General features: G+C 37.6%; 5 protein-coding genes across 8 annotated transcripts in view; 2 read left to right on the top strand and 3 right to left on the bottom strand.

Annotated features, from left to right (window-relative positions):
- LOC129237591 (zinc finger CCCH domain-containing protein 18) overlaps positions 1–8739 on the bottom strand; it is a 24466-nt gene extending 15727 nt beyond the window's left edge. The window contains exons 1-2 of one of the 2 annotated variants that reach the window (XM_054872420.1): positions 8494–8739; positions 8133–8425 (exon numbers count right to left, since the gene is read on the bottom strand). The gene's annotated coding sequence lies outside the window, so the exon portion shown is untranslated. The remainder of the gene's footprint in view (positions 1–8132; positions 8426–8493) is intronic. The other variant, XM_054872419.1, reaches the window with a different exon arrangement.
- Positions 8740–10336: 1597 nt separating this feature from the next.
- LOC129239225 (protein unc-119 homolog) lies at positions 10337–24638 on the top strand. The gene is made up of 3 exons (XM_054874575.1): positions 10337–10937; positions 19547–19719; positions 24371–24638. The coding sequence occupies exons 1-3, from the start codon at positions 10537–10539 to the stop codon at positions 24487–24489; spliced, it is 693 nt and encodes a 230-aa protein (XP_054730550.1). The 5' UTR covers positions 10337–10536; the 3' UTR covers positions 24490–24638.
- A 4460-nt stretch (positions 24639–29098) lies between these two features.
- Positions 29099–34073, bottom strand: LOC129237723 (protein ABHD11). Of its 3 annotated transcripts, XR_008581770.1 has the most exons (6): positions 33764–34072; positions 32773–32946; positions 32468–32697; positions 31067–31204; positions 30701–31004; positions 29099–30642 (listed from the first exon to the last, which is right to left on the bottom strand). XR_008581770.1 is itself a non-coding variant. In XM_054872630.1 (5 exons), the coding sequence occupies exons 1-5, from the start codon at positions 33983–33985 to the stop codon at positions 30872–30874; spliced, it is 897 nt and encodes a 298-aa protein (XP_054728605.1). In that variant the 5' UTR covers positions 33986–34072; the 3' UTR covers positions 29099–30871. The 3 variants fall into 3 exon arrangements, 2 of the variants coding, with proteins under 2 accessions (XP_054728605.1, XP_054728607.1); XM_054872630.1 differs by having other exon boundaries at positions 29099–31004; XM_054872632.1 differs by lacking the exon at positions 29099–30642 and having other exon boundaries at positions 30812–31004; positions 31072–31204; positions 33764–34073.
- Positions 34074–38220: 4147 nt separating this feature from the next.
- On the top strand, positions 38221–60132 carry LOC129237023 (autophagy protein 5). The gene is made up of 6 exons (XM_054871389.1): positions 38221–38538; positions 38596–38695; positions 49551–49656; positions 49725–49947; positions 59635–59740; positions 59805–60132. Exons 1-6 carry the CDS (start codon positions 38383–38385, stop codon positions 59942–59944), a joined length of 831 nt encoding a protein of 276 aa, XP_054727364.1. The 5' UTR covers positions 38221–38382; the 3' UTR covers positions 59945–60132.
- A 6158-nt stretch (positions 60133–66290) lies between these two features.
- On the bottom strand, positions 66291–69349 carry LOC129237022 (uncharacterized). The gene has a single exon (XM_054871388.1). The coding sequence runs from the start codon at positions 68978–68980 to the stop codon at positions 66956–66958; it is 2025 nt and encodes a 674-aa protein (XP_054727363.1). The 5' UTR covers positions 68981–69349; the 3' UTR covers positions 66291–66955.
- Between the last annotated feature and the right edge of the window lie 2740 nt (positions 69350–72089).

The following is a 72089-nucleotide window of genomic DNA, read 5'->3' as shown; positions in this document are numbered from 1 at the left end:
TGTTAATGATGACACGACAGTCGGTTCTACGTAACCGGAACGACCTGGATTTATATCCGGCCAAGGACTGTCACTTCAGCAGCATTCCTCGTATATGTATGGGGAATATTTATCCTGCTACAACAACAACAACAACAACATGACTATTAATTATCGGTTCGTCGCAGTTCGCAGTGATGGGGCCTGTTACTCAACAACGTGGAAAATTTTGCGAGAGGATTTAGGTGTGAAGCCTTTCAAAATACAGCTGGTGCAAGAATTGAAGCCGAACGACCTACCGCAACGCAGAATTTTTGGTGAATGGGCCCTTAGTAAGTTGGCCGAAGATCCACTTTTTTATCGAAAATTGTGTTCAGCGACGAAGCTCATTTTTGGATCAATGGGTACGTAAATAAGCAGAATTCGATTTTGGAGTGAAGATCAACCAGAAGAATTGCAAGAGCTACCAATGTATCCAGAAAAGGTCACAGTTTGGTGCGGTTTATGGGCTGGAGGTATCATTGGATTGTACTTCTTCAAAGATGCTGCGAATCATAACGTAGCTGTGAATGGTGAGCGCTACCGTGAAATGATATCCAACTTGTTTTTTCCCCCAAAATGCATGACATGTGGTTTCAGCAAGACAGTGCCACACGCCACACAGCACGCGTAACAATGGACTTGTTGAGAGGCGAGTTCGGTGAATATTTTATTTCGCGTTCGGGACCTGTCAATCGGCCATCCAGATCGTGCGATATAACGCCTATTCAGACAAGCCTGCTTCAATTAACGGATTGGAAGACAACATTAAAGCATTTATATGTGAGATACTGGCCGAAACATTGGAAAGAGTATGCCAAAATTGGACTAAGCGCAGTTGCGGTCAACATTTGCATGAAATAATCTTCAAACATTAAATTATATGGACTGTACTATCGATTTAAATAAACATTTCATGCATTTTTCTGAATTTTACGTGTATTTTTTTGAAAAACTTTCCTTTAGATCTTAAAAAAATCACCATTTAGCAGTATTTATTGACCTTAGAAGCGCTTTCGAGACGACTGATCGGGAAATAGTTAAAAAAAAATTCGGTGTGGAGAACCGTGAACTTGAATGGTAATTTCTTGTCAGATCGGAAGCAACAAACGCTTATAGACTCATCTGACGATACTCTCTTAACAGTCAGCGATAGAAATCGGCCTAGAGCAGTAACAAAAATGCAAGAAGATCTTGACTCTTTATACAATTGGCTGTGCGTAAATAAACTTAAAACTAAATCTGACAAAAACAAAGTTTATGATTCTTTGTAGAGCAATAAGGGACCACAGCTTAGAAATAAAAAATGAGAGAATTGAAGAAGTAAAAGTAACTAAATATCTTGGACTATACATAACTTAAAATTTGAAGAGGACGTTGAATATACAGTTAATAAGATTGCGAAAAAAATCGGGCTCGTGAAAAGATCATGCAAGTACATAGGAAAGAGGTATAAAAGTTTGGTTCATAGATCAATAGTTGAGCCGCATTTTATATACAGTGAACGATATGAACTGTTACCAACTTCACACTGCTTGTATATGTAAAACAGCTCATGACATCAACGTCAAAATTATTCTAATCACAGCTCAATATATTCTTTATAAGCCATCAGAAGCATTTGCGTCTCAGTTTTGTTGAGTTTTTTTTTTTTTCTGTGATGGAATTCAAACGTAAAAGTGTGATTGCGTTTTATTTGGTTGGAAAATCACAACCAGCCATTGTTCGTGAGCTCAGTCACCTCAAAGTGAATAAAATGTTTGTGTATCGCTCCTTAAAACGTTACAATGATACTGGTAGCATTGCAAAACGATATGGTGGTGGACCAAAAAAAACCACTGTTGCGCTTGCACGAACGTGTTTTCTGATAAAAAAAATTCGCATAAAACACTCAAAACGATCGTGTTTACTTGACTGAACATATATATATATATATAATTGGCGCGTACACCCTTTTTGGGTGTTTGGCCGAGCTCCTCCTCCTATTTGTGATGTGCGTCTTGATGTTGTTCCACAAATGGAGGGGCCTACAGTTATAAGCCGACTCCGAACGGCAGATATTTCTGAGGAACTTTTTCATGGCAGAAATACACTCGGAGGTTTGCCATTGCCTGTCAAGGGGCGACCGCTATTATATTAGAAAAAGGGTTTTCTTAATTTTGGTGTTTTCACCGAGATTCGAACCGACGTTCTCTCTGTGAATTCCGAATGGTAGTCACGCAGCAACCCATTCGGCTACGGCGGCCGCCTTGACCGAACGCCATACGAGAATTTGAGCCTACGTATGGCCACTCGAAGCAATTTCCCATCGCAAGTAAAGGTTTGGGCCGCAGTGACCGCTGATGGACGCCCTCCAACCCTTTTTATCGAGCCTGGTGTCAGAGTGAATGCGACTTATTCTCGAGAAAATGTTTTAGAAGCTGCTTTAGAGCCGTGGACAAAAAAAATTCGGTCGTAGACCATGGACGTTCCAACAGGACTCGGCACCGTCTTATAAAGCTCGTGTGAACCAAGAATGGTTAAAAAACATGTTCAAAACATGTCAAAACACTTCATTTCGTCCACACAATGGCTTTCGAATTTGCCAGACGCAAATCCGATGGACTATTCCATCTGGTCCATTATGGAGAGCAAGGTGAGGGCTAAAAAATATGCCAGTATGGATGCGCTGAAAAATGCGATTATAAGAGAATGGGCCAAAATATCTCAAGATCACATTGGTGCAGCATTCAACTCATTTTTTGACCGTTTGAAGGCTATAGTCAAGGCAAAAGGTGGTCATATCGAGCTAAAGTGAATATATGTTAAAATTGCAATCATTTTTGAACAATTTTGCCTTTGAAACCAATAAAAACTAATTTCACACAAAAAGTTATGGTGTTTTGTTTCGTTCACCCTGTACTGTCCAACGATTTTTTCATGGCTAGCGACACACAAGTTGAGAAACTACAAAAAAAGCAAAACAGAGCTATGCGATTCTCTTTGAATAAGGTTTATGATACACCCATAAAAAAAATTATCAAAGACTTGAATTTCTGAGCGTGAAACAGCAAATATTTTATCACACAATGAAGTTCGTTTTTAATATAAAGCAGGGCAAATTACCGTTTCCACGACAGTCGATTCTACGTTACCGAAACGACCCGGATTTATATCCGGCCAAGGACTGTCAGTCCAGCAGTATTCCTCGTATGTAAGTATGGGGAATGTTTATGCTGCTACAACAACAACAACAAATATGTATTACATTAACTATGTTAAACTATAAATTACGCTGTAAAAAATTTATAATTGTAAACTATAATTTCTCTTTGTACACATATACATATGTAGGAATATTGTTTATATATTTTAGGAATATTGTTTATTTATAAGCATATAAATGTATAAATTAGGTCTTAAGACCGTAAAAACTAAATAAATAAACTCCTACTAATCCAATATATGTCTGGCATGTGAAGGCACTCCGCACGATACTAACCACCCATTCACATGCCCTCTCAAAAGCACTCACCTAACACCCCTCTCCCTCTAAACCCAACCTGTGGAAACAGCACGTTTCCTGGGCCTACCGAGAGATGAGTTAGACGATGACGGCCGGTGACTGCACCTTACTGGCAGGGCTTAAAATTGCTCTAATATCAAACAAATTAAATAGATAATAAATTTTCGTTCACAAAGACAAGAGATTTACCTAAAAAATTTGTTTCGAGAGCTCTGATAGCATTCGGTGGTACACCCAACTACGTTAGGTTAGGTTGAAGCGGTTGTCCTGTGGGACACACTCAGGCTCATAGCCCATTCTGATGCCGCGTGGGGAGCTTGTCCCTATCTCTCCTAAAACCAGTGTGTGCTTTTCAAAAATTTTAAAATATCTCTGATTTCTATAGTACTAAGGTCTTCTAGCTCACTAAAGAATTGTCTACCCAGAATAGTAAACCTGCGTCTGGATAGAGCAGGGCAGTGACACAGTAGGTGCGAGATTGTCTCTTCCTCGTCCTCATCTAGACAACTTCTAAAGAAGTCATGTGTTTGCACACCCATCCTTTGGGCGTGTCTGCCTATTAGGCAGTGCCCCGTTATGACTGAGATCAATGTGCTAAGACTGTGTTTATTTTGGCTTAGCAGAGATTCTGTGCGTTTAGCATTTAGAGTTGGCCAAAGTTGACAGGCGATTTTGCAGGTTGCTTCATTTCGCCATCTTTCATTTGCTTTCTTACAATTTCTTCAAGGATGTGTAGCTTACATGTTTGTAAGGGTATCCCTATGTCATTATCTATTTGCTCGTCAGACAGTTTAGTGCCGAGTCTTGCTAGTTCATCGGCTCTACAGTTACCCTCAATGTCGCGATGGCCAGGAACCCATGTTACTTTTAGGTGAAATAACTCAGTCATCTCGTTAAGAGATGTGCGGCATTTCATGGCTACCTTGGAGGTTGTCGACTGTTTTGTGAGGTATTTTATCGCCGCTTGGCTTTCAGTGAAAATGTAGATATCATTTCCGGAAATCGCTTCACACTGTATCAATGTCGCGGCTTTTATTATTGCCATCAGTTCAGCCTGAAAGACACTACAGTAGTCGGGGAGCCGAAAACTGAAGGAGATCCCCAGATGTTCAGAATATACACCTCCGCCCACCCTGCCCTCGAGCTTTGAGCCATGTGTGTAAACATGGATGGACTCGCCCTGTCTCACGTCGTCCCGTTCCCACTCTTCCCTTGAGGGTAGGAGGGTCGTAAACGATGTAATGGCAAGTATAGGCGGGAGTGCATAGTCCACCAGTCCGGGAAGCCCCAGAGTGCCAGCCAGGATTTTACCGTGGCCATAATCCTCGTTTACCCACTTGTTTAGAGTGTTCAGCCTTATTGCCGCACTGCGTGCGTTATATATTGCCTGCAGATCTACCGGAAGGAGGTTTAGTGCCGCATATAATGCTTTCGATGGTGTGGTTGACATGGCACCGGTTATCAAAACAGATGCTAGTCTTTGCACCTTGTCAAGTCTCTTACACCCAACTAACATCAGTGAGTTTAAAATCAACGAGAATACAGAAATTAATATTTTCAGTATTTTCACAAAGCGTAGCAATGTTATCAACATGCAGGGTATGCCACATACCGAACTCGATTGTCTTTGTTCGTAAGTTGAAAAAAGACTCCTCTATCCTTCCGGAAGATATGAAAATGTGTTGGATCAAAATATTTCTTATGGAAGGAAATAACTATTAAACCCCGTTTCGACGAGGGCTTTAATATATCATATTTAACGCGATATTTGCATTAAAATACATCTTTGGACTACTGCGTATACCCGCATATATTGGAATGTATTTTTAGATCTTGGGTGGAAAGCTTATTATTGTATTTTAAGTGGCATACTATTTGCTTCTATCTTGGTTATCTAGGTTTTTTTAGCTTTTACGGAACATTTCACGTTTATATTTTTTTTACCAGTTGTTGGTGTGGAATCATAATATAGTAGCTGTCATTTTCGCTTCAAGTGCTTACAGCTTTTAATTGCAAAGCCGCAAGTATTTTTATTTGGGCTTGAGGAAATAGAAAACCAGAAAAATAAAATAATACATAAGTACAATAAATATATATTAAATAATAAATACACCATATTTTTACCGGTTTTTACAACATTTGTATTTTTAATTTTCGCACATTTTTTATATAGTTTATAAAATAATAATAGATAGACATACATCGTCTGAACTGTTGATGGGAATTTCTGTCCTGTCCTATTTTCTATCCAGGCGATAGCCCTGAAGAAATTATGCTGAACATTGAGGCGGATTTGATCATTCTCGATGAGTTCTTTAGACTAAATAAACTTTTATTAAATGTTAATAAGACGAATGTTGTATGTTTTCGAAGTAGAAGGAAGCCAGTGGCCACTCTTGGCGTTCTCCATAACGGGATTCTGTTTAACGAGTTCAATTGTGTTAAATTCCTGGGTGATAAACGAGATTCTATCTAGAGTTGGAATGACCACGTTAACTTTGTGGAACGGAAACTATCAATGGTTAACGGTTTTCTTTATAAGGTTAGAAATAAACTAAAAAATTGATTTACTTTGGTCTAGCTCATTGCCACATCACATATGCCACTAGTACATGGGCTTCTTACAACGTTCATAGCATTCAAGTGATGCAAAATAGAATGCTCAAAAATATTATCAATCTACCGCATCGATATCACTCAGTAGACGTATTTATATGTAAACTGTCGCATTTTGCCTGTAAAATTAGTGCACAGATTCCAATTATTATGTCACATCAAAATTATGAAAAATATTGCTCATAACTCTGTGCAATTAACAAGTCTCCAACATAGGTATGAAACTAGAAACAGAGACAACCTTGTTGTCTCCCGCTCGGTAGGTAAATAGGATCTCATTCCAAAATATTTCACACAACGGTGTTCGTTGGTACAACGATCTTGATAATGATGCTTTTCAGGAAGCAATTAAAAGAGCACTTTTAGGAAAGAGCAAGTTTACAATCAGCGTTATAAATTGAAATACATAAATTCGTAATGAAAATTCGCTATGTAAATACGTTTATAAATGTAATTATTCTTTATAATAATAAATTAAAAATAAAATGTAATTGGCTTCATAATAATAAAAAAAAAATAAGTTTTAAACTTTGGTAATTGTCTCGTTTACAGCGCAGGTCCCGCAATGTATCAAACCTTTTTTTATTGAATATAAATACTATTTTGATTAATTTTAATATTTGAATATAAATTGTACTCTAATACAAAAAATCACACGCTTTTATATTAAAAAGTTCGCCTACGGCACTTTTTTATATTTAACATTTAGATATAATATATAATATAATGGAAATGTTTACCCTCTGAAATTCCATGAACTAAAAAACTATCGAATGTCTAGAAACTATAAATATGGCAAAGAAAAGAGCAAAAGTGATAATACCAGACATTATTATCAAAATTTATTTCGTCGCCCATTTTGTTCATATGTTTGTTATTAGTTATTATTAGTCCAATTGTTAACAATATTTAGCGAAATACTTTACTGAAAATATAAAAAATACAGTGCATTTAGTGAGTATTTAGAGGCATAAAACACAAACTTTACGGAATTATTTTTAGTTAATAACTTTTTAACGGTTTGAATTAAACTCCGTTTTATTATTCTTAATATTGGGACCTAATCGCGTCGATTGATTGGTACCGGTACCTACATTTTGGCACCCGGGCTGTAAACTAGATAATTACCTCCGATTTATATATTTCTATACGAAATTTGAACAAATTAAAACAATAGGAAAGCAGTCTAAACTGTTCAAATTATGTTGTATTTATAATTTTGACTGCGTAGATATCATCAGAAAACTACGTGGAGAGAGGACAGGAGAACGAGAATACTTGTGAAACCTATAATCTGGAAAAGGCTACAAAGAAGAAACATATTTCCATACTTCTGATTTCTACGGTCGGAATCAGCATAAAAATGTTACAATACTGATTAAATCAGTATATGGACATAAAAAGAGGGTTAACTTGGCAAAAAGCAAAAAAAGCAGATGGAACATATTGCTAAAACTAAGCCGCTTAAATCTGAACTACTATCGCTTTGGTCTCCAACATCATTTACAATCATTTGCTAAAAAAAACATATCGCGAAGTCCCGTTGTGCTAAATATAATTCCCGCCGTTGCGATAGGTGAAATATTTACTTCTTGCTCTTATGATAAATATTGCCATTAAGACGCATACCATAAATTGAAAGGGAACTTCCATGTGGCGCATCACTCATACACCATACATTACAACTTTTTGACAAAGGTATAGTGCGGTTTGTACCCATAGTATAACCATACAGGGTAATACAAATTTTAGCTTTGGAATATAGAAATTACATATAATAAATTCATTATATCCTATTTTGTTATACTGGCAGTACAGTGAAAACTTTTCTTCCATAAAATTTGGTAATATTTTTGTATAAAAAATAAACCATTAATATGCAAGTTTGGCATTACTTCAAATCTTTATTAACAATATAATTGTTTGTTGAGGAATATGACAGTGAATTTGCATAGACCAAACAAGACCCATCGATTCTATATTCAATTCTTACCTTTAAATTCACACAAAATACTGTCTTCTTTTTGCCACATATTGAATATCTCTCTTTCATTTGTCATAACCTTCAGGCAAAAAACCCGCGCGATATACCGAAGAATATTTTAACACTGCACTTTTACAAATAATAAATTGACGCTTTTCACGACTTGACTGTTCTCGACTTTTCACTTATGTATGTATACATACACATCTATGCACCGCAAAATTTAACTTGGAGGCATTTCAGAAAATACTTTAGTTCATTTTTTATTCAAAGTTTTAACTGGACGTTTTTTTACGTAATTTCTGGAAATCGCACATATGTTTACTAATTTTTATTTTAAAATCTGTGAAGACCGTCGATGAAACCTTACCTGGAACGTATAAATAATTAGCGAACTTAATCGGCGATATATATTTGAATGAACACTTAGATGTAAATTCTCAACTTCAAGCACACTTCAGCTGAAAAAAACGGCTAGGCAACGCAAGGAAATCCACGTCAATGCTTTGAAACTCCCAATGAAAACAATTATTTTCTTTCACTTCGATTACAGTTGGAAAATAATTTTATATGTTTTCACACACAGGCAGCCACAAAAACATGGCTTCTTTCTCAACCCAGGTTTGCATTTTTTGATACAACTTTTTACCAGTACTACCAACCCCTGCTAAATCTTTTGCGACAATCATTAAGCCTGCACGCACCATACATCAATACACATTTTGTAAATCTCACATCATGAAACTGTCTTTTTGAGCCATTTCGGAGTTTCACGTTAAAAACCATGGTGTACAAAAATTTAAGGTGGCGTCTTCCGAAAACCTCTCCTTTATTTTGCACGGTTTTGACAAGCGTTTGTACTCGTTTGTAAATATTAACTTAATGGCTTGGTAATATTGTAAATTTTGCTTAAGTTTGTGATTTTTAAATTTAGCAAACTAATGAAAGCAAAGAGCCCCGTGTAAAATTGTGAAAGCACGAATTATAAAAATTACTTCGTATGCAGTTTATTTCACGATTTTATGCCGATGACGCCGTGGGAAGAAAGTGTGTGTATTATTTTTCGTATTTTGGGTGTGTTTATTTCTATTGCTTTTGCTTACTCTACCGCTTTAGGTTAAGTTGCTGTTCTAGCAGCATAAACTTTCGCCATACATGCACGGGGAATGCTGCCTGGAGTGACAGTACGTGGCCAGATATAAGCTTGGCTCGTTTCGGTAACGTAGAACCGACTGCCATGGGAACGTCAGGTTAAGTAATTTTCCTTGCCTTTGCTAGTATATTCTGGAGGCATAACGTCGCAAAGAATTCGGATATGCAATCTTGTATTCAATTATTCTTTTTTAGGCATACTATCGAAAATAATCTGCTTTGTATCACACGAAATAATCTACCTTTTTCTTAAAACTAGTTACAAATAGACGATATTGATATTTTTCGAGTTAAGGGGACCGTCTAGTTTAGTACTTTCAAAAAATCAATTTTTTTGTTTTGCATTTTTCGAAAGTATATGTATGTAGAAATACTGTGTTTAAATTTCAGACAGTTCGGAGCAGTGTAAATAGATTTTTTTCTTACCTGAACATCACTACCTAGAAGCGCTTTTTATATTTAAAAAAAAACTTTAAACGCGTTTTTCTCAAAACAACGTTTTAAATATATATATATATTATTAATAATTATGGATTCATTTTAAGCATTTTGTCCTCTTATTACTTATTATAAAATGTAATATAGAATATCCCATGCTCATTGCTGCCATAATTTTTTGCAACCTCAGTAAATGTCGCATACGAATTTCCTCCAACTGTTTATTATTAGCAGCCAATTAATTGCGCAATTTAATTAGTTATTCCTTCTCCTTGTATTTTCTTCATATCGTTTATCATAATTAAAGAAACCAAAAACACCGAAATATTCCACCAAAATAATTTCTATGGAGAAAAACCTCTCAAAGCATTATTGACAGCTGATTGTCAATTTTGCAGGTAATCTGCCATATGTGAACGGGTAGATTAATTTGGTGGATTTATAGGTGATTAATGCATATGTGAACATATAACGACACACCGAATTCGGAAGACGTAACCATGTACTCTATCATCCTTGACGTACCTCTACAAAAAATTCGGAATGCACTTAAGTTATCGATAACCACATAATACTTGAATGTACGTACATATGGCTATGAAATATATATATATGTATGTACATGCATATGCCTATAAAATAAATTGAAAGTAAAATCAATTGTACTGTTATCCAAAATTTGTGAAGTAAACAATATTCGATGATAATTATTGATCAGTTAAGTTAAATATCAAATTTGATAAATTAAATAGTTTGAAAAAAGCTTTGTGCTTTTTTCTCAACCTTATAAAGTGTGAACACATATCTCAATAATATTTGTAAAATGAGTATCGTTGGCAAACAACTTAATTCTTTACAATCCAATAATGACATTAACGGAAAAGATGTAAGGGAAACAAGTACCAAAACATCAATGTTGGGAAAGTTTATATCACCAAATGATGTTCTTAATTTAAACGAAATAACAGAGAATTATTTATGTTCTATCAACGACAACATATACGATATTGATTTTACCCGTTTTAAAATACGTGACTTGGATTCGGGTGCAATATTGTTTGAAATAGCTAAGCCAAGTGATCGATTTTCTCCTAGTTTAGAAGACAAATTGATTGAAGCAGCTGATGGAATGTCCATTGAAGATTCAGTAGATGTGAATGCTGGTCGATATGTTCGATATCAATTTACCCCAGCTTTTCTCGAATTAAAGAATGTTGGGGCAACGTAAGTATATACATATTTACTTTTACGATTAGATTGATATCTTTGGGTAAAGAAATTAAGAGCTTACTGTAATAACCTCTCTATCAAAAATATTGGGGAAACTTTCCTCTATTGCCGATAAAAGGTTAAAGGTGCGGTGGTGGGAAAAATTTAGTATAATGTAACCTGCTTTGAAAAAGAAGGTTTAAAGGGGGAGAGGGGATAGACATCTTAAAACTGAAAACCGCACCCTCCGGAGGCTTATAGTTTTTAAGTAATTTAATGTTAAAGTTGTGTAACTTCGCGAAAAGTTGGTGTTGCCATACACCTGAAATAAAAACGAAGTTCGTATGCAGATATGTATGTTCAGTGGAGGGTTGATTGTAAATCTGCTGTTTTTTTTTTTTGCTGTAAATTAAAATTGAAAAACATTTTTGAACATATAAACATAGTTGGAGGAAGGAAATTTAGAAGAAAAACAGTGCGGTTGTCTGAATTATGTTATGCACCTAACATATTTAACTCATCGAAGCGTAAAACAATGATATTAAAGGTATTGCAAAAAATAATAAAGTAGTTAAAAACCAAAAATTACGGTTTATAAGTATTTATATTGTATTGCTTCGATCAGTTTTACAAACGGGTCCTCATGCTTTTTATAAAAAGATTTTCTCCACAAAAATTCGATTACCATGTCTGCAAAACAAGTTTATTTTAAATTAGGTGGCCATAACAACCCGTTACCGAGTTACGGCCGACCTCACTAGCTCTCTCCAGGCGCCTCTGCTCCGCGCGCGCCTTCTCCAATTCTGTATACCAAGCGAGCATAGGGTTTCCTCCACTTGGTCTTTCCACCGGAGCAATGGTCTTCCTCTTCGTCGGCTCCCTTGGACTTCGCCCTCGAACACCTTCTTTGCTGGAGCTTCTTCATCCATACGCACGACATGCCCTAGTCAACGCCGGCGTTGGATGGCGATGCGTTGAACTACGTCAATGTCGGCGTAGAGCTCATACAGCTCGTGGTTCATTCTTGAACGGTAGTCTTCGCCAACGCGCACAGGACCGAAGATCTTACGAAGAACTTTTCTCTCGAACACCCCAAGAGCGGCTGCATCGCTTTGTGACACTACCCATGCCTCTGCGCCATAAAGCAACACGGATGAAATGAGCGTCTTGTAAAGTGTCAGTTTGGTCATGCGAGAGAGGGCTCGACTACTCAATTGCTTACTTAGCCCATAGTGACACCAATTAGCAAGAGTGATTCTCCGTTTGATCTCCAGGCTGATATCGTTGTTGCTGTTAACGGCGGTGCCAAGATAAACAAACTCTGGCACAACTTCGAAAGTATAGTTGTCCGCAATGACGTGCGTTCCTACACGCCGTGTGTTTCGCGTTGTAGACGACATATACTTCGTTTTACCCTCGTTCACTGCCAGACCCACTCGTGATGATTCCTTCTCGATAGCAGAAAACGCAGCCGTGACATCTCGCTTACAGCGGCCGATAATGTCAATGTCATCGGCGTACGCAAGGAGCTGGACACATTTGTAAAAAATAGTGCCATTACGATGCACACCTGCTTTTCGGAGCACCCCTTCCATCACGAAGTTGAAGAGGTTGCATGACAGTGGATCGCCTTGTCTGAAACCTCGAACGGTACTAAATGGCTCGGAGAGGTTATTTCCTACCTTGACGGAGCTGGTTGTGTTGCTCAACGTCATTCTGCAAAGCCGTATGAGCTTCGCTGGTATACCGAACTCAGACATGGTGGCGTACAGGCAATCCCTTATCCGGCTATCGAACGCAGCTTTATAGTCGACGAAGAGATGATGGGTGTCGACTTGCTTTTCATGGGTCTTTTCCAGGATTTGGCGTAATGTGAAAATCTGGTCGATGGTGGACTTACCACTTCTGAAGCCGCACTGATAAGCCCCGATCAGTGTGTTGGCAAACGGCTTAAGTCTTCCACATAGGACGCTAGACAGGACCTTGTAGGCGATGGTTAGAAGACTGATGCCCCGGTAATTGGTGCAGATCGTCGGGTCACCCTTCTTCAATACAGGACAAAGGACACTGAGATTCCAATCGTCGGGCATGCTTTCTGCTAGCCATATTTTGCAGATGAGCTGATGCATGCTCCCTATCAGCACATCGCCGCCAGTCTTGAACAATTCAGCGGGCAAGCCGTCAGCGCCAGCCGCTTTGTTATTCTTGAGCCGCTGAATGGCAACTCTGACCTCGGCTTGACTAGGTGGTGGAACGTCCAAATTGTCGTCGATTGGCGGTATCGGGGCATCTTCTACTGGGTCGGAATTGTGTGCGTCATCGCCAGCAAGTAAATTGCAGAAGTGTTCCCTCCATATGCCCAGTGTGGACTGTGTATCCATAACCAGATTTCCGTTTTTATCTTTGCAGGCTGATGCTCCGGTCTTGAAACCTTGTGTCAGACGCTTGACTTGTTGATAGAATTTTCGAGCATCATTCCTGCCCCTGTACTCCTCTAGCAGCTCACGCTCACGCTTCTCCTGTTCTCGTTTCTTGCGTCTGAAGAGGCGCCTCTCTTCCGATCTCTTTTCCCTGTAGTTATCTCGCACGGCCCGCGTTGCAGCTGACTGCAGAGTTCTTTTGTAAGCTGCATTCTTCGCTGCAGTAGCTTCGCGACACTCTTCGTCGTACCATTGGTTTCGTTTAGGTGGGCGTTGAAACCCAATGGTTTTTTCAGCGGCAGCTCGCATAGAGCGGGATATATGTGCCCAAAGTCCGCCTGCGTCTGCAAAACAAATAGGGCACAATAACCCCCATCCCCGCCATTAACACTAAACTGAAATACAGGCGTCCCTCGTATAACACGGTTAACTCGTACCGTGCTATACGAAACAAGGTGTAGTATCAAGACCTTGTCTTGTGTTATATCAAAACCGTGTTATACGAAACCTTGAAATAATATAAATAAAGGCAATGTGTACCGCGTTATATCGAAACCAAATCTTAAGGTGTAAAATTTTATGATAGCTGAAATTTCGTTCCAAATACTACATAAATGAAAAAGGAAGTTACCTTGCAGTTTTTATTAAGAAAACTTTATCAACTTCATTTAAAAAGGACAAAACTCATATGTACTTGCAGTTCTCAAAACGAAATGAGATATTTTTTTATAGCAATGAGTTTGGGGTATTCCCCTTATACAACGGAAAAAAAGTTCAAATTTAAAATGCATATTTTTCAAAATCGTGTTATATTAATATCAATTCTTGTACCGTGTAATATCGAAACCGTGTTATAAAGGGTGATTTTTTAAGAGCTATAGGAAAGTTTTTCAAAAAAAACACACGTAAAATTCAGAAAAATGCATGAAATTTAAAAAAAAAAGAGTTGGATATCATTTCACGGTAGCGCTCAACATTCACAGTTACGTTACGATTCCCAGCATCTTTGAAGAAGTACGGTCCAATGATACCTCCAGCCCATAAACCGCACCAAACTGTGACCTTTTCTGGATACTTCGGTAGCTCTTGCAATTCTTCTGGCTGATCTTCAGTCCAAAATCGACAAGTCTGCTTATTTACGTACCCATTGATCCAAAAATGAGCTTCGTCGCTGAACACAATTTTTCAATAAAAAAGTGGATCTTCGGCCAACTTTCCAAGAGGCCATTCACCAAAAATTCTGCGTTGCGTTAGGTCGTTCGGCTTCAATTCTTGCACCAGCTGTATTTTGAAAGGCTTCACTCCTAAATCCTTTCGCAAAATTTTCCACGTTGTTAAGTAAGAGAGGCCCAATTGCTGCGAACTGCGACGAATCGATAATTGATGGTCATCATTAACACCGGCCGATACAGCTGCTATATTTTCTTCAGTTCGCACTTTACGTAAGCGTGTTGGTGATGTTCAATAATGTAAATTTGGTTCTAAATTTAGTCACAATAGCTCGAATAGCCGCTTCAGTGGGTCGATTAAACTGAGCATTAAATGGAATAAGCGCGCGATAAACTTTCTTAACAGAACAAGCATTTTTATAATAAAATTCAATGATTATTTGCAAGCGTTGCTCGTTTATAAGACGATTCATGGTTAAATTATAGACCAAACTGAAGATGTTTGACAGTGAAACAAAACACGAAACGTGCGTCAGCTGTTTAAACCAACTGTTTAAAAAGATAATAGCTAAAAAATACCCCTTATTAATATCAATTCTTGTACCGTGTAATATCGAAACCGTGTTTTACAAGTACTGTGTTATAGGAGGGGCGCCTGTACTTAATTTTTGTTTATATTTTTTTTTCATTTGCAGGCATCCGCCAACACTATACTGTTGTCATTCCAATCTTCTTATTCGCGTTTAAAATTGGAAAGTGATTATATGGATAAATGCATTTGCATTTAATTTTAATGAAAATAATTCGAATACAAGTATAAAAATAAGATAAAGATTGTTCCTTAACACCTTCCTAACATCTCCACCAAGTTTCATTAATTAAGACATTATAGTTTGCCAAACATTGCCCTAGTTACATTATTGCGAATCGCAGCCAAAAGTTATAAATCTTTTAAATTTTAAAATTAAACCCACGCTCTTAGAAAAATTACAGTTTTCAAGTTATTTTATTTCAAATATATTTGTTATTTTAACAAGCAGAGTTGCTGCCAGACATCTTAAAAATAAAAACAATGTAAAACTCTAGAAAATACTAAAAGGGTTATGTATGTTGTATTATATACCTGTATATATAAATAATTGTTTTGTATTAAAATATGTTTGAGTATATGCATTTTGAGTTTATGGATATGGATTTGATAGCTATATCTAGATAATTATCAAAACATAATTTTTTGATTTTTTTTCCAAAGTTTTACTATGTATATATTAATATTTAATATAGGTATATATGTTACGAATTTCATTACATTAAAATAATAATAATTCCTCTGAGCTCGATCACTGATCGTTAAATAAAAGTCACAAACTAATGGCAACAAAACTTCATTTTTTTGTTTTGACATGTCTTAATGCTTGAACTTTTTAATCAATTTTGCACCCCGGGCGAGTCCAAAATTTTTAGAATAATTAGAAACACCTTCAAATTCAATCTGTTTATTTCCGCGTTATGCACATACATACATATGTGATTAGTTTGACTGCTCTCACCCGTCTTTTGTTTGTTTGTTAACAGTAATAGAAGCTCCGCCAGTGTAGGGCATATCACCGGTCATCTTCGTCTAGCTCATCTAAAGGTAGGCCCAGGAAACATGCTGTTTCGACGGGTTGGGTCCAGAGGGAGAGGGGTGTTAGATGAGACGGTTTTAGAGGGCATGTGAAAAGGTGGTTAGTGTCGTACGGGGTGCCTTCACATGCCGGACACATGTTTAGTATGTCGGGGTCGATTCTGGATAAGTAGGAGTTTAACCTGCTACAGTATCCAGAAAGTAGTTGTGCCAGTGTTACACGTGTCTCGCGAGGAAGCTGGAGCTCTGCATCTGCTATAGGTGGTGGTTGGACTCCGATTACGGCATTTACAGGACGGGAGCTTAAGAAGGTGGTGACGGTCTCCCGGTGAATGTCGTTTATTGACTGTCTAAACACTGTCAGGTCCAGTAGATTTCGGTCAGTTTTGTCCTCGATTTCGTCGGCCTAGTTTAAGAGGTGTCTCCTGACGTGCCTGGGAGGCGGCTCAGGCTCAAGCAGGTGTCTGTAGGGGTGAAACCTGCGGTAACATCCTAGCTGGAACTGCTTGCTGAGCAGTTTGTTATGCTCCATTACTGGAAGCATTTGTGCCTCGTTGTGAAAGGGGGACATCAGGAGGCAATCGGTCGCTGTCCGAATGGCAGTATTTTGGCATGTCTGTAGCTTTATCCACTGCGTGTTACTAGTTCCAGGCGACCAGAGAGGCGCAGCATAGTTCAGAACCGGCCGACCGATTGCCTTAAATGTCGATAGCAACAGTTCGGCAGTCCGGCAAGCGATTAGAGGACCTTGTTGCGATTTTGGACTTTAGTGGCAATTGCGGTTGTGTGCGCTGAGAAGTAGATCAAACTGTCGAAGGTTACACCCAAAATTGTGGGGTTGTTTACCGTTGGAATTGGTGGGTCGTCGACTTTTACCTTAAGGAACAGTTTGACCTCCTTTGTCCAGGTGGTAAACAGGGGCGCCGTGGACTTAGTGGGGAAAAGCGAGAAAGATCGGTGAGGTAGTAGTTCACTTTGGAACACAGGCCATCGATGTCATTGCCCGACGCCATTATCGTACAGTCGTCAGCGTATGAGACCAGAGAGACTTCCACTGGTGGTTGGAGGAGCTTCGAGATGTAGAAGTTGAACAGCAAGGGAGTAAGGACACCACCCTGCGGTACACCTTGCTTAATCTTCCTCTGCTTTGATGTTTGACCGCTCAGGTAGTTTGCGGACCACCTCTTCAGCACTGGCGGAAGTGTCGACGGATAATTATCATCTAGTAGCGTGGAATGGCTGACTGTGTCGAAAGTCTTCTTCGGGTCAAACGCTACTAGGACAATCCTCTCGCAGGGGCGGTTTTGGTTAAGCTCGCGGTTTATCTGGGTGTTTATGACTGTGAGTGCAGTGGTGGTGTTATGCACTCGTCGGAAGCCGAGCTGATGTGGGGCTGGGGCCAGGTGTTTCGTGAAGAGTGGGAGTAGGAGGGCTTCAAGTGTCTTCACTACTGGGGAAAGGAGAGTTATCGGACGATAAGATTCCCCTTGGTTGGCGGGTTTCCCAGGTTTGAGTAGTGGGACCACTCCACTTGTCAGGGATGATGAGAGTGGCCAAGGACAGGAGAAATCCTACTCCCAATGGTCCCAGGTGCTTCAGCATCAGCGTGTTTAGTCCGTCAGGGCCAATGGCTTTTGATGTTTTAGATATATTGATGGCCTCTGAACCTCATCACCGAAGAAAGCAAGTGGCGCTCTGTCGTTCGTCAGTTTGTGCAGCCTTCTGGTAGCACGACGCTTGGATCTGTCGGCCGGAGGATGCAGTATAAAAAGTCGGCTAAAGTAGCTCGCGCGTCTCTTCGGGTCCGACGAAGTACAACCATTGAAGGTGATAGCCACCTTGTCGTTGTGCTTCGTCGGGCTCGACAGCGACCTAACGGTGGACCAGAGCTTACTCACCCCAGAGGTGAGGTTACAGGTCTTCAAGTGCTCAACCCATTTAGTCCGCTTGTGTTGATCTACCAGTTGCCGGATCTCCAAATTGAGATCCCTTATGCGGGGATCCCCGGGATCGACCTAGCGTAGGTGGTCACGCTCGTTTTCCAAGCTGTCTGCTTCGGCTAGGAAATAAGGACGAATGTCCCTGATGAGCGCACCTATATCAGGGTGATATCCTGCCGCATCCCCGCTATTCCGACGTATTTAGCGAAACAAAATCGGTAATAATGAAAAGCTTACTCCAATATGCACCTCAGGTATACAAAAACTAGAAATTTTCCCAAACAAAACTTGTTGAAGTCTAACTGTTATGGATCTTTAGATGTGGTTCACATTCAACACCGGCCCTTGAAATTTAACCACCCTTTATAAAAAATGAATATTTGACCAAAATGAGTGTTTACCTTATGTAATTAATTATTGTAAATATTTTCATTTCACATTTAAAAACAGTAGTGTTTAAATTTTAATGCATCATCGATGTCTCTACGACCACGTTTGAAGTCAGCAAACCATCGTTTTATTGTTGTTATTGATAGAGCGGAGTCCTCATAACACTTTTGAAGCATTGCTTCGCTTGAACGGTATAATATCATGAAATTTTAACAGCTGTCTTTTTAAGGTTAGTATTAACTGAAAAAGAGGTGAAGCAATAAAACTAGTGCCATCTATGTGCTAAGCCCGGGACTTTTCAATCCATGTATTATGTATGTCCAATTAAATATTATATTTAAATACATAAAAGATGGAACAAAATTAATAACCCTATCGGAAAATGTATAATTTTTAGAACTTCCGTATAAAGAACTTTTGGAACTGTAGTAAAAACATAAAGATAAGGATAAAGGAAAATATAAGGATAAAAATATAGATATATATATAAAAATCAAAAAATATAAAGAGCAGGATAGAAATAAATATAAAGGTGGAGAGAAGAATAGAGATAAAGATAAAACTGGTTGAGTTGCAACTATAGGGCGAACCTTATTGCAATTATATAACATACTGTTGCGACCGAGAAACTTTCCGAACCGACTTGCAACAGTAGTGAGCGAATGAGATGCCAAAACAGAAACACGCTTTGATGGCGACAGCAGATGGCGGGACAGAACTCGACAAAATATACGAGTTACCAGAACTAGAAATTACGATGGTCATTAAGCACATGTATATAAACAGAAGTGAATGCGCATAGGGTATTCAGTCGTAAGGTAAACGTGTACATGTAAAGTAAAGCAGTTAAGTATTGGAAATAAAATAAAGCAAGTGATGTTGCCATTAATTTGGGGCTTTTATTTGACAATCCAGTGATCGAACTCAGAGGAATTATTGTGATAGATTTATTTGGATTTTAACGTAACGAAATTCGTAATAATACTGATATGAATAATATTTAATTTTATGATAGTTGCCTTAATAATTTTAAATGATAAACATGTTGGACTAATTTAAATTTTTCTTTCATTTGTAGGGTGGAATTCACGGTTGGCAGCAAACCCGTCAATAATTTTCGGATGATTGAACGACACTTCTTTCGAGATCGGTTGCTGAAAACATTTGATTTTGAATTTGGATATTGCATTCCTTATTCTAAAAACTCTTGTGAACACATATATGAGTTTCCTAACCTTCCTTCTGAACTAGGTAATACATTAAAGATGCTCATCTGTGAAAGCGAAATGATATTGAAGTATTGAGCAGAGCAAATTTCAAGGGTCTAGTCAATTTTATGGAAGTTAATATAAGCCTAATGAACTTCTTAAGGGGTTAGGTGGGTTACAGAGGTTCAAAAAAAGGGTATTTTTACTATTTTTTTTTAATATATACAATCATATATTTTATTTAAACAATTCAGCATATCAAAGATACATATTTAAACAGTATTTTGTGAAATTTTTATTTAAAAATTCCGAAAACTCAGCCGTTGGTACCTCATCTCCCTTAACGTCTCACAAAAAAATGCTCTTGCCGTGGACAGCATAACTCATTATTGGTTCATTTAAAATCAAAAAACCAAAAATATTTCGTTAGTACATGGATAAATCTCGTTACTGGACGAAGGAAAAAAAATAAAATTTAATTTGAATTTTTGACAGACTTTGAACAAAAAAACACATTTTTTGGTCAAATTTTCGTCATGTGTTGGCTCGAAAAAATTAGTTATAATAAAAATAAAAAAAATCCTTCGTTCAATAACTTGATAATGTTATTCCAAAGATGTGTGCAAAATTTGAACAAAATCGCTTCATAACTTTTCGAGAAATCGTGTCCACTGACTTAAAAAATCGAGTTTTGAGATAAACGCGTATACCTGCGAAACGCTGCACTGACATGGCCTGATGGGCAGAACTTCTGAAGGGTCTATCTCGTAGAATTTTACTCGGATCAATTTGAAATTTTAGGAGAATATTTTAAACATATTATACTATTTAATAAGACAAAAAAAAAGAAATCGATTTTTTGAAATTTTCAAACCCACCTAACCCCTTAATACGTTTCCATTCATATATTAGCAATACAAAATCTATTCTACAGTATTACAGCAGATGTAAACTCTTCATATATAGGATATTACCCAGTTATACATACAGTCTGCCTAATAGAAGCGTGACCGGCGAAATTTCGAACCGCCGGAGACTTGACCGAAGAGTTCCGTTATAAAAAAATATTAGATGTATCCTTTCCGCAATATCCATTGTGCAAAATTCAGAGAGCGTACGTTGTTTTTACAAAAAGATTTGAAGCAGTGTTCCTATGTACACACCCTAAAAGTCCGAAAAGTCACGTGCATCTACACCAAAATATTTGAAGAAGTTGAAGGCGTTCATAAATAAATGGGTGCAACGGTATACCGAAACTAAACGCGTTGATAACTTCCCCGGACAGGGCCCAAAAAAATACGTTTCAACATATCGCTGCGTGAGGCCGGAGCAGTTTTAACGAAAAGTGGGGTTAATGTATCCAAATCCACGATTCGATGTCGTTTACGTTCAGAATACCTCAAATTCTGAAACACATTGAAAACCCGGCTGCTCTCATTATCACACATTGGAAAAAGACTAGCATGTGCTAAGGAAAATTCAGAGCGGAATTTTGCGAACGCAATATGCACAGTTGAATCATGGTTATGGGGGAATAGTTGCATATACGTGAGTCCAGTTAAAGTTCATGCTTGGGGCTGCGTCTCCGTTTATTTGTGGTTACCGCCAATTTGAATGTAGTTTTGATGAATAAAATTTACCAGAAAGCATTATTACAGTCAGCTGCGAAGATGCTTGGATGAACTAGTCAACCTTGCATTTTACGAGACGACAACAATCCCAAGCATCGAAGCCGAAGGTGTGTAGGGTGGAAACAGCAAAAATGTTTTATTGGCCTTCACAGTCACCTTTGCCAACCCTACTGAAAATGTTTGGGCAATAGTTAAGCAAAAACTCAAAGGAAAACAAATATGGGCGGTTAAACAGTTATCAAGTCAAACTGACTGATTTGGAGCCAATTACCTCCACAACTTCTAGTCATACTTTGTGTTAATTTCTGTACAAGTTGTGGATAACAAATATTTTGTGTATGATACATAAATACATAAATATTCTAAGCCCATCGATTTAGTCAAACAGTTTCTAATTTATGGGGGACACACTTCTATTAGGCAAACTGTATGGTGTGCAGAATACAAAAGGGGGCGCCTTTCGATAAACGCTACTTCACTTTTCGCGTTTTTGACCGATGGCGTCATCACTTCAAATAAAGAAACAATAGGAAGAGAAGTTAATTGTGTATGTTCATATTCAGTGAAAGGCTTAGTAATATTGTGGTTTTTATTATTCAACATTCTAACAAAAATTAAGTACGGCGTGTTAAATTATGAAAACTTGAATTACAGCAATACATTCAGATGCAGTTTTTTACGTGTTTTTGCGATGACGAGAAAGTGTATGAATGTGTGTGTATACTCGTATATATAATATTTATATATCATAATATCTTGTGCTTGGCAGATTCCAATGCTTTCGCTTACTCTTCCTCTTTACAAACAAGTAATTTATCTTCCTTTTGTTTGTATACTCGCAGCACTGAGGCTACAGCGAATTACGAAGGCGCAATCTTGTATTCTATCATTCTTGATTGCGCACCGCTATCTATAGCATTCAATTTTGATTTTGATCAAATTTGACACATAAGCTAAATGTTACTAAATTCTTCACAATAAAAGGATGGTGAACCTATCCGGATTCGGGTACACTGCAGCACTGATATGATAATCCCTAGAGTAGATGTTATCAATATTATAGCATAGCCAACTAATTAGGACGGCTTCCGAAATTTACTGAGTAAAAACCCGGCTTGTTCTTGGGCTTGTTCGAGATACATATGTATATAATAAAAGAGGCAGTCTGGCTGCCACCGTAGCCGAATGGGTTAGGACCCGCTAGCCTATTCAGTTGAGCCCGGATTCAAAACTCGGGGTAAAACACCAAATGAGAGAAAAGAATTTCGAATAGCGATCACCCATCGGTAAGCAATGGCAAACATTCGACTTCCGTATTTCCGCCACGAAAAAGCTCCTCATAATAAATTATCGCCGTTCGAAGGCGGTGGAGGAATTCGTCCAAACAAGCAACAAAGGATGAAAGAACCAATTGATATACAATGTGGCGCAAAATTAATCTCCGTAACGGAAGATTTATAGTTTTTGCAAATGGCGTTGTACGTCCATCATACAGGGTGGGCCATATAGCGTTTGCTTTTTGAACCACCTATTTTTTTGAGAATGGTAACACAAATGACATGTCAAATGTATTCATAATTTACTTAAAGGTTTGACATTTACGAAATGGGACGCTATACGCTTGAACATATAGGGTGGGCCATATAGCGTTTGCTTTTTGAACACAAACGACATATCAAATGTATTCATAATTTACTTAAAGGTTTGACATTTACGAAATGGGACGCTATACGCTTGAACAAAATTTGGAAATATTGAAAACCTATTTCCAAAGTGGTGAGTCTTCTTCTTCTGTACTGATTTTCACATCGGTGGCTATGTCAATAAGCAAAATTGTCGGATTTGGGTCTCAGAAAATCCACACGTTACTGTAGAGAAGCAAATACATCCACAACGAGTCCCTGTTTGGTGCGGTTTTTGGTCTGGCGGCATCATCGTGCCATTTTTTTTCGAAAATGAGCGAGGACCGCGGTTACAGTAAATGGCGAGCGTTACCGTGACATGACCAACGAGTTGTTTCCAAAAATTGAAGAGGATGACTTGGACGACATTTGGTTTCAACAGGATGGTGCAACTTATCACACTTTAGGCTACCGTTTTTGAAAACGGAATAATCAACCGAAACTCCGATATCAATTGGCCGCCTCGGAGCTGTGATTTAAGCCCGTTGGACTATTTTTTGTGCGGAGCCGTTAAGGACAAATGCCGATTCAAAAAGCAAATTTTTCATGGCCCACCCTATATTTGGCACTTGTGAACTAAACAGCTGCAGTAATCAAACAGACAAGTAATGAAGCACGTAAAGGACAAAATAAAGATCTTCATCACTCAAAATCATTTTTGTTTTTATTTCGTAAAAAAATTATTAAAAAACGAATTGGTAAAAAACGAAAATGATCAATTTATTATATAAGTACTTATAAACGTTTCAATCCTGCTGCAAATGTTAAGCTAATACTTTTCCGATGTTCGGCACTTATTTTGCATAATAAGATAGAAGGTGAATATGTAAACCAAAATAATAGTTTAAAAAAAATTCCTTAATAATTTCGATAATGACGCTTATTTTTCTGCTAAAAATGGCAAACAATTGTATGACGTCCATTAAAAACTTTACCCGTAACATTGGATGAGTTTTGGACAATTAGAACGTTATAGTTTTGCCAAAATGTGTAATCAGCGGTTGTGATTGCACCTCTAACAAACCCGTTCTATATTGTTATAAGTTTAACAGATGATCACTTTAATTTTAAAGTAACCTATTAAATGTATCTCTCTGGAGAAGTGGTACATTAATCATTTAATATTAACCAAAATATACCAAAAGCTCTAAAATCACTACAAACCTAGTTTTAAGCCATCCAGCGTTAAAGATGTTGGCTGTCACATGCCATAAGTTGAAAAGTAAATATGAAAGTCATAACCGTATAACTATAAATAAATAACTTCAGTAGAACAAACAAATCCTTTACGAAATTTTATAAGTTTCAAACACTTTATATGCGGCTGATATCAGCTTTATAATATAAAAAGAATAGTTTAATATCATTATTTCTTATGTAGTTTCAGATATGATTGCAAGCCCATTTGAAACTCGTTCGGATAGTTTCTATTTTGTTGAGAACCGTCTTATTATGCACAACAAAGCAGACTACGCTTACGATGGAGGTATGTTTATTTAAATGGATGCATTCAAGAATTTTGGAATCAATTCTCACCAAAAGCCATACAAGCCTTATTATTAATATCGTTCTGTAATTAACTGTTAATTTATGTGTAAGGTACAAACACTAATAAAAAAAACTTGAGATTGTGGAGTACTTCCAATGTATGCTATCTCTCCTTCATATATATTGTACTTAAATGTTTAGGCTCCTCATTCCCTGGACGCAAGTCATACGGGCTCGGGCAAGCATACCTTAACCGCAGAAATTTACGGAACTTGCGCTCGTAGCAACAAGTCAGAAATAAACTGTTGTCGGTTGTTGCATTTATTTTTTAATTTTTGTTATCTTGATCACAGTGTTGGTATTGATCAATATTTACCAAAATTTAACTTATAATGGAAAATGGTAAATTTCATGTACAATGGTAAATTCCAAATACAAACTGTTTATTTTAATTTTCAAATACAAAGTCTATAATTAGTAATGATTTTACAACCTCAAGGGAAATTGAGTCTAATTATTTTTAATTATATTAAGAGGCATTAGAAAATCTTCTAAATTTATTTTCAATAAGTGTAAACGTCTAGAGAAAGCAGATAACGGAGAAAGTTGTATGGAAAAATCAACTTTTCAAATGATTTCTTATCATGTTAAAATGATTTTGGGCAATAAATGAAATGAAATGAAATAGCACAAAAAAATCTCTCTCCGAAGCAAGATCAGAATATCATTGTTTGTGACAAAGTTGAACTTATCGTTGCGTGAAGCTGAAGTAGTTTTAAGGAAAAGAGGAGTTAATGAATCCAAAGACAGGATACGAGGACTTTTACGTGAAGAAGACCGCACATTGAAAAAACCGCTGCTCTCATTACCATACATTGAAAAGACTTGTATGAGCTAAGGCAAATACAGAACTGAATTGGGCAAACGTAATATGTGTTCACGGCTGAATCTTCCTTTTGGGCGAATAGTTGCATACGTTGGGTTCATGTGCAGGAAGCTTCTCCGAGAAAAGATTCGGCCGTTTATTTATATCAGGTCAGTCCATAAGTTCGTGCGTATTTTCCCCATAATTTGAGTTTTGTACAATTTTTGCATACAAAAAATTATTCGCGGAATATAACGGAACTATTTATATTTTCTTTATTCTCTTTGATATTTTTTATATTTTCTTTGATATATTGTGCATTCAACAAGTGATTTTAATCGGGCATAGAAGAACGTGTTGTTAAAAAATAAAATGGAATCTTCGAACGTATAAGAAGCATATTTTGTATATTTTTTATAAAAGTGGTAAAAATGCAACAACTGCTGCTGCAGAAATAAACACTGTTATGGAGAGGATACCGTTAGTGTAAGGACTGCGCAAAAGAGTTTTCAAAATTCCGAATTCCACATAAAAATATCTGCCGTTCGGAGTCGGCTTGAAACTGTAGGTCCCTCCTTTTGTGGAACAACATCAAGACGCACACCACAAATAGGAGGAGGAGCTCGGCCGAACACCCAAAACGGGTGTACGCGCCAATTATATAATATAAGGTTGTCAAAAAAGTCTTGCGGCATTTTTATTGAATTTTCAATTGTTCATAAAATTGGTTATAATAATGTGATTTAAGTCAAATATGCGCCGTTTTGTTCGATGACGAGTTCCCAACAAGATGGCAACTTCATAATGCCCCTCTTATAGAAGCTCGCTTCCCTATTGTCAAAAAACTCGGAGAGCCAATTTTCACAGGACTCTCTTGTGGACAACTTCCGACTACCAAGCTCGTTCGCCATGGACAGAAACAGGTGGTAATCACTTGGAGCGAGATCCGGACTATACGGTGGATGCAAAAGAACCTCCCATCCGAGCTCCCGGAGCTTCTGGCGCGTCACCAAAGATGTGTGTGGTCTGGCGTTGTCCTGATGGAAGACAATTCGGCCTCTGTTGATCAAAGATGGCCTCTTCTGCATGAGTGCTGCATTCAAGTGGTTCAGTTGTTGGCAGTACAGGTCCGAATTGAGCGTTTGGCCATAGGGGAGCAGCTCATAGTAGATGATTCCCTACCAATCTCACCAAACACACAGAAGAACCTTCCTGGCCGTCAATCCAGGCTTGGCCACCGTCTGGGCAGCTTCACCGCTTTTCGACCACGACCGTTTGCACTTCACGTTGTCGTAAGTGACCCACTTTTCATCGCCAGTCACCATCCGCTTCAAAAACGGGTCGATTTTGTTGCGATTCCGAAGCGATTCGCATGCATCCATACGGGCAAAAATTGTTTTTTGCGTCAAGTCGTGTGGCACCCATACATGGAGCTTCTTTTTGAATCCAAGCTTCTTCAAATGGTTTATAACGGTTTGATGACTCTTGCCCAGCTCTTGGCCGATGCTACGGCTGCTACTATGCCGGTCTCTTTCGATCAATTCAGCGATTTTATCGCAATTTTCGACGACAGGCCTTCCGGACCGTGGCGCATCTTCGATCACCTCTGCACCAGAACGAAAACGTTGAAACCATCGTTGTGCGGTGGAAATGGAAACTGTGTCGGGTCCATAAACTGCACAAATTTTATTGGCAGCATGACTAAAAGCAAACAACAATTAATCAAACACGTATTAGCACGTGAAAAGAGCTTTCCAAAAAGCTCTAGCGTGAACCAGTGTGACGAATACAACTAGAACTACGCGCTTGCAAAGACAAGCTTGCGGAAATACCCCAAGACTTTTTTGACAACCTTATATATATATATATTAAACATATAACCTTCCCAGTCCCAAGAGCAAACCAAAAGTTAGAAGTTGTTGGAAATATTTTTGGATGCTTTTCACATTAGTATTAGAAGATAAATTTAGTTTTAAGACTCATAGAACGGCAGGATTCTAAGATATAAAAGGTACAGCAGGCTGGTCAGTTATAACTTCTTCTTCTTAACTGGCGCGATAACCGCCTACGCCATTTTGGCCGTGCTTAGCAAATCGCGTCAATCGTTTGTTTCTCGTGATAACCTACCCCTGATTTTTCCAACGCAGGGAGACCTTCCACTTCCTTTGCTACCACTAGCTGCTCATTTGTAACTACATATATATATAATTGGCGCGTACACTTCTGTTAGTTGTTTATGCGAGCTCCTCCTCCTATATGTGTTGTGCGTCTTGGTGTTTTTCCACAAATGAAAGCCGACTCCGAAAGGCAAATGTTTTGTATGAAGAGCTTTTTCATAGCAGAAATTCACTTGGAGGTTTGCCATTGCCTGCCGAAGGGCGACCTTTATTAGAAAAAACCTTTTCTTCATTTTATTATTATCGAAATAATAAAGGGTATTAAAGAAACAATTTTCTAAAACTTACTTGTTCGTGGCAAGAAAGAGAGTAACTTGCCAAACCAATGAGAAGAATTTGATACAGACCAAAAATTGTTTTAAAGTATTAGATTCCCGAAAAGCTGGCCGCTATGAATTGTACAAAACAACTGTGAACATTTTTGTGCAGCATTTTCAGAATCTAATCTCGCAATAGATGGGTCTTTTCCGTCTCTTTTGTGGGAAAGAGCAAAAAACAGTCATAACCGCGAAATATAATGGGTTAAATTAACTACAGGGTGCGTCATCTTTTATGTCGGTATGTAAACGCTGAATAACTTTGTCATTTACCAACTGATCGACTTCAACATACATGTTTTCGATACGTCAATTCAGTACAATTTCAACCATGGATCGCTTTACACCGAAAGAACGCGCTGAAATAGTGACGCTATACATCGAAAATAGTCGTTCTATTGTTTTAACTCAACGCGCATATCGCAAAAAGTATCGCGGCAAACAGTTCATCAACGACCAAGACGTTCCAATGAACTTGTTGAAGCAGAGAGGGAGAGCGTTGTTCAGGAGCCAACAGTGTCGTATCGTCGTCGGCGTCACTAAAACCACAATGCGGCGCATTTGAAAGGATGATTTGTTGTTTCCGTATAAAGTGCAATTAACACAAAGAATATTGCCGACAGACCATTCACGTCGCTTGGAATACGGCCAAACAGTCGCTCGAATGGGTCACACTGAACCCAATTTTTGGAAGCAAATTTTAATGACTGACGAGGCATATTTTAACCTCTGTGGCAGCGTGAATAAATAAAATTGCCGCATTTGGGGAACTGAGAATCCACACGAAATCCATGAAAAACAATTGCATGACCGGAAAGTAACTGTTTGGGCCGGCATTTGCGCTAAAACCATCATTGGGCCATATTTTTACCGAGAAAACGAAACGGTCGATGGAAACCGATATCGATGGATGTTGGCTCATTATGTCTGCCCGCAAATGCGAGAAATGTTTAGACTGTTACTAGTTTCAACAACGCCATGCGCCATGTCACACTGCAAGTGCAACAATTGAATTTCTGCAACGAAAATTCCCCGGACGTCTAGTGTCAAAAAGAGGCGACATCGACTGCCCCCCAGACCTGACTTGAACAAACCAAATAAAAAAAAAAAAATATTTGCCACAAAATTCTATAATAAGTATCTTAATACACCAAAACTTAAATTTTAACTTAAACGGCAGGAATAAGATAATGCAGAAAATTTAATTTCGTTAAGTCTGCGTACACCTTACAAATATTTTTAAATTGAACACACAGTATTAATTTATAGTTGAAAACATATAATATTTGATTTATTTATTCTTTCATTACATTCTTAAATTACAAAATCAAAAGAAAATAACAAGATTCCCTCATTGTTTACATAACGGTAAGTAATTTCAGCAACATTTAAATATGGCAACAGGAAGGCTGAGTACAGTATTAAAACATAAGAAAAGCTTTATAAATAATATACAAAAACTGGAAAATTCATATTTTGTTGGATAGTCACGATAGTTAAGGACTTCACTCAATCTATTTGGCATTGAATTTACTAACTACTCTGTTTCCTCAGTTGTAATCTTCGCCTATTCTGCCCGCATAACACTTCGCATTTAAAACAATTTTTTTTATACTATCCGTTACGACAACACTTAAACTTATTTTTATCAGAAACGGCGCAAATAGGTACGCAAATGTTTATTCTTTGTTAAAGGTACATCTTCAGGTGGCAGCGGTTTAGTTATTTTTGCGGTGGGTCCTCTAATTTTTCCCCTGATGAAGATTCTTCTCTCTTCTCTGGTATTATATCAGCAATTAAACAGTGGCAATATATAATTTAAAACGTATTATTTATACTTATATATTTATATTTTTAATAGAAAACCTATAGAAAGACACTATTCGCTATGTCTACTCTTCCCATACATTGGTTGTACCCGCATGTTGGCAATCAATGTTAATGTACTTTTTGCTCACTTTATCCCATCAAAGAGGCTATCCATCCACTTGACAACACACATTTCTCATCTTCCGTTACGAATTCTTTGTAGCTATCTCGTCCCTTTTTAATGGAGTTTTGTCTTTTGATAGTTTTGATCGAAATTCCGTATGCTCTTTTATTCAACAAATGCTCCAAAATATTTATAGATTCAATGAACAACAATACGTTTAAAATTGGACATTGAAATTTATGAAACGCCCGACCTCATATTACAAATATATAAATTATAAAATAAACACAAAAGTACAAGAAAAGATAAATCAACTAACGGAAAAGTTAACAATATTATTAAAAACTCAAAAGCTCAGCGTAGGTTGAAACTACATATTTGTAGGTATTTGCTACTTGCAAGAAATAGGATCATTATTATTTAAACATTATTGATAAATATTTTACATTTTTTAATATATAATAATTAAATATCCTAAGCTTGTAAGAAAATTCCTATTTTTCCTATTCAATACCCAGCCTCCTAACCATCCCACCACCACCTCAAGTTTTAGCGATTGGGAATTGCATCGCAACACTAAGGTCAACATTTTGCAAAGGGTTACCAAATCCAAGCACTCGCCCTAGCCGCCTTCAACCAATTACGGTGGTCGATGATGTCATAGTCATTGTTAACGATAATAAAAACGCCCCAGTTACACAAGTCGTCAAAGCGGCATTCCAAGAGCTCGAATGGGATGTCCATCAGCCCCCGCCGTATTCTCCGCACATTGCACGGAAATATAAAAATATAGTTGTTTTTAATTTGTAGTCTGTGAGACGAGTGATTAGTAACAGAGTAACACAGATTTGAGTTTGATAATCTAGGATTAAACTGTACACATTCTACATTGGACATCCATTTCAATATTTCATTTCACACACCGACATACCTGCATGGGTGGACTCGGTCTCGACCCAACCGACAAATATGCAATATATATACGCGTATACATATGTATGTATGTACATATATACATAAGAATCTCCATATAAGAATAAAATGTTTTACAATTTATACTTATTATTTTAGCATACAATTTATAATCTGCCGAAACAATTTTTTAGCGATTTAAGAATTGTACAACCAAATTTTTAAATTTTTCAGGCTGATCGAAATGTACTAAATGACCCGCATCAAGCCAATGTAGCTCCGCATTAGGAAAAATTTGTTTAATTTGCGGCCAACTCTTTGGGCTGTAGAGAAAAGTAAACATATTTACGTTTGTTAAAACCAATAATTATATATATTCCTTTACTCAACAAAATTCGACTGATTTCCGCAGATGAACATCACTTCTCCTTCGAAAGGAGGCACATTTTTCACATGACTCAGAAAATCATCAAATAATCTCAAATTCTTGTGAAGGGTGTTAACATTTGGAATCCAATGAAATCTGAAAAATAAATATATGAATAAACAATCTCGTTAGAATACAAATTAAAATAAATCATGAATAAATAAGGTTTTTCTCGAAAGGCCAATTCCGTATTTCTCTATGTCACCGATTACTTCAATATATCAAGCAAAAAAAGAGCAGTCTTAATTAATAACCGACTGGACTCGATTCGAGTTTCCAAATCTCTTTTTTTTGCAAGAGCAATTTAAGCAGCATTGAACAAAAAAGTTCACATCACAATGAGAAGCGCCACGTGAAAGTTTTTATGGTATATACAGGACATTCATATTTTCCCTGCACGGTGTGCATAATGGTGACCCAAAATTCGATACTGGCGGCCGCCGTAGCCGAATGGGTTGGTGCGTGACTACCATTCGGAATTCACAGAGAGAAAGTCGGTTCGAATCTCGATGAAACACAAAAATTAATTAAAACATTTTTCTAATAGCGGTCGCCCCGCGGCAGGCAATGGCAAACCTCCGAATGTATTTCTGCCATTAAAAAGCTCCTCATAAAAATATCTGCCGTTCAGAGTCGGCTTGAAACTGTAGGTCCCTCCATTTGTGGAACAACAGCAAGACGCAAACCAGAAATAGGAGGAGGAGCTCGGCCAAACACCCAAAAATGGTGTACGCGCCAATTATATATATATATATAATTCGATATTGGGTGTTTTTTAAAAAGCTTGAAAACTTAAAATGATAATAAAAAACAGAAATATTGTTGGAATGATTTTTTTTAATTATAATCTGGACGATAATTTCATGGCATTTATTTTTTGATAATGATATCCGACATATGTCTGCCCCGGCTACGAATTAAATGCCTTTTTCGATCAGTCCAATAAATCGGTTGTCAAGCACGTTGTATTGTAAGTTCCGTCGTCTTCCAAAAATTCGGTAAACATGGCTCGATAGCGCTCGCCATTCCCCGTACCGAAGCCCTTTCTCATTTCAAAATAAGGACCGATGGAGATGGCAGCGTGTCAGCCACACCTAAAATGGACGAAGTACTCTATGAACTTCACGAAGATAAAGTAAATTTCCACAATTTTAAGCGTTGTTCTGGCATTAAACGATACATGATGACTTGCCAAACCTTACTTAACAGAATTATCAACACAATTTGGCATCCTCAGCATAGTTATCGATAGTTCTCATGCAGCTAAAAAACACCCAATATATAAAAAATACAAGTTGTTAAAGGAAAATTAATAACTAAAATATAATTTAAATGGTTTTTGTGTTGCATTATACATACTCTCCATTGTCTCGTTTTTTCAAATTCATTAATATAAAATCAACAGTTGCTTGATTTCGAACCGCGTCTTTTATTTGATTTTCAGCTATTTTTCTCCCTTGACTCAAAGAATGCTTCACAGGTATATCAATACTTTCCATGGCTTGGAATATTCTTTCCATTTGATCAAAATCTCGTGGTACTGATATAGGAGATATATCTATAACAATTACTCTCTCCACTAAGTCAGGCTGTGAAGTAATATAAAAGAAACGCATATACTATATGTCCCTGGAATTCCTTCATTGGAAGTCTAGAATACTAACATGTTTTAAAGTTAAGTGCATCATCGCTCTGCCTCCCATACTATGCCCCATCAGACATGTCTTCGCAATTCCTTTATTTTTCATTAATTTGATAATATCTACAGCCATATGCGCTGAACTGTGTTCAGGCGTGTGAGGACTGTCACCATGATTTCTGGCATCTACGGTGAATATCTGTAAAAAAAGGAGATCTAAGCACTTAAGGTTTAAAAATAATGAGCTCCAAATTCACTGTCGAAACAATATCTACATTATGCCATATTTTCATTCAATCATGAGCTTTTAAAAAAGAAATAGGTATATTTAAAGACTCGAATAATTCGAAGTACGCGGGTAAGTAAATGTCAAACTTCTAATAGCAGAGTTGCAATAAAATGTTCATTTAAAAAAACATGTCAACCTAATCAAAATCAGACCTTCCCATAATTATCCCGATAGACAAACCTGCTGATTTTATTTCCACGAATCACCGTTCATATATTGACTTTAAGAAGAACTTTTTCTTGATATATACCATAAGTTAACAATTTAAATTGCATTTTTATTTGCTTTGATCGTTTTCATTCTGTGGGCATTTTTGTGCAAAGTCTTCGAACATGTACTCAGTTTTGCTCCCCACTGTATATGGATGTATAAACAAGCAAATCAAATATTAATAATAGTGAAAATTTGGAATTAAAAATCGCGCGATTTCACTTCTGCTTGTTGAAATAATCAAAATAGGAGAATTCTTGGTCAATTTTACAAATTTTGAAATCAAATAACTTAAAAACTATAACCCCGCGCCAGGTGAGGTTTTCACTTTTAGTAAGTAAAATACCCCCTTTACAATCCTTTATTCTAATTCATGGGGCACCATATGGAAATTTTCCCATTTTTTGTAATGACCTAACACTCGTAATTTCCTTGTTACCAATAACTCCGGAAAGCGATTGCGCAACATGGTCACACTTTGGTAAACGTTTCATCTGTCTGAACATATCAATCTTACCATTCTATCCACCTTATTCTCTAAGGCACGAGCAACACTTTTCCAATTTCTTTGTGAACCAAGAAGGCCGTGCATAATTATCAGCGGGGAAGCTTTTCGATTATTTTCACCGTATATTGTGTACGACATTTCTACCCCACTTATGTTTGAAAATAAACACACGTTTAACGGAGTATAAAAACATACTGCTTTTCCACGCTTTGCCAAGAATTTGAAGGCCATTTAACCAACTATAATAACTAAAAAGTTAATGTGTAATAATAATACATCGACATATGTATATAGTAATTCTACCGAAACATCGATATTCTCTTAATGGACGTCATAGATAATATGGACGTTCTCCAAACGTTCTTTCAAATAATCGAAGTAAGAATTAATCGAAATCTAACATTCCTGACTATTATGTCAAAAGAGTGGTAACAAACGAATTTACCCTTTGTGATACATACTAGGTTGTTCAATAAGTTTTGCGGTTCGATAAGAGAAGGCATTGCTATAAATAAATTTTGTTATAATAGTACTGTCTTCATATGAACGTATGTGAAGTTTCATTTCAATCTGTCAATCAGCAAATCATTTAGTACCGACGTGTCAATATTTTCTAGAATGGAAAAATCAGGTATCGTGAAGAGATTGAATTTTTATTTTTGAAAGGTTTAAAAATAAAAAAATTTATGAAGGAATGTTCAAAGTGTATAAGGACTTTTTGCGCTCAATTACTATAATAGAAATATGGGGTGCTAAATTTAAACGTGGTCGTACAAGCCTTGAAGACGATCCAAGTCGAGGACGCCCATGTAGCAACAACAGCAGAAATCGTAGAAAAAATATAGGAAATCGTATTGGAAAATGGTCAAGTGACTGAAAGAGATTTAGTAGAAGCCCTAGACATCTCATTGGGCAATGTAAAGAGAATATTGACTGAAGTATTGGGTTTCAGAAAGCTGTGTCCACAATGAGTGCCGCATTCGCTAAAAATGGAACAAAAACACGTTTGAATGCGACATTCTCAGCAACATTTTGAGCGTTACATCGTATTCCTATAAATATCTGGCGCTGTATCTTCTCCACGAAATTTGCTGTTTCTTTCGCATACGCCAAATGTGCCAACTGCTAAATCTCTGTTTCATATTCCTGCAAGCTCTCATTTGTCGTCTGGCAGCGTCTCGTCAGTTCCATCTGGAATATTTGTTGCCTGTGGTCACTCCCATGACAACTTTATATTTCTCCCATCAAACTTTCATAGTTCCCCGATCGGCTTCTGAAACTACCTGCAGTACTTCAACGGCGGAATCCTTAAGCGAGACAACCAATGCCGCAACTTTGTTTGAAGTACTCCAGTGATTTGTTGTTGCTGCTGTTTCGAACTGGTGCTTAAATATCGGGAGTGGTACAGTGACCTCGAATGATGGTGCTTTTACTTTCGGACTGCTGATTAACATATTCGAACGATTCAATTGCAATTCACAGAGGCGAGTCTTCACTGCATCTATCTCAGCTTCAAACGTTTCTAGTTGCGACTGTGTCTTCTCTGCTTCTAACTTGGATATACTCATGTCCTGTTTCTCCAGCTGCACATATATCTTTGACGACAACTCGGCTGACACTCGGTTCCGAAAATTTCACCGTTCGCAACAATATTATAAATTTCCTGATTTTTTTGGTGGAAATAATCGCTCGAATGTGTCCACAATCCGAGGTTGGTGAAAAAATTTCCGGAAACTAGCGCTGTCGATGGTAGAAAGAGCACTGCCACACCAAATCGAACGTTCTGTTCAGAATATTGCTGCTGTAGTGGAAAGTGTGTCTGAACACTTTTCAATATCGATATCTTGACGTTATTTTTTAAGAGCTAAGTGGCGGCCGCCGTAGACGAATGGGTTGGTGCATGACTACCATTCGGATTTCAGAGAGAGAACGTTGGTTCGAACTACGTATGAAAATAAAGAAAGACGTTTTTTCTAATAGCGGTCGCCCCTCGGCAGGCAATGGCAAACCTACGAGTGTATTTCTGCCATGAAAAAGTTCCTCACAAAAAAATATCTGCCGTTCGGAGTCGACTTAAAACTGTAGGTCCCTCCATTTGTGGAACAACATCAAGACGCACATCACAAACAGGAAGAGGAGCTCGGCCAAACACCCAAAAAGGGAGTACGCACGATTGAAACCAGAACCGATTACTTTCTCGAAGCCACCTTGGATCGTGTCACCACAAGGGGTGAGCGAGTAGTTGCGAAGGGGTGATACCATTTGAGGTACAATCTGCTTGTTTACGCTCGGATGCGACGTGCCTTTACTGTGCTGATGTTAATACTTCTTGTACGTCAGCGACGCGATTCGCCAAGAACACCGACCAGCGGCTTGGAATTTCTTGCAACCATGCTACAACAACCATAGTCTCGGTCCACACACATAGTCTTTCGAACTTCTAACCAAAGCTTGATTGAATCCTCCGAACCCACTTCGCACCCAGATGAGCTGCACAGTGTTCTAAGCGCCATAATGAGGTAGTTTTCATGACTGCGACCCTTGTTTTGGCTGGCTCCATGTGCCCCAGGTCGATAAGCTCTCGTATAACCTTGCTGTACTCGTTATGAAGGTGTTCGTGGGTGGTGAATTGTCTTTCCATTCGAATCAAAGCGCGAACTGCTGCATGTCTCGATACCCCAATCACCACTTTTTTTCTAAGAGACAAGCCTACGATGCAATGACCATCTTCAGCACGCTGGGTGGCATTGTCAAATAATTTCTCACAATAAAGCTCTTCAGGCGCGTAAAATATTCTCGGCGGCAAATCTTCAAGTTCCCAGAACTTGCTAGAAGTTCCGTTAGCTTGGTGTCACAGTGTAGCATTGAAATTGACACAGGATGCCTTTTTGAAGAAGTATCGTTTATAAACAGCACCCAAACCAAGCGCGTTGTTCTGCGTTCTTTGTTTTTTGGTGGATGAGGTAGGGTTCAAAATGCCTTCGCATTTACAGCGACCGTCGTCTACTGCGTTGTGTGGTTTGGCCACTTAAACGATCCCTCCTCTCTTTCTGGGGAGACACCCTTCCCGGAACTGCTTTCTATATTACTTCGAGAGGTTTAGAGTCCATAAAGGACCAATTCTATTCACCCACGTCTGGATCCACCATATTTGTAGCCAGCTTTCATGCTATAGGCTCGTCTTCTTGTGTCTCTATCTGTACGGCTTGACTTTGCTGCACTGTGTCTAGGTCGATCTTTTTTTCCCGTAGTACGTTCTCGATGTATTTCTTTACAGCGTTCCAGCTGTCCTCGCGTTCGAGCATTTTGCTGATTATGTTGCTCGGTGCGCTGTCGCCAATCTGCTCCCTCAGAGCATTTCTTTCCGCGAGCCATCTATTACAACTAAAAAATGTGTGTTCAGCGTCATCGCTCAGCGCTTCGCAGTATATGCACTTGGAATCGGTTACCTTGCTCATCCGGAAGTATGAGTTAAGAAGTAGTTCACTTCCCCGAAGTTCCTTTGGAACCAGCGAGACATTTTGTAAATTTTCCAGGTTTTCGAAGAAATTTGGCACGGCTTCTTTGAAGTGCAGGACATTCACAGAGGCACAGGGACATTCGTCTCCATAACTCCTGCAGAAGTCTTTGTGAGATGTACCCATTCTACTGGCTGAGGTGCAAAGGTGCAGACATTTTGTCCTCTTAAGATTGAATTTTGACCAGAGCGCTGTGGAGAACCTACAGTTAGTAGTCAGAGATCACCTTCTATTGGTTTCAGCGTATACGCTCAGGTCAATCGCAGCGTATAATTCGTTTAGAGGTATGCTTATGTTCTCTACCACTCACTGAAGGTCAAGCTTTTCCTTGCACATTCATTCACTCTTTCAGAGCGACCTCCTGCATTTTTCAACACATCTTGAATTTATGCGCATTGAGGCCAGTTGTGAGGTTTGCTGGAGGTAAGACCATCAGTCTAATCATTTTTTCTGCATGGTCTATAGCGTCGATCTCAGCTTGGAAGACGCTACAGCTGTCTGGGAGTTTAAATGAGCAATTTAAAGATAATTGTTCCGAGTAAACTCTTGATCCAGTGCCATTGTCCATCTTTGAGCCGCCAATATAAATATGGTGATCACTATCAACATGGCTTCTGCCAACCCTATAAAAACGATGGATTGTTAAACCTCGTTCGAAACCCACAGCTTTAAATGAAGAATACTGTAATGAAGACGACGAAACAGTCGGTTAAAGAGTTGCATCGAATATATGCTTGCACCGAGCCGGTTTTTATTACGTGAATATTTTTAGAGAACAATCCAAAATTTTTCATTTACCACGTACACGATTTACGATCCTGCGGAACGGAACGGTAATGATTTTTCATTTACATAGGGCTCTCATATGTTTATTCGTGTCAACTGCAACGGAATGTTAACGTTGGAGAGTGTGAGCACCCTTAACATAGATTTATCGAAATCGCAAGAGAAATCGGCTTAGATTCAATACACCAATATACATCGTCCTCTTCAATTGCAGTCCACTTTCAATTCGAAATAAAAAGTTGGATAAAAAATTTTTAAGCTCTTCGGTTGCTTTACTGAATCTGTGAATATATTAGAATCCACTATAAGACTTCATTTCCAACAATGTCGCATGACCGCGAAATACTAAGGATGATCTGGGAAGGCCAAATTCCGATATGTTTCCAAGCTGATTCGGAGGAAATAGTTGGTTTGCAACAACCTGAGAATTTCTACTTAATGGTTTCGCGATTAAGTTATCTGCCATTAGTAACAGATAAGGTACAGAGTTGAATGGATTAATATGTGCCTATAAAAATATATTTTTTCTATACTCAGGTAAAAAAATATTTCAGTCGGTACATTTCACATGAACAACAGGACGGAAATATATGGTTCGACTACAATGGGATTCCCTTAAAGTTACATTATCCAATTGGTAAGCAGAATGACATACTTATATATAAAGTTTCACTAGGGTTGTGTAAAATATTGAAACGTATTTTATATATGCATAGTTACTGCTAGAGTTTACTGTCTAATTTATTGGCAAAAGTTTTTATTTGGAATTTTCGCCCGCCATTGTTGCCATATATCTGGATTTTTGTATTCACATAAATATGAGGTTTTTATAATCGGTAAGATATACATATGTACATAACTTGGAATTTTTTTCAGTTAACTTTCCTTTATTTTTCCCTTATTACGTCGGAATAGAAAATATTTTCTTTTCATATGCACATGTTGCTCAAAGATGACCTTTTTGTTTAGAAGTACTATTACGGTGGGGAAAAAAATTTAGTATAATGTAACCTGCAAAAGGTGCAAAAAAAGGTTTAAAGGGGGGGATTAGAGAGGTGTATCCCTATCTTAAATTTGAAAACCGCACCGTCCGGAGGCTTATAGTTTTTAAGTAATTTAATGTTAAAGTTGTGTAATTTAGTGAAAAGTTGGTGTGGCCATACACCTGAAATAAAAACGAAGTTCGTATACAGATATGTATGTTCAGTGGAGGGTTGATTGTAAATCTGCAGTATTTTTGGCTGGAATTTAGAACAATGTATATTTTGGAATTTCTGGCAAACTAATATATAATGTTTTTGGTAATTATACAGAAGAGCGGCCCTTCAGAAAATCAATATTTTTGTAAAATTTTTTCAATGATATCAATAAAATGTATTGTAAAAGAGTGTTTAAGATCGGGGGAACTATACTTTTATGTAGGATTTACTGTTAATATGAATATCAAATCCGGCGGGCGACACAACAAGAATTACCGCTTGAACATTATATAAGTGTTTTGAAATGTTGTCCAACTCCGGCTACGCAATCCACAGTATTTTTGCGTAGAACTCCTTTTCGCGTGGGCGGCCTTCGGCCGCGCTTCAAAAAAATAACCCTCATCAGTCCAACTCCGGCTACGCAATCCACAGTATTTTTGCGTAGAACTGCTTTTCGCGTGGGCGGCCTTCGGCCGCGCTTCAAAAAAATAACCCTCATCAGTCCAACTCCGGCTACGCAATCCACAGTATTTTTGCGTAGAACTCCTTTTCGCGTGGGCGGCCTTCGGCCGCGCTTCAAAAAAATAACCCTCATCAGTCCAACTCCGGCTACGCAATCCACAGTATTTTTGCGTAGAACTCCTTTTCGCGTGGGCGGCCTTCGGCCGCGCTTCAAAAAAATAACCCTCATCAGTCCAACTCCGGCTACGCAATCCACAATATTTTTGCGTAGAACTCCTTAAACACTCTTTTACAATACATTTTATTGATATCATTGAAAAAATTTTACAAAAATATTGATTTTCTGAAGGGCCGCCGGATTTGATATTCATATTAACAGTAAATCCTACATAAAAGTATAGTTCCCCCGATCTTAAACACTCTTTTACAATACATTTTATTGATATCATTGAAAAAATTTTACAAAAATATTGATTTTCTGAAGGGCCGCTCTTCTGTATAATTACCATGTTTTTTTTTTAATGAAACTTGGTGGAGATGTTAGTGAGGTGTTAAGGAACACTCTTTATAACTTTAAATTATTCGGGAAATAATAATTTTTTAATTATTTACATTCAAAATGCCCTCGGGAACTTCACTATAATTTGCCACATTACACTCTATATTTTTTAACATTTCACTAAAATTCACCAAATATACACTCCCACGCGTGTTTTTACCGATTTTTATGCTAATATTCTAATTATATCTATTAAAATTAAATGCAAATTCATTTGCCTATGCAATCACATTCCAATTTTAAGCGCGAACAAGAAGAAGATTGGAATTACAACAGTATGGTGTTGCCGGATGCCTGCAAATGAAAACAAAAATTAAGTACTTGAGTTTAGTGTTAATGATGGGAATGGGGGTTATTGTGCCTGCTTACTACATACACGCATATGACGTTTTAATTTTGGGTTCAATGGTTTTAACACGGAAAGGAGTTTTACGCAAAAATACTGCGCATTGCGTAGCCGGAGTTGGACTGATGAGGGTTATTTTTTTGAAGCGCGGCCGAAGGCCGCCCACGCGAATAGGAGTTCTACGCAAAAATACTGTGGATTGCGTAGCCGGAGTTGGACTGATGAGGGTTATTTTTTTGAAGCGCGGCCGAAGGCCGCCCACGCGAAAAGGAATTCTACGCAAAAATACTGTGGATTGCGTAGCCGGAGTTGGACTGATGAGGGTTATTTTTTTGAAGCGCGGCCGAAGGCCGCCTACGCGATAAGGAGTTCCACGCAAAAATACTGTGTTAATTAATTTAATTTAATTTTAATTACCTTATTATTTTTTGTGATACGCTTAATATCATTGTTTTTAAGTTTAAATGAGTTGTATGTTTTTATTTTCAAAATTATTTCTCAACTTTAAATTACAGCAAAAAATACTGCAGTTTTACAATGAACCTTCCACTGAACATCCCTGCGTGCGAACTTCGTTTTCATTTCAGGTGTATGGCAACACCAACTTTTCGCTAAATTATAGAACTTTAACATTAAATTACCTAAAAACTATAAGCCTCCGGCAGGTTCTGTTTTCAGTTTTACGATGGGGATACACCCCTCTATCACCCCCTTTTTACCGTTTTTTCCAAAGCGATATACATTATACTAAATTTTAGTCGTATTTTTAGCTGTAATTTAAGATTGAGAAATATTTTTGAAAATATAAACATACGAAAAAAGCGTTGCAGAAGGAAATTTAAAATAAAAGCAGTGCGATTGTCGGAATTATGTTATGGACGTATTTTACTCATCGAAACGTAAAAACAATGATGTTAAAGGTATCGCAAAAAATAATAAAGTAATTAAAAACCAAAAATTACGGTTTATATGTATATTGTATTGTTTCGATCAGTTTTACAAACGGGTCCTAATGCTTTTCATAAAAAGATTTTCGGCAAAACTTTCCATTACTACCACGATATATTTGAATGGGGGGCGGAGGTGGATGGGGCGTGGCACCACCCACCACGCCCATTAGAAAGAGCAAGGTCACACCGTTATAACGTCCCAACTTCCTAGGGTCCCTATAGAACCCCCAGGAGAAGTTTAAAAATTAGGGGTTTTCCGACCGCATTTGCAGTTTGTACTGAAATACAGTTGAAAAGAAGTGTATACAGTAGTCCTCAATCCAGCAAGCATTTAACTTAGGTTTTATAATTCATAGCACTTATGAAAATGTTGTTTTATCGTAAAAGTTATGAGTGCCGCTGGCGAAAATTTAGGCTAAAAATTGTCCGATTTTGCACTATTTCACTATTTATAAAATTTTTTTTGTAAAATGTAGTATGTATGTATATTTGAAATCAAAAAAGCGCCACAGGCTAAAATTTGGACTAAAAATCGCGCGACTTTTATTCCAAATTTTCAGTATTTGTAAAAATATTTGTTTTTGTAACATGTATGTATATTTGAGAACAAAAAAAAACGCCGCAGGCGAAAATTTGGGCTAAAAATCCCGCGATTTTTATTCCAAATTTTCAGTATTTGTAAAAATATTTGTTTTTGTAACACTACTCATTGGAAGAGCTGAAAAAAAAACACAAATGTTCCAATTATGCACCGCTTACAGAAAAGAAGAAAAAACCGCTGCTTTAAAAAAAAAACATAATGAGCAGAAAAATGTTTGCTGAAGTACACACCGATTGGACTAATGCAGATTGGCAGCAGGTACTAAGCAGTAAAGCTTCCATAATTAATATCATTTAATGCATATTTTTATTTTTTACAGGTGATATGGTCAGATGAAACAAAAATCAACCGATTTGAATCGGATGGCTGTTCATGGTTTTGGTCAAAAGATCCCCAGCAGTTAACAAAATCAAGCGTGAAAGAAACAGTGAAGCATGGTGGTGACAACATAATGGTTTGGGGGTGCATCACTTGCAATGGTGTGGGTCCTTTGATCAAAATCGAAGGACGAATGAAAAAGGAGCAGTACTTGACGATCTTGCAAGAAAATTTGCCTGCTGCCATCCAAAAAAATCGGTCTTGCTGTTGAAAAAGTTATTTTTCAACAAGACAATGACCCTAAACATACGGCAAAAATGGTGTCCAGCTGGCTGAAGTCCCAAAAATTTTCGGTTATGCAGTGGCCAGCACAAACCCCTGGCATGAACCCCATTGAGAATTTGTGGCATCTCGTAAAACAAAAGCTCGCAAACTATGTAAACCCGCCAAAAGGGATGAATGAGGTCTGGGAGCGAGTCCAGGATGTGTGTTACTCCATTCCGCCACAAACTGTGGCTAAATATACAGAAAGTATGCCAAACCGTATAAAGGCATTAAAAAAATCGAAGGGGCTTTGGACGAAATATTAAAATAATTTCTTTTTTGTACTTTTTTTTTTATAAATAAACTAGCATTTCCCAGTGGGCTTCGCACCACCATACATAAAATGTTTTTTTTATATCGCTAGAAATTTTTCATATTCAGTTTTCTTTACAGAACTCGTAAAATGTTTAAACAGTTGAATTAGTTGATTTTTTTTCATTCAACATACTTTCTAAAGATGTCACAATAGCCTTTTCTGTACTTTTTTAAAATTTGATTGTGGTGGTCACCTATGTATATACAGGTAAGATGAAAGAGCCGATAAAAACTTGTAATTAAACTTTGATTCTTTAATTTCCATTTAAATTTTTAACGCTAAATAAATTATGCTAAAATAAATAAAGTTAAAAATGTTTTTCCAGTTCCTTGAATGCTCCAGTTTTTATTATATTTTTGTCCAAAATTAATATTAACATAATACACTTACAACCACAACAGTACAACAGAAACGCTCATAAGCGGCTGTGTATTTGTTGTTGTTTTTCCCATACAGGCATTTCGTATGAGAGGAAACCATTACTCAAATAAAGTGTCATAACTCAGGAACGGCTGCACCGATTTCAATCAAACTTCACACAAACCACCTCCTCAAAGATAGAAAAGAACTCTAAAATGTTTGTGTCAATCGGTTTGGCGGTAGTTGAGTTATAAGATTACCAAGGAAATGTAACTTCTTTTTATATATATAGATAAGCGGTGTATAATTGGAACATTTGGGTTTTTATTTTCAGTTGAGTAGTTGTTGTTGTTAGATTTCCAATGAGTAGTTGTTGTTGTTAGATTTTAACCGTTATGGGCTCATTTGAAGCTTACACACTAATTATATAATACTACATATAATACTAAACGTAACTTATGATATTTATGTTCCATTTTTGCACCTCGCTGTATATGTATATCGCGCGATTTTTATTCCAAATTTTCAATATTTGTAAAAATATTTGTTTTTGTAATATATATGTATATTTGAAATCAAAAAAGCGCCCCTATAGATAATAAAAATAATAATAAAAGAATTGTTCCCTTTTCTCTCTCATCGTTCGTTTGACAGTTCGCTCCTCACATTTATTCTGCACGGTATTACAAACGGTTAGAAGAACATTTGAAATAATAGAATTTTAATAGAATTTGGAGTATTATTTAGTAAAAATAGCTTTAAATCGAATTTTAATGTAATAAAGAATGTTTATAAATGATTTTGTTACTTTTCTGTGTTTGTATTTAAGTGAAATAAGCGTCTGTAATAGGGTATTTCTTCAAGCTTATGCAAAAAAGATGTATTTTTAACGTTAAATATTGCTATTAATTTTTGATTTTAATTTATAAAAAGTAACATAAATCAAAAGGCTGATATAGTGACTACATTTGCGTGTTATAATTTTTAAATTCGGTCCACGCACTTAGACATTATAAGCAAATATATCGTAGAAATGGAAAGCACAGCCCACAGTATTTTTGCGTAGAACTTCTTTCCGCGTGGGTGGCCTTTGGCCGCGCTTCAAAAAAAAAAAATAACCCTCATCAGTCCAACTCTTGCTACGCAATCCACAGTATTTTTGCGTAGAACTCCTTTTCGTGTTAAAACCATTGAACCCAAAATTAAAACGTCATATGCGTGTGTGTAGTAAAGAGGCACAATAACCCCATCCTCATCCTTAAATGCAATTACATTTGATTTAATGAAAGTAATTCGAATACAAGTATAAAAATAAGTAAAAACACGCGTTTGAGTGTATATTTAGCGAATTTTAGTGAAGTGTAAAAAAGTATATAGTTCATTGTGCGAAACTATAGTGAAGTTCCCAGGGCACTGTGAAGGCAAATAATTACGAAACTATTATTTCCCGAATAATTGGGAGTTATAAAGATTGTTCCTTAACACCTCCGTAACATCTCCACCGAGATTCATTAGTTAAGACATTATAGTTTGCCAAAAATTGCCCAAGTTACATTATTGCGAGTCCCAGCCCTATTTTGTTTCTCATGTTGACATTTTATAATGTATTAATCCATATTACTGTTATATCTGCTATTTATTTACTTCTCCTTGGTCGGCGTATTTTGATCTTAACCATACGGTTGTCAAGGCATATTATTATTGATGCCATTAAATCTGTGTATGTTTGTTGTTGTTGTTGTAGCAGCACCTCTGCCCTGTCAGTGTAGCGTGATCACCGGTCGTCTTCGTCTAGCTCATATAACGGTAGGCCCAGGAAACTAGCTGTTTCGACGGGTTGGGTCCAGAGGGAGAGGGGTGTTAGATGAGTAGGTGTGAAAAGGTGGTTAGTGTCGTGCGGGGTGCCTTCATATGCCGGACATATGTTTAGTATGTCGGGGTCAATTCTGGATAAGTAGGAGTTTAACCTGCTACAGTATCCAAAACGTAATTGAACCACAGTTACGCGGGTCTCTCGGGGTAGCTGAAGGTCTTCATGTGCTGTAGGTGGTGGTTGGACTCCGATTACGGCATTCGGTGGTCGGGAGTTTAAGAAGGTGGTAATGGTCTCCCGATGAATGTCGTTCATAGTATGTCTAAAAACTGTCCGGTCCAGTAGTTGTCAATTTGTTTTGTCCTGGATCTCTTCGGCGTAATTGGTTGCTGTAGTGGGGACATCAGAAGCCATCCCGTCGCTGTCCGAATAACAGTGGTTTAGTAAGTCTGAAGGTTTGTCCATTGCGAATCACTAGTTCCAGGCGACCAGACAGGCCCAGCGTAATTGAGAACCGTCCGGCCAATTGCCTTAAATGTCGCCAACAACATTTCTTTGTCTTTGTCCCATGTGCTACCGGCAAGCGATTTGAGGACCTTGTTGCGGTTTTGGACTTTAGTAGCAATTGTGGTTGTATGCGCAGAGAATGAGAGAAAACTGTTGAAGGCAACTCCCAAAATGTTGGAGTTGTTAACAGTCGGTATTGGTGAGTCGTCGACTTTGATTTTAAGTTGCAGTTTGACCCCCTTTCTCTAAATGGTAAAGACGGTCGCCGTGGACTTTGTGGGGGGAAGTTGTAGATTCCTCGCAGTAAAAAAGCGTGAAAGTCAGATGAGGAAATCGTTCACATTGGCACACAGGACTTCCTCTGGTGGTCGGGGGCGTTTCGAGACATAGAAGTTAAAAAGCAAGGGTGAAAGGACACCACCGTGCGGAACTCCTTGCTTTATTTTCCTCTGTTTACAGATTTGGTCTCGAAATAGCACCGACGAATGACGACCACTCAGGTAGTTCGCGGTCTACCTCTTAAGCCTTGGCGGGAGTGTCGACTGTAAGATATCATCTATCAGGTCAGTCCATAAGTTCGTGCGTATTTTACCCATAATATTACTTTTGTACGATTTTTGCATACAAAAAATTATTGGCCAAATATAACGAACTATTTATATTTTCTTTGATATATTGTTCATTCAACAAGTGATTTTAATCGCGTATAAGAGGCATATTTGGTATTTTTTTATAAAAGTGGTAAAAATGCAACAACTGGTGCTGCAGAAATAAACACTGTTCACGGAGAGGATACCGTGAGTGTAAGGACTGCGCAAAAGTGGTTTTCAAAATTCCGAAATGGTAACTGCGCGCGCTGATCATCCTGAAGTCTTTAACTGCGACGCCTTGCTCGAACTCATGGAAGCTGAGCCAAATTTGACAATCGATATGATATATATGTATATATTAGGCCGGGTCGATTTGTGGGGAGGCAAAAAATCGCCCATTGCTCTGTGAAAATCATATTCTAGGGATCAAAATAAGAAACTTTGCCGAAGGAACCAGACCTCTAAACGAATTCTGATGTCCCCCAATTTGGGTCGAACTTTTAGTGTCTTTTGTGGGGAGGCAAAAAAATCGCCCATTGCTCTGTGAAAATCATATTCTAGGGATGAAATTAAGAAACTTTGCCGAAGGCCAAAAATGGTGATATTTTGAAATGATTGTATGGGGAACCCCCCAGGGGAGTTCCAGGGGGTGTGCCACACAAAGTTAGTGAGGGTCGGTCATACATTTAGACTCGATTGGAGCACTCTAAATGGGTCAAAGTGGGATTTTTCGTTCGACCCAAATTGGGGGACATCAGAATTCGTTTTAGAGGTATGGTTCCTTCGGCAAAGTTTCTTATTTTGATTCCCAGAATACGATTTTCACAGAGCAATGAGCGATTTTTAAATCGACCCGCCCTAGTATATATGTATATATATAATTGGCGCGTACACCCTTTTTGGGTGTTTGACCGAAAACCTCCTCGTATTTGTGGTGTGCGTCTTGATGTTGTTCCACAAATGGAGGGACCTACAGTTTCAAGCCGACTCCGAACGGCAGATATTTTTGTGAGGAGCTTTTTCATCGCATGAATACACTATGAGGTTTGCCATTGCCTGCCGAGGGGCGACCGCTATTAGAAAAATGTTTTTCTTAATTTTGGTGTTTTCACCGAGATTCGAACCAACGTTCTTTCTGTGAATTCCGAATGGTAGTCATGCACCAACCCATTCGGCTACGGCGGCCGCCTGAGTAGATATGATACCTGATAGGTTAAATTCATCGCATGGAACAGTTCTCAGGCACCTGGTTCAGTTGGCAAATGTTTCAAAGCTGGGAAAATGGGTACCGCATAGACTTTCCGTCGCCAACCTTCAGCAGAGAGTGAATGTGTGTTCTCAGATGCTGCAACGGTTTGAAAATGAAAGTTTTTTGAACCGTATCGTTACTGATGATGAAAAATGGGTCCTTTACAATAATCCTGTTCGCAAACGTCAATGGTTAGATAAAAATGAAACACCAGAACCGACCCTTAGAGATGGCCTTCATCCCAAGAAGATTCTCCTGTCTATTTGGTGGGGTATGACCGGTATTATGAACTTCTGGAACCAAACCAGACGATAACTGCTGATTATTATTCCCATCAGCTATCAAACCTGAATGAGGCACTTAACAAAAATCGACCGTCTTTAGTGAATAGACGCAAAGTTTTGCTTCACCACGACAACGCAAGACCTCATACCGCAAAGCAAACATTAGTCAAGCTGAACGAGCCCGGATGGGAGCTAATGCCGCATCCACCATACTCTCCGGATATTGCATCTTGTGATTATCACCTTTTCCGTGGACTTCAATCCCATATGAATAACAAGAACTACTTCTCAAAAGAAGCTATAAAAAGGGATATCGAAACAATTTTTTGAGCAGGGAATTAAATATTTGCCTAAACGTTGGGAAGACTTTGTAAATAATGAAGAAAAATATATTATTGATTAATAAATACTTTAAACATCTTTTTTATTAATTTTAAAACCACCTTTCAAAAACGCACGAACTTATAGACTGATCTGATAGTAACCTTTTTTTTAGGTCCAACGCTACTAGGACAGTCCCCTCGCTGGGGCGGTTTTGGTTGAGCCCGTGGTTTATCTGAGTCTTAATGACGGTGAGTGCTGTGGGGGTGCTGTGCAGTTCAGTTGGAGGAGCTTGAAACTCCTCGGGAGTATGGTCGTAACACGGGGTGTGTTGTCTGCGTTGGTCCTGCTGTGCGTTCCGCAGTAGTTTTTTAGGCCTGATGTTGACGGGCGGGTGGTTGCGGGTGCAGAGCTCTGCAGCAGGGGGCAACGTAGCCGCGTGCCCACTCACGGTTGGTGCGCAGGCCAGAACACCTCCGAAAGTGGCACCAGCCATTACAAGAGTTGCACTTGACTGATGTCAGGTTCCGAGGAACTCTGGTCTGGGAGCAACACGTGGCCACATACCGTGTGAACCAGTCTCTGTGGGTTTTAAGGTCTGAGCAGATCTTAAGATAGCACCACCCGTTGCACTTGTTGCACTTAACCGAGGTGGAGTTCGAGTGGAGCCGTTTCTGGCATATGCAGCAATAGAATACTTCTGGTCCATGGTTGGGTTCAATACCAGCCCTGAAGAGAAGTATTTGGAGCAAACATGGTGCGAGGGATTGCTCCTGTGACGATAGATTGGGGGTGGGGTACGGTACACTAGACAGGGCTAGTTTACTGGGTGGCAGCCCTTGGTCGGGAAAAACTGGGGTCAGTCCGGTAACGTAGAACCGGCTGCCATGGGAATGTGTTATTCCGGTGGCGTGGAACCGTAGAACCTTTTGCATCGTCGTTTACCATGCTGAATGCCCTTTCTCTTTGCTCTGAGCTCTGCATCTTTGATATGACCGTGGTAACCTTCCTTCGTCCTTGTGATGAGAATGATCTTCCCTATTGTGGGCATGTGGGCTTGTTTCTAATAGCAGGCGCTTGTCGGCAGGCAATGGAAAACCTATGAGTGTATTTCTACTGTGGAAAAGCTCTTCTTAAAAAACTATCTGCCGTTCGTGGCCGTCATAAAAGTGTAGGCCCCTTTATTTGGGGAACATAAAATTCAATACGAGATGTACTATTTAACTGGATGCTTTAATCCTAGTCATATGGTAATATAGAACATGGAAACCGATTTAATACTTGTAATTTCAGGAGTAATCTATGATCAGTTGCATCCTGACGATGATGGAGTTCCATGGAATCTAACAATACATTTTTCAAAGTTCCCCGATGACGTATTAGTAAGGATTTCAACTAGGTATGTACTATTAACAACAAAATAATAAAACATCAGTATACTATAACATACGTGCTATATTTATATAGAGAACTTTTGGAATCACATTTTATGTCATGCCTGAAGGAAGCCGATGTTCTTAAACATCGCGGTCAAATAATATCTTCAATGCAAAAAAAGGAGCATAACCAGTTGTGGCAAGGATTGAGCAATGACAAATTCGATCAGTTTTGGGCTATTAATCGGCGGTTAATGGAGCCAAGTGGAGACCAAGAGACATTTAAATGCATTCCTATACGGTTTTATTCTGAAGTGAGTACCCTTTTAACATCGGCAAGTTTTTGATAAACATAGTCGTATTGTAGAAATTCATCACGAATTATTATTCTTTTATTTACCTTGTAAATTGGTGGTCACGTTATTATAGATATTTCAAAAAATGTTATTGACGTTTTGTCTAGCCTTCGGATAGAATCGAACTTTTCAGTGTGCCTTTTGTTTTTTTATTTTACCAAACTTGTTAAAGGATCCGATCCGGTGTAGGTAAAGTGTTGAATCTCTTTTTTGTCTTCTAAAAATATCAGAAACTCTCGATGCGGTTGTGATCGGCCGAGTGTACCACTTTCGTGCCCTTTTTTGACAAATTTTTATCTGAAAAAGAAAAAAAAGAAAAATTAACGCTAGTTAATGAAAGTAAGGTTGCATGTACGAGGTCTGTTAAAAAAATAAGGTAAATTTTCAAATTACGCGGGCTACGTACATTCGACTTTCGATTATTATTATTTTTTATATTGGTACACTCGTCTCGAAGCTCGAAGATGTGTTCACGGTTTTAGCAACATAGCATGTACCCTGATACTCTGAGTAAAAAAATGCTTACAAGTGGTACAAGCTTTTCACAGGAAGTCGAGGAGAAGTGAATGACGACGTTCGCTCTGGACGCCTCACACATCAACAACCGATGAAAATGTGGAAAAAGGGAAGATAATTGTTATCGAGAATCGTCGAATCACAATTAAAGAAGTTACTGTGGCTGTTGGCATATCGGTTAGTTCATGCCATGCTATATTTTCGGAAATTTTAGGCAAGAAGCATGTGGCGAAGTTCATTTCAAAATTGCTGAATTTTGACAAAAAAACAACGTTGCATGAGCATCGCTCAGAAATTATTGAATGACGTCAACGATGATCCAGATTTGCTTAAAAGGGTCATAACTGGTAACGAATCACGGTTATATATTGTCCCAATTGTCCCAATGGAAGAGTCCAGGATAACCCAGAGTCGGCAGTAGAAAATCGCCGAACACGCAAAACACTTGTCTTACTTATGCCTTTCCCAAAAAAAACCAAACAAACTATATTGCTAAAGCCCTGAACATATCTTCGAGACGAGTACACCAACATAAAAAAAAAATTATCGAAAGTCAAATTTTGAAATGTTCACCTTATTTTTTGAACAGACCTCGTATAGTATAACAGAGGTATTAAGTAATGCAGTCAACTCAATTTAAAACCATTGCTGCAGTCACATTCATTGAGTAACACTTTTTAATTGCAACCATAAAAAAGTCACTCGTCTTTAATATTAATCATGACTGGGTAAGTCACTTTGTATTCATACGTGAATAATGATATTTTAAAACAGCCATTAGGTGAATTTGTGCACAAAATATCATATTATTCGCTGAATATAACGGAACTATTTATATTTTCTTTGATATATTGTTCATTCAACAAGTGATTCTAATCGCGGATAGAAGCACGTGTTGTTAAAAAATAAAATGGAATCTTCGAACGCGTATAAGGGGCATATTTGGTATTTTTTTATAAAAGTGGTAAAAATGCAACAACTGGTGCTGCAGAAATAAACACTGTTCACGGAGAGGATACCGTGAGTGTAAGGACTGCGCAAAAGTGGTTTTAAAAATTCCGAAATGGTAACTGCGCGCGCTGATCGTCCTGAAGTCTTTAACTCCGACGCCTTGCTCGAACTCATGGAAGCTGAGCCAATTTTGACAGTCGATATGATATACTGTGAGCGTCAAAATAAAGTGTACAAAGCATTTGGTATAATATGGATTTTATTTCAGTCTTTTATAAAAAACAATATATTTTAATGTCATGTTTTTTATATTACATTAGTATTAGATTCTCTACTAATTACTACAAAACAACAACAAAATATTTACAACAACAAAAGTTGTAAAACAAAAACAAAATTTAGTGCATATTTTACGCGTCAAAATAAAGTGTACAGCGTACATCAGTAGCATTTTAGCGATGTTGTACGGTAAAAAAATACCGTTATATTTGGTTGTTTACTTCCTTTTTTGATGCATTGAAACTTTTTTCATATTGTATTTTAATTGGTTGCGATCGGCAGAGTGAAAAGTTTTTGTCTACAGTAAATTAAATTCTATTATTTATTTTTTTTAATAATGGGTAAACAAACTTCAACTGATGTTAGAGAACTGGTACTGAAGCTTCGCAATGAAGGTAAAACATTTCGTGAAATTAGCTCTATTGTCAACAGAAGCCATAATACTGTAAAAAAATAGTTGCAAAATACCGGCCGTCCATGCAGGCCTTCCAAAAATTTTAAATGAGACTGAAGTAAGGTCTATAGTGCGTGATGTGAAGAAAAATCCCTTTAAAAGTGCGGTCAAAATATCACAAGAAGTTTCAACTGCATCAGATACTAGCGTAAGTGCCAGTACAATACGTCGAACGTTGCACGCAAATGGGTTACATGGTCTCCTACGAAAAAAGCAGCTAATATCTACAGTTAATAAAAAAAAACGTCTTGATTATGCAAAAAAATACGAAAATCGGGATGTTTCTTTCTGGAATAATGTACTGTTTAGCGATGAAAGTAAGTTCGAGGTATTTGGGCAGAAAAAACATGTTAAAGTCTGGAGAACCAAAAATAAAGAGTATGCCGACCAAAATTCGATAACCACAGTTAAGCACGGTGGGGGTTCGGTGATGGTGTGGGGATGTATGGCGGCAAGCGGAGTTGGCAATTTGATTGTATTGAAAGTACCATGAACAAAACAGATTATCTGAATATTTTACAAAATAATTTACTCACCAGTGTGCAGAAATTATACTTGCAGGGATCTTGGATCTTTCAACAAAATAATGATCCCAAGCACACAGCAAAAATAGTAAAAGAATGGCTGCTTTATCGTACTCCTAAGACATTGGATCATCCTCCACAGTCACCGGACTTAAACCCTTTTGAACATTTGTGGGAGCATTTAGACCACCAAATCCGGAAAAGGACAATCACCAATATGGATATGCTGAAACTCGCTATAAAGGAAGAGTGGGATAAAATTTCATTTGACGTGACAAAAAAAACTAGTTGAGTCGATGCCCCGAAGACTATCTTCCGTTATCAAAGCAAAAGGGAAATCAACAAAATACTAAATCGATATCATTTTTGTAAAATATATCTCTGCACACTTTATTTTGACGCGTAAAATATGCACTAAATTTTGTTTTTGTCTTACAACTTTTGTTGTTGTAATTTATTTTTTTGTTGCTTTCTAGTAATTAGTGGAGAATCAAATACTAATTTAAAAAACATGAAATTAAAATATATTGTTTTGTTAAAAAAGACTGAAATAAAATCCATTTTATCACAAAATGCTTTGTACACTTTATTTTGACGCTCACAGTATATATATATAAATATATACATAATTGGCGCGAACACCCTTTTTGGGTGTTTGGCCGAGCTCCTTCTCCTATTTATGGTGTGCGTCTTGATGTTGTTCCACAAATGGAGGGACCTACAGTTTCAAGCCGACTCCGAACGGCAGATATTTTTATGAGGAGCTTTTTCATGGCACGAATACATTCTGAGGTTTGCCATTGCCTGCCGAGGGGTGACCGCTATTAGAAAAAAGTTTTTCTTAATTTTGGTATTTTCACCGAGATTCGAACCAACGTTCTCTCTGTGAATTCCGAATGGTAGTCACGCACCAACCCATTCGGCTACGGCGGCCGCCTAAGTAGATATGATACCTCAGAGGTTAAATTCATCGCATGGAACAGTTCTCAGGCACCTGGTTCAGTACGCAAATGTTTCAAAGCTGGGAAAATGGGTACCGCATAGACTTTCCGTCGCCAACCTTCAGCAGAGAGTGAATGTGTGTTCTCAGATGCTGCAACGGTTTGAAAATGAAAGTTTTTTGAACCGTATCGTTACTGATGATGAAAAATGGGTCCTTTACAATAATGCTGTTCGCAAACGCCAATGGTTAGATAAAGATGAAACACCAGAACCGACCCTTAGAGATGGCCTTCACCCCAAGAAGATTCTTCTGTCTATTTGGTGGGATATGACCGGTATTATGAACTTCTGGAACCAAACCAGACGATAACTGCTGATTATTATTCCCATCAGCTATCAAACCTGAATGAGGCACTTAACAAAAATCGGTCATCTTTAGTGAATAGACGCAAAGTTTTGTTTCACCATAACAACGCAAGACCTCATACCGCAAGGCAAACATTAGTCAAGCTGAACGAGCTCGGATGGGAGCTAATGCCGCATCCATCATACTCTCCGGATATTGCATCTTGTGATTATCACCTTTTCCGTGGACTTCAATCCCATATGAATAACAAGAACTACTCCTCAAAAGAAGCTATAAAAAGGGATATGGAAACGTATTTTGGCTCCAAGGGCAAACAATTTTTTGAGCAGGGAATTAAAAATTTGCCTAAACGTTGGGAAGACATTGTAAATAATGAATAAAAATATATTATTGATTAATAAATACTTTAAACATCTTTTTTAATTATTTGTAATTGTGTTAAATTCGTCTGAGCGGATCGACCTCGTTCAGAAGTTTTACCTTAATTGTCATAACGATGGGATTTTTTAGCATCTCGATGGGGTCGGCGTATTCTAAAATGTCAGTTTATGATAATTTCGATTTGTTGATAGTAATTTGTGTACCCCATTATTGCAGAATTGACAATGTCATATTTTAGCAATGGATTTTATGTAGATTTTTAATGATGTCTGTTTAAGCATTAGTTATGTTTGATTTGTTAGATTTTGTTAATGTTGCGGAAGGGTGTTTTTGTAAGTTTTGCGGATAAACAAAATATTTAGATCGGGATATTTTCAAAATATTTGACTACAGGGTGATATTTCGGTGTTACTAATTGTGGGGGATGGATGCGGTGTAGTCCGAAGGACTCACTCTGGTTAAGAGATGATATTTGACGATGAGAGGGCGTTGGTTTTATGCGGAAATTTTGGGGATGGTCTAGTTAATTTGAAGTTAATTTTGGATTTTGACACTATTTGGCTAACTTTTGTGGTTCCTTTAATGTTTGAAGAGTCTTTTTGGAGTATATTTGACAATCAAACTGCAGAATAGCACTTTGAAAAACTTAAATTTAGTTCGAGCATTGTTTTTCTTTCCTATTGGCAAGACTAATTAAAATACGATACTTATTCTTGCCATAAATTCTGGGACAAACTTTACAATGTATACGGCGAGAACAAATTCGCAAAAAAAAAGTTTACTTTTGTTCATATGCATTGTCTACTCATAAATTATACTCAGTTTCGTGGGAAATTTCGCTTGCTAATAATGGAGTGGGGAGCTAAGGAAAATCGCATTGTAATGATTGCATTACATAAGTGTGGTAAAAGAGCACGGGAGATTTACGAACTGCTGAAAAAATTTAACATTTCGATAATGTTCGTTTACCACAAACGATTTTTTCCCAAACGTTTAAAGTGGCAGACAGAAAAAAAAGTGGTCGTCCTCTCGGGGGTTTAACCAGTACAACAATAAAAGCCCTTCGATAACGCATTCGCAAAAATCCCCTTAGAAAGCAGAAAATCATGCTCAGGAAAATGAATGTATCGACCAGATCCATGTCTAGTCTAATTAAGGATGATCTCCATATGAAAGCCTTCCGTCGCTCAACTGGTCATCTTTTAACAACACGAAGAAGAAAATTAGACTCGACAGATGCAAGCAGGTTTTTCGGTGGCACGCGGTCAACGGCCATGAAAATATTATTTTCACAAATGAGATAATGTCTACAGTTGAAGAAGTTTTTAATAAGGAGAACGACAAAGTCTTTGTTAAAACTTCTAAAGACGCGAAGAATGTTGTTCCAAGGGTTCAGCGTGGCCACCATCATGCTTCCGTAAGGGTTTTGGTGGGTAGTGTCTTGTAAAGGAGTTACATCTCTGCATTTCTGCGAAAAATAGGTTAAGACCGGGACAAAAATTCCCATGGCAGCCGGTTCTACGTTACCGGAGTGACTCGGGGTTTTCCCGACTAAGGGCTGCCGCCCCAGTAGCCCTTTCTAGTGAACTGTCTATCATCCCACCCCTCACGTCACAGGAGCAACTCCTCTCAGAAATTTTTCTCCAAATACTTCTCCTCAGGGCTGGTATTGAATCCAACCCTGGACCAGAGGTATTCTATTACTACGTATGTCAAAAACGGCTCCACCCGAACTCCACCTCGGTTAGGTGCAACAAGTGCAACGGGTGGAGTTGTCTCATAAGGAGTTGTCCACACGGTACGTGGGCACGTGTTGCTCCCGCCAGCAGGCGTCTGTTGCTTAACGCAATCAGAACTCGTTTTAGAGGCATGGTTCCTTCAGCAAAGTTTCTTATTTTGATCCCTAGAATAGATTTTCCCAGAGCAATGAACGATTTTTAAATCGACCCGCCCTATTATACAGGGTTTGATTGAAAAGTAATGAGCCTTATTTTTTTTAAACAGTTTTATTAAACCTTTTGACTTATACAACTAATATTCTTCAAAATAGGACCGCTGGTAGCGGTCCTTCCACTGCAGGAAACATTTTTTAAACTCATCCGCCGGAATCACGTTCAATTCAGCTGTCACAGTTTTTTGGATCGCCTCGATGTAGTCGAAACGCCTTCCCTCCAGCTTTCTTTTCAGGCGCGAGAACAAGAAGAAGTCCGGAGGGGACAGGTCTGGGATGTAGGGAGGGTGGGGAAGCACCAGAACCCCCATCTTGGCCAATGCAGAGGTGCAGAGGAAGGCGGTGTGCGCCGGCGTCATTCCGGCCTTCCTTGAACGACTTGTGCCACCGTTTTACCTGGGCAATGGACAGAGATTGGTCCCCATAAGCCTCCTTGAGTTGCCCAATGGTTTCGGTACTCGTTTTGTTTAGCTTTACGCAAAATTTGATCGAGTAACGTTGCTCCAACGATCGCTGCATTTTCGCCACTGCAAAATCCTAACACACTTTCAAAACAGCTTTCACGCGCGGAGCGATGTTGACTGCACCGCTGTTGCCAGCGAACTGGGACCAGTTTCTAGTGGAAGGGGAAGGTCCAACGATCATTTCCCCCCACCAGCCGATTCGGTTGATCGCTTGGCAGACGCTCGGCGCAGGAAGGCTCAATACTTTTCAATCAAACCCTGTATCTCATGTTAGAAACTTTTATTCTAAGGTAAACAGCTCTCTATCCAGATCCACAACGTGGACGGAGGAGCTTATTAAAGTTAATTTAGCGATTTACAAAAAATCAACAATAAGCTAATCGGTTGATATAAGCAGCTTGAGTTAAATGCATTTAACTATACATGACCTTAATAGTGTTGTCTGGATTGATTCTCTATTTTTTGAAACCCACTTGCAAGGGGCACGGAATACACGAACTGCAAAGATTTCCAATCCGTGCAATGACTCATCAAAAAAGCACATGCAAGAAAATATTTGCAATACCTATACAAATTGCTAGTACTAAGTGTGGACACGTAATCGCAACCCAATGCCCAAGCCATAGAGCCTCCCCCTAATACATTTGCCAAAATTTTATTTAGAATTAAATAATGACATTTACCAACGATTTTTCGGAATTACCCATCTTATTTTGTTTTCCATTAACAAAGTAAGTATATACTCGTATGTATAAGTATATGGAACGTATAAGCGATTTCGAAAATAGCTTTCCGAAAATTTGAATTGTTACAAATAACTGGATGTAAATCGTTCATATTTATTATATTCAGAATATGCTGTGTATTCGGCGGCCGCCGTAGCCGAATGTGTTGGTGCATGACTACCATTCCTCTATTCGAGGAACACCATCAGTACGCATGCCACAAATAGGAGGACCGCACCCAAACACCAAAAAAGTGTGTAAGCGCCAATTATATGTATATATTATATATATACTTTGTGGAGAGGTTGAAGGAGTTTTCTTGTTCTTTTCTGATACGAAATAAAAATTTTCGTAGTGGCGTGTGTAAACATTTTCCTTATATTGACATTTTTTGGAAATAAAAAGGCAAAAAAAGCATGAATTGAATTAATTGGCTCTTGTAATGGTGAGGGCCAGTATATTTACACAAATTTCACCATAGTGTGGATAGAAAGATTACAAATTCTTTTGAAAGAGGTGGAATCGACTGATTGTCACTTTAAACTAAATGATATTTTCAGTACTTCGAACGGTATGCGGTCTAACAGCACATGGCGAATACGGTGGATGTTGAAGCAATTCGAAGTTCAATTCATTTAGTTTTGCCTTTGTTTCGATTCATTTGTGACACCGTCAGTTGTCTTGATGAAACAAAATGATGAGCAAACGCGGTACACACTTTGAACAGAGCTTTATCATAGTCAAATGTTAATGCAGCATAAAGCCAACACGTCCTTTTGATGTCTGTACGATGTCGGCCTACTCACGCAACTTCACTTTTCGATCTTTGAAATGGATTTTTGTTATGTTTTCTGGTGTTACCGCCCCATTTGAACGTTGTACATCTCTACGACCACATTTGAAGTCAGCAAACCATCATTTTATTGTTGTTTCTGATAGAGCTGAGTCCTTATAACACTTTTCAAGCCATTGCTTCGCTTGAACGGTATTAAATTTAAAACAGAGAAAAATTAAAACACGAAATTCTTTTTGATCCATTGTTTTGAAAATAACAAAAGTAGCGTCACTCTTAGCACAATAACTCACAAACTAATAAATAGAATATCATAAAATTTTAAAAGCTGTCTTTTTAAGTCTAGTACTGACCGAAAAAGAGGTGAATACAGTAGAACTAGTGCCATCTATGTTTTAGGCCCTGGAATTTTCAGCCCATGTGTTATAGCAATGTTAACGCATTCTTACGGAGGATAATGTTATAATACGTTAACATATAAGTAGATGATCTACTTTTTCGCGCTGAACTCAAAATCCGTGATTAAAAAGCGCGATTTCCCATACAAAATTTGCATACAAAAATGCAAGGAGTTGGCAAACTTGTTTTTATAAAGTCAACAATGGATACATTTTCTTGTTTAAATATTTTAAAGGCTAGTATAGTACTAGTACTTGTATAATATTAAGCTCTGGTTGCTGTATAACACAAATGACCAATTGCACAGCGCCCCAATCCCCAGACCTCAATCCCATTGAGCATTTGTGGGATTTACTGGAGCGCAGCAACCTCCAAGGAAATGCTTAAAACCTAGTACCTAATTAATGGAGCAAAATTACCAAAGAGGATACTTCTAAATTGGTTCATTCCATGCAATATCGATTTGCGGAGGTCCTCAGCGGAGAGGTTATCCCACAAGTTACTAACACCTTATTTTTTATTTTGTAAAATTTAATTTTTAAAGATGTACTTAGGAAAAAATGTATAGAAATTGTAGAAAAACTACTCACTAAACATTTCTCATAAAAGTTTAAAATGTTTTATTTTTTTTACAATCAATTTCTTTATATATTGGTAACACTTCATATCGTTCACCCTGTAGATATTTGTAATAAGAATTTTATAGTGGAAAGAGTGCAAATTTCAAAAAAATCATTATTACCATTATTAGTTTGTAAGTGCGTGCAAATGCAACATAATATACATATATAACATAAATAGTAATAGTAGGAATTGCCCAACTTTTGTATTAATATAATTTTTGAGTAAAATAATCATGTTTCGATAAATGTGTATGTATACGCATGTGATACTTACAGGATGATGTCTACAATCAGAAGTTAATTTCTCCCTTGAATAAAAGCGGGCAAAAGAAAACCCTTGGCGAAATGATGGTTGAGTTATCATCACCTCTTAGGAAAATTGGTAAGTTGAAAGCATGTGTTATATACAAATGTTTCTATTTATTTAAATTGGTTTTGTCTTTTAGTTGAAATACGAACACACGGTATCAGCGTTCATGATGAAGTAAATTTGCAGTGGCTATCCGAGCATCTGAGTTATCCCGATAATTTTTTACACTTATTTTTAATTTATGAATCTAACTCTTCATTGCCTCTTCTTTCTTAAAGCAAATGTGAATAGTTTCCTGTAACTGTAAGTGTACAAAATTAAGAAACTCTCTGCTAATTCGCAAACGTTTTTTCGCATACTTACGGTATAAAAATTGCTCCATTGAAAAATTGGTTTATATTAAACTATAATTTTCATAAATAAAATAGTAATCGCGGAAATTCAGCTCTCCAGTTACCAAGAAACCATAAGGCGTGTCTGTATGGTATGTTTACTCTCAGAAATAGTTATAAAGGCAAATTAAGATTTTTTAAAGAAAAACAAATTGCGATTCTGTATTATTTTTATTTTACACATCATTGCATCGGATCTCCAGTTTATTTTATAAGCAATAACCGCTTTCGCTTTTGATTTAAATAAAATAACGACAAATAAAAATAAAAACATCAATTTTATAATGTCAAGTGGAAACAGGTGACCGTATAATTAAACTGAGATAAACTGATTTTAACAATCAGCTGTGTTGAGTCCAATTTAGTATTCGTTTAAAATACTATAATGTTTTTAATCTCCTGTTATTCGTTATAATTTTCTGTGAAAATAAGTAGGTTTTGTTTGAAATAAATGTGTATATATAGGGAATATTTTGTAATAAATTGAGTGAGAAAATTTGTAGTTTTGAATGTGAGACAAGTTTTAAATTGGGAATTTTGCCGCAACCATGATTCAATTATAGAAGGTTAGGTAAGTAAGCAGCTTTCTCGCTCCGTTGACCGCGTGCCACCGAAAAACCTGCTTGCATCTCTCTAGTCTAATTTTCTTTAAACGCGTTGTTAAAAGGTGACCAGTTGAGCGACGGAAGGCTTTCATATGGAGATCATCTCAAATTATTCTTGACATCTATCTGTCAATACATTCACTTCCCTGGACATGGTTTTCTGCTTTCTAAAGGGATTTTTGCGAATGCTTTACCGAACGGCTTTTATTGTTACACTGGTTCGAACCATGAGAGGACGACCACTTTTTTTTCTGTCTGTCACTTCAAACGTTTGGAAAAAACGATTGATTGTGCAACAAACATTCTCGAAGTATTGAGTTTTGTCAGGAATTCGTAAATCTCACTTACACTTTTGTAATGCAATCACACTCCCCACTCCATTGTTAACAAGCGAAAATTGAGTATAATTTATGAGTAGACAATGCATGCGAACAAAATTAAAAATAACGAAACTTTTTTCTGCGAATTCGTTCTCGCCGTATGCATTGTAAAACTTCTGACAAAATTTATGGCAAGACTAAGTACATGCTCAATCATAGCTATGCAAGCAAGCGCAAAAGAACAAAAAATACAGCAGCAACAAAATCCACCAAAAAACACACAATATTAGTAAATCAAAAAACAATTACCTCCTACTGTTTAATTAAACCAGCAACTAACAAATCAATCCCATATACTCTGAAACCAAACAGATTTGATATACTCTCTCTTGATGATGAGAAAGAAAAAAAAAAACAGTGGGACAAACAACAATATTGAACCGGAAAAACTCAAGCTCGAAAACGAGCATCTACCTTTGTATAGAATGTTGCATACATTAAATATTCAACTTATCCCTTAAACCAACTTTCGAGCTGCGTTTCCGTACTAAAGGTCCTGCCAAACAATGAAGTAAAAGCAGAAATCTCTAAATTAACTCAATATTATACATATACGTCGAAAGAACTGAGGGGATTGAAAGTAATTCTGAGGTACTTGCATAATTCCACAGATAAAGAAGAAATTATAAAAGAATTAAGAGAACTTGGTCATGAAGCTATACATATCCACAATATCGTACACGCTACTTCGTACTTGAACTAAAAAGCAAACCAAACAGAGAATATACACTACTTCAAAATTAAATTTGAACCCCCAAACTGCACAAATTTCCAAAAATACGGTCAAAGAAATAATGTTTGCTTTAAAGCACCTGTCTGTATCAAAAGTGCTGGAAGTCATAAAGCCATAGAATGTCCAGTAAAGGACATTAATGAAATGAAATATGTTTTGTGTGGTATAAACCACACATCCCTTATATTTGGGTGTATGATTTATAAATCATTACAGATACAGCGTTTTCCTAGTCTCAGACGAAAGAATCCCACCACAATAACAAACACAGAAGAAAAGTTACATCACAAAAACACTAGACTGTGAGACAATAAGTAGCCTTACTTACTTACGCTAAAAATGATGTTTAACCTATTGGAACAACTACGACGGAAAACAGCGAAATTTCAGTGTTGAAAAATATGATGGAACAACTAATCTCACAGATGTGTGCAATACTAACGTGGTCACGTTACTCTTCTCCAAAATTATTTAGCAATCAAGGTGCTAGAATCACTGGAACTAAAAACATTCCTGAAAAAGAACAAAATGGACGCATCTCTAATATCTGAAACACATTTCACTGATAGAAATTATTTAAACATTCCTGACTATACTCTAAATCACACCCATCAAATTGCTAACAAGGCACATGGTGGAATGGCAATAAGTCTAAACAAAGACATAAAATTCATTAATGTGACCCACTACAGGAAGGACTACTTGCAAGCGACATCTGTACAAATTGAGGACCTTATTATGTTTAACCCTTTCTGCCATATATTGTCCTCCTAACCATAAAACAACTAAACGCTATATTTTGACTATCTCAAGACTCTTGAAGGCCGGAAAAATCTTTATGATGCAATCATGGAAAACAAAAGTAAAAATTAAGCTCTGGAGAACCAACTTATTGGTCAACTGATATGCTGAAGCGATCTGATTTTATTGGCTTTTATATAACGAAAGGTATTAAAAGTGAGGACCTGGAAATAACCCAAAGTTTGATCTCTTATCTGACCATCCTCGAATATTATTGAGATATGAAATCAGTCCTATTCTAAACTACGAGACACATAAATTTTCTTTTCGTGAAATTATGGCACAAAGCCATAACATGGAAGCCTCCCTAAAAAGTGGCTCCGCAATCGTATACTTCAATGACAGTATAGTATATGCCGGAACCTCCACATCTATAATTAAAATGAGTAACAACAAATACTAGATATCCCATAAAAAAAGGCTGAATATATCAATAAAAGAAAAGAAAAGATACGTTAAAAGTGGATACGGACGAAAAATTTGAAAAATATTTTGCATCATTGGGAACTAGAACTACAACTACGGAAGGAATGCAAAAAATCTACAACGTAGTTATGCACCAACGGCCTCTAAAAGCAAAAATACTCGCTGACCATTAAAAAAAACATTTACAAATCAAAATAAGACATTAATACCTCGGAATTTCATGCTCACCTCACAAATAACATAAATACGCCAATTAAAAAAACAACTTCGAAAGAAAGACGCATAGCAATTGAAACAAAACTGTTGACAGCGTGTGGCACAAGGCACTGTTTAAACTTAAACAGTATCTTGCACTGGATTACTTTGCTATCTGATAACGACTATTTAACAAACATAACATTTAACAAACATATTTTTTTATGTAAAATATGGTGACAAATGCTCTAATACGCAATTAATTGAAGCCGGGGTACCTCAAGGCAGTGTATTAGGGCCGTCATTATATGTGTTGTACACAGCTGATATTCCCACGCCTGCAAGTATCAACATGATAGCAACTTTCGCAGATGATTCCGTCCTATTGACTACTCATAAGACCTTAGAAGCAAGCAGCAACATACAAGTTGCAGCCGATTTTGGACAAAACTTTAACATGGTTTAATGCTCGGGGTATACAAATCAATAGTGGTAAAACAATTCAGGTAGCTTACTCTAACAGGAAAGTTTGACCAGAGAATCTGGCAATAAACAATTCCCAGCAACTACATTAACAGTCAGTGGAAACTGTCGTTGTCGAATAAAATACGAAAATAATCGAAAGTACTCAGAACAATAACAAATGCTCCTTGATACCTCAGTTTTGATGCAGTAGTAGAAATCATCCGAAAGCGGAGTACAAATCACATTATCCGTTTGACGAATCATACGAATACTGACATGCGACAACTGTCAGCAAACTCCAGGCGGCTTAAACGACCAACACCAACGGACTTACGAGTAAGATTGACGAGATAGTCGACTATATGAACCGATATGGTATCAAAATAGCTGCGGTCCAAGAGACAAAACTGCACGCTAGCTCCCCCCTGATCACCAGTGACGGCTACAATGTGCACCGAAAGAATCACGAGCGAGACCACGGTGGAGGTTTAGCGTTCATAGTCCACCATACAGTGCAGTATCGCAGGCAATTGCTGCAGCTCGCCTGATATCACAATTGCTAGCGCAGGTCTGATAAATAACATAACCTGGCGACCTATGTATCGCTTGCATCAGACCACTTGCCCATTATCGTCTCGATCGAGAGACATGGCGACTTTGTTTCCGCGGATCACAGGTCATACGTCAACTTTAATAAAGGTGGTTCGACCAAATTCGCGGAATTTACTGAAGACATCTTCGCCGCTCTTCCCATTCCCACCGATGTGCGCGCAGGCGAACGTGCATTCCGCAAGGCGATCACAGCTGCCGCTGCTCGCGTCATACCCGCTGGAAGGATCAGGGACATACGTCCGAATTTCCCAGCTGAAGCGTGATCGCCTCCGCCAGGCCGATACAGGGGATCGTCGGATAAAGGATCTCAATTGCGAGATACGGCAACTGGTAACCCTACACAAGCGGAACAAATGGGAAGAGCATTTGAAGTCCTCCAACTTCACCTCTGGTGTGAGCAATCTCTGGTCCACCGTAAGGTCTCTGTCGAACCCGACGAAGCACAATGACAAGGTTGATATCACCTTCAACGGTCGTGCTTCGTCGGATCCGAAGAGATGCGCGTGCTACTATAGCCGGCAATTTATTCTGCATCCTCCGGCCTGACAAAATTAAGCAAGGTGTACCGCATGGTGGTATTCTTTCACCCTTGCTTTTCAACTTCTATATCTCGAAACTCCCCCAGCCACCAGAGGGAGTCTCCCTGGTCTCATACGCCGATGACTGCACGATAATAGCGTCGGGCAATGACATTGATGGCCTATGCTCCAAAGTAAACGACTACCTCGCCAACCTTTCTCGCTTCTTCACTGCGAGGAATTTACAACTCTCCCCCACTAAAACCACGGCGACCCTTTTCACCACCTGGACAAAGGAGGTCAAGCTACAACTCAAGGTGAAAGTTGATGATACACAAATTCCGACGGTTAACAACCCCAAAATTTTGGGAGTTACGTTCGACAGCGTGTTCTCCTTCTCAGCGCATACAACCGCTATTGCAACTAAAGTACAGAATCGCAACAAGGTTCTCAAGTCGCTCGCCGGCAGCACTTGGGGCAAAGATAAGGAAATGCTGCTGTTGACTTTTAAAGCAATAGGCCGGTTCTAAACTATGCTGCGCCTGTCTGGTCGCCTGGAACCAGTGATTCGCAGGTGACGAAGCTTCAGACCTGCCAAAACACTGATTTAAGGACCGTGATGCCTTCTGATGTCACCTATAGAACATCTGCTTAATGAGGCCCAAATGCTGCCTGTTAAGGAGCATAACAAACTGCTCAGTAAGCAGTTTCTGCTAGGGTGTTACCGCAGGCCCCACCCATGCAGACACCTGCTCGAGCCTGAGCCACTTCCCAGGCACGTCAGGAGGCATTTCCTCAACTACGCGGACGAGATCTCAGACAGAACAAACACACAGTTACTGGATCGGACAGTGTACAGACAGGCCATAAACGACATTCATCGGGAGAGTCTCACCACCTTTTTAACCTCCCGACCCCCGAATGCCATCCACATCCACGAGACTCCACAGTATACAGCTGTTAATGACAATCGCAAGTCTTTTATGAACTCTCGCTCCCCGAATGTCGTTATCGGAGTTTAACCACCAGCCATTGCAGACGAAGTGCTTCAGCTGCATTGTAGCATAATTGCGTTCTTGATGTTGTGAGAGGTAAAACCATTACCTATCCAGAATTGACCCAGACGTGCTAAATATATATACATGTCTGGCGTATGAAGGTACTCCGCATGACACTAACCACGTTTTCCCATTCCGTTCGGAGGCGGCACACGCTTTACTAAATCAGTGTATACTTTTATTAAACACGTAGAAATTAGGTTAAACTTGTTCAACCAAACCATTTATTAGAATCAATAGTACATGTATTGAACACAATAGGCCTAAAATTTAGTAATAGCCATGATGCTAAGAGAGCCAAAATATCAAAACTAAAAAGGTATATGTACCTGTTTGAGACCGACGATGTGAACTCCGTAAAAAATTGAATAGGACCAAATTTTCAGCATTCTCTGGTAAAGAAATATCGAAAGAATTTAACTAATTAAACTTTCAAATTCAATGTATTCAAGTATTTGTACTTTTATTATACTTATTTGATTGCAGCTCATTTTATTTTATAACTGTAGCTATACAAGTTTAGAAATAACATTTCCATTAATTTAAAATCTTATATGAATATACAACTTTCTTAAAAATGACATTCACAAATATAAATTTTTAAATTTCGATATTAATTAAAGCTTTTATTCTTAAGCCACTTTTTTAATTGACGTTTTAAAATCAGTTTACATATCGTTTCATGTAAATATGTACTTAAATACTAAATTTTTATAAATTTAAATTTGATATGTTGAAACTTCGACTTCCAAACAGAATTATTGCATTTGAAATTACTTGGCTTTAAATTTTACTTTTCTAATCTCACCCTACTAATTAGGGGTATATTTACATCCGTAGATAATGCAAAACTTTATTAAACAAGCATATCATATCTAGTATATGATGGTAAATTTTTATTATAAATATATTAAATAGTTATTGCCATTATTTTAGAATACATTTATACAGCCTTCTTAAATCTCTCTAAAGATTTCAATAATTTCCACATGTCAAATTTCTTTAAAATCGAAACCTGTGGTCCCCAAAGTTCTTTACTTTGAAGATTGCTGCATATATGTGTATACATAAATAAAAATTACATTTCATACAATCTAAATATTTAAGCATATAAAACAATGGAAGCATTAGTTGCCGGTGGGTTCGAGTTTGCATCGTGACTTAACCATTTTTGAACGCAATTTTCTTGGCAAGTGAAATTGTCGCAAACCGTATGCACTTGAAGGTCAATACTACAAGCTCGGTCTTCCTTTATTCTGTAAAACTCTTCTTTGTAAGATGACTCACTATATGTTGATGATGAACTCTCATATCCAGAAACGGGTGATCCTTCAGCACAGGGGATCACTGGAGATAAAGCTGAAATTGTCGTCATGTTAAAGGCACTTGGAAGATTTAATGGCTTACATCCCTGAAAGCAAGTACTTCCTACTTGAAAATTATGGTCGATCACATTTGAGAGGTGAAAATTGGTGTGTCGTGTTTCACTATCGAAACTGAATCTTGGTGATATGCATCCCTCTTTGTTATCAACCTTATCATCAGAAATATTTTTAGCAGAATTTTTTTCTGAAATGATCTTAGTTTCATTTTCTTCATGTTTTTCCTCTTTTTCGTCTAAAAGATATGGTTTAAATAATTTTACGGGTTTTGGAGGAGGTGATTTTATATCCATTTCTACTTCGATATGATCATCAACACTTTCATTTAATTCTTTAACTTTCGCAAATAAATTACTAGAATCATTCTCCGAGCTCCGCATGATTTTAGTTGCTTGGTCATTTCTCGAAATAACCTTACGCTTCCTAAAAGTCAAATCAACGACACTCTCGTTTTTATTTTCGGCCACATCATCAGTTTTAGCTAAATGTCTCAAACTACAATTTATATTCTCGGCATTTTCACGACGAGAACCAATAGACAGATCTATTGGTGTAACAGTTAGGCACGATGTGTTTGATAATCCCTGTGTTGTTACGTTATAGTTTTGCAAGGTATATTCCTTTTGACTTTCAATGCATGTATTATGAAGATATTTATTTAAAGATATACGGGCACAACAACTTTCAACATTGTCCACTACTATTTTCGTTGCATCGCGTAATTCAATAGAATTTATTCCCTCACTTCGCTTATATACGATTTCCTCCGGTGTTACGTTGGTTTCTGGCAAGCATGTAGAAGCCAAGTTGGTTGCAGACAAAACATTCACAGGTAGACAAGCTGACGGCATTAATGACGGTACTGTTGACACCCGAGATTGTGGTTGTAGTAGCGTATGGGTATGCGACGGTAAGTTGTGGTATTGGTAGTGTTGATGATGTTGCGGGGAAATGTGTGTTAGGACAGGCATTGGTATAGATATATTAGTCGATGCATGTGTGTATGGCGCATCGTAATGATGGTGATGGTGGTGGTGCGGCTGAAGGTGATGAGAATGAAGTATTGGTGACGATATTCCCGCGGCGTTGCCACTTACTACAGTCTGGCATAGTGGTGGCGATGTATTTGTAGTTGAAGTGCTGGCAATAGCCATAGCACCCGCTGCTCCCGCAGCTGCAGCGGCAGCCACAACGGCGGCCAAGTTCGCCGCTGCATACACCCCTTGTGTTGATGCATTCGTTGATGGAATCACAACTGGTATTGATGGCACTGTTGTAGAATTTGTAGCGACACTTTGTCTGGCTGTGTCCAAGGGCAGTTGCTGAGATTTACTTTCAAAGTGATGGTAGCCGAACTGACTATTATTATTCGTTGGGATTATAATCGGCACTTGTTGTTGCTGACTCACATTATGAAACTGGTGTTTTAATCCACTGTGATTTATACTGGCGACTGATGATCTTAGATTCGATTCGCATTGTAACCATTTTTGAATCTGTCGTCTATGTATATTGTACTTTCTAGCAGTTGCTCGTTGATTGCCTTTACAATCACTATCTTTTCGATACGATTCTAATACTTGAAGCTTAAAATGTGGTGTAAATATTCGCCGAGAGCCCATTTTTGAGTTGCTTGTAAAACTGCTCGCGCCACCATTACTTGCCATATTGAATGTTGTATGTGTGTTTTGTAAAATACTTATTGCTGCTGTTGGCACTTGGGTATTATTTGACTTAGATATCATTATATAAAAACACAATAAGTTTCAAACAGTTTTTTCATTCCAAAACATAACGTTGGATATTCACATCAAATTATATTAAATATCGCTTGAAAAGCTTAAATTGTTCTAGGTATAAAAAAAATACTATATTTCCGTATGTAATCATGCGGCTTCCGATGATACACGTTCGATTGCGCCGTTTCTTCTTTCCACACTAAACGATTAGCAGCAAAATTACTCTAGCATTTGCCAGACATTCTGGCTCGGTTTTGTCTCTATGTGTTGGTGATTATATGGCGCTTGTATGTACAGTATAGCGGACGGAACAAGTGAACGATTCAAGCAATTGTCGTTCTAACAAACACAAAGACAATTCAACTGTTGCTTTAGTTGAAATAGTTGTACACTGTACAAGCACAGGCAGAACGTGTTTTCCCAAACTCGTAAAGTGCTAGTGCCTTGTGTCTGTGAGTCACGTCATGTGGGTGTATATGTGAACGTATGCAGAGTTGTATTTTAAAGGCTGTAGAGAATAAATATTTCAAGGAACTCATTGAACAGTAAGCAACACGAAATGAATGTAAACGTATTTACATGCATATATACATATATAAATACATTACAAATACGGGCTCTAATAAAATACGTAAAACAAATGTCTGTACATACATATATATATTCACCGCGTATTCTCATATATGTACATATATCATTAGACACATGGTATGGGTGCATGTATATGAAGTGCTAATTCTAAATATACCATATATTTGAATATATGTATCTATAGATATATGGGCATACAATAATTATGTAATATGCATGTATGTAAGTATACACTTAGTACATACATACATACATATGTATTATTTGCCTTTTTTTATTTTAAAACTTTTAAAAGTGAATTTTTACCTTTCGTAAGGCTATATTTCGTATATTGCATATGCACATGAAAATTCCATAATTTAATCGAATTATCCAATCAGAAGCCGAATAATGCAACCAATGCGAAAAATTGCAAGTTGCACTATCAGCACGTTTTCTGCTTCAAAACATACATATGAATGTATATATTGCATTTCCATATATACATACCATATGTATGTTTGTGCGTACGTACATATGCACGTACGTATATAACTAACTATATACATACTTTAGCTTTATTTTTGCTTTTTATAAAGCACTTTAAGTACACATACTTTTATGTTTATTAAATTACCTTTTTTCTTGTATTCTTATAAATATTTTCGTATCTACATATAAAACAGGCGTATATGTATATATATACATACATACATATTTGGGTAAAAAGTAAATGAACCTACTCTTATGCATATGAATGGACGGTTTCTACTCAACTACTACACTTAATTTAAAAAAAATACTCCTATCATATTTATATACATATGTAGGTACATACTTTAGCTTGGATTCTTTTCAGTACTGATTATACGATAACAACAAAAGCATTGGAGAAATGTCAGGTTTTAGTTTAAAAAATATATATAGGATGTTTCTATCATACATCCAGCTTATAGAATAGGCGTTTAAAGTTTGTTGGGTGTTTGGCAATGATTAGAAACATTTACACGCGATCTAAACGAAATAAATATCTTTTTACAAATGAAAACATTAGTATTTTTTATTCATCGATAAACAATTTGGACTTGAAAGGCTTCAACTGATTCATGCCACTTTCTTTTCATGTACAAATGTAGTCCTCGTGATAAATAATAGTCACAAGGTGCCAAATCAGGTAATTACGGCGCATGGTGCAATGCATAATTTGCCTCTTTTCTCAGAAATTCTCTTCTTCAAGTCTTAGCGGATGAGATGCTGCATTATTTTAATATGTAAGCTTGTATGGCACAAATCATTAATTGAGGTTACGGGCATTTCTCCATTAAATCACATTGTTTTCTAAGGACTCCTCAATTATTTTTCAATAGTTTTCACAGACGGTTTCCGATTATTTGTAATGAAATCACTAATTTTTCGATTTTTTCTAATTACAATCTACTTCGTGCACGACCTGGTTTTTCATCATCCTCATGCGTTTCACTACACAGTTGAAATCGCTTGTGTCTAAGTCTGTGTACGGAATAAGCAATCAGTGATTGAACTGCAAGCTGTTGTTTCAGGATAAATCCCAGAAAAACTGAACTATTACTCTTCTCTTTTAAGACCAACGTGCCAAATTTCCAGTTATCCAAGCTGTTAGTGTCAGAAATCCAATACCGAGTATATAGCTAAAAAGCAAACATAGTATAAATCCATGCAAAACAATGCTAGATAAAAAGTTGTCTCCAACTAAAAATTTCACTGTGGTCTTACACTGCAATTGAGAGGCCTATTCTTACGTATGGAGGTCTGTACTAGCTAAAAGCTACCAGCTACTGCTTGTATTCTAGTAACGGGGGCATTATGCTCAATTCCAGGTGATACACTCAATTTACTCATCCATTTATTACCAATAGATCTTCACATCAAATACATACACAACTGCAACTGCAACTAGATCAGGTATCAACAAATAGAAAGCTGAACCACTAGAAAGTGTGGTCACAGCAAAATCCTTCCGCAAAACCATAATTTGATAACACCACCACCGACTATTTTTCACAAAGCCTTCTCTTTATTAAATCTCTGTGGTATTGCTATCTAGAGCAGATTGGAGGAGGCGGATCTTTAGAGATTTTGATACCGAAATCTACACCGGCAGGTCCAAGATGGATTACGCTCTGAATCCACGCAAATGTCCAAATCTATTACAACAAAGCTAGAGGATTCCAATATAAATAATGTAGAGAGTAGAAGTTCTGTACTCTCACTTTCTTTTTTTTAGTGTAATTAAAGGAGAAGTTGATTGGTAATCTTACGGAGACTTTTACTTTTATATCCCTCCTTACCCATTTCATCTTAAATTGCTTAACACGAACTACATATGTCGCGCACTAAGCGAATTCATTAAGATATAGAATTCTATTCCACTTGATTTTTCGGTGTCAAAGAAGGAGTTTTTAAACTCTTTTGTTATTTATTTAATTACTTTTACTATTATTATGAAATAAAACAAATGAGATTGCTAGGGTTTTCCTTAAGTTCAATCGGAGTGAAGCCAATAACA

The sequence above is a fragment of the Anastrepha obliqua genome, chromosome 2, assembly GCF_027943255.1.
Source record: "Anastrepha obliqua isolate idAnaObli1 chromosome 2, idAnaObli1_1.0, whole genome shotgun sequence".
Taxonomy (NCBI): Eukaryota; Metazoa; Arthropoda; class Insecta; order Diptera; family Tephritidae; genus Anastrepha; species Anastrepha obliqua.
This window is presented reverse-complemented; position numbering and strand designations above follow the sequence as displayed.

Excerpts from the sequence above, each read along its gene's own strand:
- LOC129239225 (XM_054874575.1), top strand. The coding sequence starts at position 10,537 with ATGAGTATCGTTGGCAAACAACTTAATTCTTTACAATCCAATAATGAC. Across the intron at positions 10,938-19,546 it reads TTAAAGAATGTTGGGGCAAC|GGTGGAATTCACGGTTGGCA; the intron begins GTAAGTATATAC and ends TTTCATTTGTAG. Across the intron at positions 19,720-24,370 it reads TAACCTTCCTTCTGAACTAG|TTTCAGATATGATTGCAAGC; the intron begins GTAATACATTAA and ends TTTCTTATGTAG.
- LOC129237723 (XM_054872630.1), bottom strand. The coding sequence starts at position 33,985 with ATGGCCTTCAAATTCTTGGCAAAGCGTGGAAAAGCAGTATGTTTTTAT. Across the intron at positions 32,698-32,772 it reads TGCACTTAACTTTAAAACAT|CCTGACTTAGTGGAGAGAGT; the intron begins GTTAGTATTCTA and ends ATTACTTCACAG. Across the intron at positions 31,005-31,066 it reads AATCAGTCGAATTTTGTTGA|CCCAAAGAGTTGGCCGCAAA; the intron begins GTAAAGGAATAT and ends TTTTCTCTACAG.
- LOC129237023 (XM_054871389.1), top strand. The coding sequence starts at position 38,383 with ATGTCGCATGACCGCGAAATACTAAGGATGATCTGGGAAGGCCAAATT. Across the intron at positions 49,948-59,634 it reads CTATACGGTTTTATTCTGAA|GATGATGTCTACAATCAGAA; the intron begins GTGAGTACCCTT and ends TGATACTTACAG. Across the intron at positions 59,741-59,804 it reads ATCACCTCTTAGGAAAATTG|TTGAAATACGAACACACGGT; the intron begins GTAAGTTGAAAG and ends TTTGTCTTTTAG.
- LOC129237022 (XM_054871388.1), bottom strand. The coding sequence starts at position 68,980 with ATGATATCTAAGTCAAATAATACCCAAGTGCCAACAGCAGCAATAAGT.